Consider the following 72,089-nt stretch of genomic DNA (forward strand, 5'->3'; position numbering starts at 1 on the left):
AACATTGTCAAAAGCTTTCTCTAAGTCTACAAATGCTAGAAACGTAGGTTTGCCTTTCCTTAATCTTTCTTCTAAGATAAGTCGTAAGGTCAGTATTGCCTCACGTGTTCCAGTGTTTCTATGGAATCCAAACTGATCTTCCCCGAGGTTGGCTTCTATTAGTTTTTCCATTCGTCTGTAAAGAATTGGTGTTAGTATTTTGCAGCTGTGACTTATTAAACTGATGGTTCGGTAATTTTCACATCTGTCAACACCTGCTTTCTTCGGGATTGGAATTATTATATTCTTCTTGAAGTCTGAGGGTATTTCGCCTGTTTCATACATCTTGCTCACCAGATGGTAGATTTTTGTCAGGACTGGCTTTCCCAAGGCCGTCAGTAGTTCCAATGGAATGTTGTCTACTCCGGGGGCCTTGTTTCGACTCAGGTCTTTCAGTGCTCTGTCAAACTCTTCACGCAGTATCAGTTTTTTCTTGTGGGGATCCGTAAAAGACATTCCAACTACACCTGAAGATATGTGACAGATAATTGTCAGAGCATGTGCTTCGATAAGTGCCGATGTGATAAGGAATACAACTCAATTCGTGATAGGGAGATTACAGCACTGTATTGATACAAATGGTAATCACTTCGAACACCTTCTGTAAATGGACGTTCATGCCATCTTTGTGACCTTCGTCGACCTTCAAAGACCTTACTGTTACGCATCAGAAGGTAACTTCACCAAGGGAAGGAAACCCTGAAACAAAACCCTTACTTCTCCAAGTCAGGTGGTGCCTCATCTAAGTAAACCATTAAAACACTCATAGGCTACACAGGGAAAAACCGGACATCCAATGAAAACAACTAATTCAAGGAAAGAGGCAAAAGGTTTGGCAGAATAGATACGTTGAAGCTCACCGCATGTAGTGTAAGAGGTCTCAACAAGAAGGAGCTTGTGTTAGAAACGCGGTTATAAAGTAAAAACATAAATATCTTAGTGATAAGTGAAACTGAGAAAAAATTAAAAGGCCAGAAATGTGGATTTAGTACATGCTAATATGCAGTGGCGTAGAACAGCACAACAGAGCGACCACTGAAACTGTAATGTTACTTGACAAGAAATGGAAAGAGACGATCACATGTTACGGATATGCAAATGAGAAGATAATTACTTCTGAGATTAAGATAAACGAGTGTATCTCGCCTTGAGTGATGTGCATCACACGAAGGAATGGAGGAAGATATGCAGTAGTTCTATCGTACAGTGCAGGCAGAAATATATTAAACGAATAAAGCAGGCATCTCCATATCAACAGGGCATTTAAATGTTAAGAAGGGAATATGGAGACAGAAAACTTAAAATTAAAGTACAGAGAAGCACACCTTCATAACAACGGAAAAAAACTTAGAGAATTCTGTGACTATAACAAATTAAAAGACACAAATACATTTTTCTGAAAATAAGAAATACACATATATACTTGGAGTGCAGATGATCGACATCGCTAATAGACTATGCAATAATCAACAAAAAGTATGCGAATCTACAGGTAACTACAGACTTTATTCCACATCTTAGTCAAATGATTATTGGGCAAGGTGAAAGAGAAACGGAACAAGGGGAAACCGGGGAGGACAATAGGAAGCGCAATATAGAACAAATTCAACATTACAGTATAGAAGATCTTTACCAAGGCGACTGACTACATGTATGTTAAAAATACATAGATATAGATACAGAATATCCAAGGACACGCCATACAAAAAAGAGAAAAACGATCTGTCTACTTGAATTTGATAGAAAGTAGCTCAGAAAAATCAGCAGAAAAATACAGACAACAACGAAACGAAGCTCAAGCTGTAATAAGAACTGCACGAAGGGAAAGCTGGAATAGGCTTACACATACATATAAAATGATATGCATGGACGTATGGACTTCTTGTAAATTGTTGTGAACCTGAAAAGTAGGAGAGATATTGTGGAGACGGGTACAGCAGAAATTCAGGATTGCGTCAAACACTATGAAAGTCTTTTGTGCAATGATAATGAGGTGGCAGGCAAAGAGAAAGTGATGGAAACAAAAGGCTTGAATCCCGTAACAACAGAAAAACAGAAAGGCCCCTGCTTCAAAAGGAATTATTGCGGAAATACTAAAATACAGAGTAATGCTACTGAAATACGCACTTTAGGTTTTCACAAATACATTTTGGCTTCGAAAAGAGATATCACAGTGGCGGAGGTTCGCAAATGTAGTGTTAGTCTCCAAGAAAAGACGTACAACTGGCACAAAAAATTATAGAAGAATTAGTATCTTGACAGCAGGATACAAATTATTTGCTACGATAGATGCATCTCATAGCAGGGGTCATTTTATCTGAGGTTCTAATTGGGTTTAGGAAAGGAAGATGTTGCTCAGTTACTATATACACAGGAAATAGAATTCTGAAGTAGCGGACAGAATATAACCTTCCGCTACATAATGGGTTTGTCAGTTTTGAAAACGCGTTCGACAAGGTAAACAGGGAGATACTATAGGAAATTTTACAAAGACATAGTTACCCTGAAGAGCAACAAAGAACCTGTATCTGAATATATAGACAGTTCTGCGAAAAAGTAAGAGAGCAGTAGGTTATTATTTATAAATGAAGGTGTAAGACTAGGATGTAGTCACCCTCTGAGACTGTTGAAAATTTATTTAGATCAAACAGTCGTTTGTGGCAAAGCACATTTCCAACGCACGGTATTAACCTAGGACAAACCGAATTTGCTAATACACTCCCATTTGCTGATGACCTACTGGTTATAGACAAAACACAAGATGAGTTCCAAATAGCACTACGTAAGTTGCTGACGTGCTCATATCACTACAATCTTAATATTTCCATAAACTAAACAGTGGAGATGCTTTTTTGTGAAGAAACCCCTGAGAAACAAAGTAATGGTCAATGACAGACTAATGGAACAAATGTCTTTCTTTGGCTTCTTCGGCTACAAAATATATTTTGACGTCAACAGCGACATAGATATTAAATTAAGTAAGTTCCAAATATTTAAATGCTAACATTTTAGGTTAGACTTTACCGTGACTGTTATTGACATTAAATGAAACAACAATTTCACTGTCAGCAGTCACCGTTTTATTTATCTCCACGACGCGTTTCAAAGGTTTAAACCTCCATCATCAGGTGCATTTACATTAGCTAGTATGACATTTGTCTGTGTGTTGTGTTACGATTTTTAGGAGGAACTTGTGTCACTGTCTAGTGGAGAAACAAGACACTATTTCAGAACACGGTTTTGGGATTCTTCTGACAAAAAATTAAACTTATATGTAACGATAAACATAAAATAAGTAAAACAGAATACCTCCAGTGGTCACAGGTTCCTTTCGCTGTCATAACACATCACATGTATTTGTAAACAAATATGACGTCTGGAAACTGCTGGGTTCAAGGTTCGTACAGCAGGAGATAAGACATTATGACAAAGTACAAAGAATATACATCGTAACAACATTATTACAGAATATTTTTTTTAATTGATTCGGAGGTGTTCGTTTTGAGGTGTCGAATACATGTGTTGGAATAAATACTTCAGGTGGCATATAAATCCGATTTTGACGAGTTAAAACAGCTTAAATTTCATACTCGCTTATGCAATCAGGTGAAATGTTAAAATGGCTTAAACTTCATACTTGTTTATAACAATGAGGTGAAATGTTACAGACTAAGTACAATAATCATATTGGCTACAGCGGCAAAATTATACATAAATAACAATTTTGATTTGGATTAATAGATAGATATGAAAGGCTGGAGGCAGGAGGAGAAGAGAAAGAGATAGTGAGAGGGAGAGAGACGGTGGAAAGAGTGATTGTATGAGAACAAACTTTACGTAGCAAAGGGTCTTAGGATTATATCTGTTAGATATATTATCTGCCTAAAGGTTGGGGTAATACATTTGTTAATGCTTTCAAATAAGCAGATGGATGTAAAATTTGTGCCAGTAGTTGATGTATACATAGTTTCAAGATGACATGGGGTACGAGCTGTTGGTGTTATGAAATATCTGTAAATGTGGTCAATCTCTTGTACTCTTGGCGGCTGTCATGGTAACATGATGGAGGTTTAGAACTTTGAAACGCGTCGTGGAGATAAATAAAACTGTGACTGGTAACAGTAAACTTATTGTTTCATTTAAGTTCCAAATGGTAAACGGCACTGTAAACAGAACATTATAAATCAAAGCTCTGAAGGTCATCCAGCTCAATTTTCCATAAAACTATGTAAGTGAGTCATATATAGAGAGAGACTGTGGTAAAAGCGGCGTACAAACAACGGAAATAAAATTTTTATGCTCAGTAAAAGGACGTTGTAAGTGATGTCGAATTATAAATTACGAATTTAGAGAAGAGGTGCAAATATATAACCTAAACTATAGAATAATGACCTTCTTTAACGCAAGAGTCAAAGAAGGATATCAAAAGCACCAAGAAGATGCTAGCCAGATAAAATAAGGACAATGGGAAGACCGAAGAAAAGGCGGTAATAAACCTTATGAAGCTGGAACTGATCCACTAAGGCTTAGTTATTCTTGGGTAGAACGAGAGGGATAAAATTAATGGGACCCCTCATCCTTCGATATCAACATATTCTCAGAAGACAGTCATACGAGGTAGTGCAAATTCTAGAGTCGTGAATATATTTGTTATTCATAGCAAGCTGATCTTAGACAAGTCTGTTGTGAGAGCGATCCCAAATTTGAGGGCTCTGCAGTAGCTCTCGAAAGATCACGTATCTCATTTCACACCTATCTCACTCCGACAGACATGTGAAATACGGACACGCGTTTGGTAACGAGCAGCAGTGGAAATGAGATTAGCGTCAAACCATCAACACTGGCGACCACGAAATAATATCTTCATCTATCTTGCAAGCAAAATAACACATGACAAACAAAGCAAGAAGAATATAAGAAGCAGACTAGCATAGGCAAACAGAATATTCATGGCAAGAAAAGACCACTAATATCATATATAGGACTTTCACTGAGAAAGAATTTTCTCGGAACATACATTTCGAGCACAGCCTCATGGGGAAAAAAATCACAGATTGTGGGACAACCAGAGGAGAAGAGAATAGATGCATGTGAGATATTGTGCTGCAGACAAATTCTGAAAACTGGGTGGCCCAATAGGAAATGAGCAGGTTCGCCGTAGAAATGGCGAGGAAGGAACATGTAAGAAACACTGTAGGGATGTAAGATATTAGGGAATAATTTCCATGGCCGATACGGGAGATGTAGATTGTAAAGGTTGAGGGGGATGCCATGCGAATAAATCCAACTGATAATTGAGGATATAGGGTACAGGTGATACTCTGGGATGGAGAGGTTGAATCGGGAGAGGAATTCGTGGAAAGCGGCATAAAACCAGTCGTAATAATAAAAAAAAAACAGGGCTGTGTAGTGGGAGGAAAGGAACTGCTTTCACTTGGCCAGTGCGCTACGAGTTCTATGAATACATCATGCAATCGCAGACCTACTCTAACACTCAATCTGTCACGAGATTCTCTCACGTTTTTCCATTCTCTTTAAAGGCCACACGATGGTTCAGTTAGTTTGGCATCTCGAGGGATAGGTTGCAATGGAGAAGAGGATTAATCGCAGCCTTAAGTAGATTGAATTCTCAAACTCAAATCCGGATATAGTTCATGTTTATTAACAAGATATTGACTGGAATGAAGTTTTCACTCAGCAGTGGGGAGGGCTCTGATATCAAACTTCCTGGAAGATGAAAATTCTGTGCCGGACTGAGGCTCGAAGCTGGAACTTTTGTCTTTCGCGGGCAAAAGCTCTACCTAATGAACAAAGCAATTATGACTCACGGCCCATCCTCACTGCTTTCAATCCGCACACGGTTTCTACCTGCGAGGAAGTTTCAAGTTATTGACCTATTAAAATATTGTTCCCGGCTGGAATTAGAACCCGAATTCCAAGCGACATCCCTGGGCGTGACGATGAGATATATTTTTACTCTCCACGATATCGTGCCTCTTTATTCGCTGAGCTGACTGTAAAACTGAGTTTGGAAAGACGATCTCGTATCGATCCATGAAGCATGCTCAGTTTGTATATATTCTTGCGCTTTCTTCTATTTGACGGATGTTGTGGAGCAGTTTTAACTTGTCATATGTGACGAAAGCAGTATGTCAACTACATAGGAAATTCACTCTCGCAAACGATTATTTCTTATTTGTCGGAAATAACATACATTATTTTTCATCCTGAAGCCTTATACGGTTATGACTGAAAGGAAATGAAGTTGCCAGTCGGCACTGAAATACATCTATGTGGCAAGTTGGAAATTTATATTCGAGCCGGATTAGGACCTAGGTCTTGTGCTTACAAGGCACGTACTCTGACCACTAAGCCATCCAGTCACAGTGGTCATTGTAACTGCACAGACTTCCCGTCAGGCCCAAATTCTTAACTGATCCATTATCCTCAACACTCGCAGCATTTCGCTTATTCCCGTAAGACTTTGACTCTGGTGTGCATCTGCTCCAAAGAGACAATCGACCGTGTCGCCTTTATTATATATATATATATATATATATATATATATATATATATATATATATATGTATATACTCTCTCCTTTCTCATAAATGGGATGAGACGACACAGTGGTACTACATCCTCTAGGGTTAACCCTCGAGAGACGATGTCTTGGTAACGTCTTTCAACAGGACATAGCCTGTTTTCATAGAGTACGCTACTCTACGGGTTACCACTTCTAAGCCGGAGAAGCGTAAGTCTTCTTCAACTTCTCTCGCTAGGAAGGGGTCCATTGGGTTCCGCCCTTCCCAGGTTCCTACCAGTGGCAAACCAGACTCCCGCCAGTGGCTGAAGAAACCCAAGGCAGTTGGTCGTAGGGCTTCGTGGTTCTCTTCAGTCCCGGAGACTGAATCAAAGAAGCCCTCCCAGCCAGAGCAAACCAAGGAATAGCGCGAGAAATCAAAACCGAAAACCCCTAAGACGAAGGAAACTGCGGTTGCACCCCCACCGCCATCGTTACCTACCAGCTCTACCCCTAAGGATGAGGTGGAGATTCTGGGGTCCGCTGAGGACCTAGATCTCGCCGGTCCCGCAGACACGATGCGTGTCTCGCCCATAGGTAATCAGCCGCTGTCAGGAGGTGACGCAGCGTCGTAATCTACCTCCTCGGTCACTTCACGCCTTTTTCGGCCATGGAAAATGTCATTCTCCAGTAGAATTGCAGCGGCTTTTTCCACCACCTTCCTGAGCTCCGACAACTTCTCAGCCTTCACCCCTTTCCTCTGCATTGCTCTTCAGGAAACTTGGTTTCTGGCGATGCGAACCCCAGACCCCCGTAGCTATCGGGGTTATTATAAGAACCGGGCAGCCTATCAGAGGGTATCTGGTGGCGTCTGCATCTACGTCCTTAACTCTCTTTACAGCGAGTGCGTCCCTCTTCACATACATTTAGAGTCTGTCGCTGTTTGGGTGTGGACGCCTCAGGCTGTTACTGTCTGCAGTCTATCTTCCACCGGATGATGATATTCAGCAGCATGTCTTGGCTGCACTTACAGCCCAATTGCCACCACCTTTTCCGTTACTGGGCGACTTCAACGCCCATAACCCTCTGTGGAGTGGATCAGTGGCAACAGGCCGAGGTACTGTCGTTGAGCAAGTTTTGGCACAGCTCGATCTTTCCAATAATGGTGCCTTCACACACTTAAGTGTGACCCATGGCACGAATTCAGACATTGAACTTTCGATATGCAGCCCTAGCCTCTTACCATCTGTCCAATGGAGTGTGCATGTCGACTTGTGCGGTAGTGACCATTTTCCGATCTTTTTGTCACAGCCACAGCGTCACTCTTCTGGGCGCCCCTGCTGATGGTCTATGAATAAGGCTGACTGGGACTTGTTCTCATCCATTGCCACTGTTGAGCCTCTTTCCAATGACGCCATTAATGCCGTGGTTCACACGATCACCACCGGCATCGTTACTGTCGCAGAAGCTGCATTTCCCTGTTCTTCCGGGTCCCGTCGGCCGCATACTGTACCTTTGTGGTCACCAAAGATCGCTGAGGCAATTAGAGATCGCAGGCGGGCCCTCCAGCGTCATAAGCGGCATCCATTATTGGAATACCTCATCGCCTTTAAACGGCTCCGTGTGCAAGCCCGCCGCCTCGTTCATTGACGCAAGCAAGAATGCTGGGAACGGTATGTCTTCACCATACCTCTCCATCGCAGGTTTGGGCAAAGATTAGGCGACCCCTGTCAGCGTACCTGGGATTTCCCTGAATGGAGCAGTCTGTACTGACACCGACATGATTGCAAACCGCTTAGCGGCGCAATTTGCTCAGAGTTCCGCTTCTGCAAATTACCCTCTGGCCTTCCGCACCCTGAAAGACTGGTTGGAACGTCGGAGTCTTTCATTCCACATGCGCCACCCTGAAGCGTACAATGCTCCATTCAGTGAGTGGGAATTCCAAAGTGTCCTAACCACTTCATCTGATACGGCTCCCGGACCAGATCGCATGCACTGTCAGATGCTCAAACACCTCTCGGTGGACTGCGAGCGCCGCCTGCTCGACCTTTACAACCTTACCTGGGTTGAGGGTGAGTTCCCATCGCAATGGCGGGAAATCATCGTAATCCCCATGTTAAAACCTAGAAATAACCCACTGGAGGTAGACAGCTACCACCCAATTAGCCTCACCAAAGTTCTTTGCAAGTTTCTCGAACGCATGGTGAGCTGGAGGTTGAGTTGGATCCTTGAGTATCGGGGCCTTCTGGCTCCGTCTCAGGCTGAGTTTCGTAAGGGCCGCTCTGCCACTGATAATATGGTCTGCCTGGAGTCTGCCATCCGTATGGCGTTTGCCCGGCGTCGGCATCTGGTTGGCATCTTTTTTAACATGCGGAAGGCGTACGATACATGACGACATCACATCCTCACCACGCTGCATGGGTGGTGTCTTCGGGGCCCGCTTCCGATTTTCATACAAAATTTTCTGTCGCTTCGTTCTTTCCGCCTGCAAGTAGAGGCCTCCCATAGTTCCTTCCGAGTTCAGAAGAATGGGGTCCCGCAAGGATGTGTCTTGAGTGTCTGCCTCTTTTTAATTGCAATTAATGGGCTCGCTGCAGCGGTGGGAACGTGTGTCTCAGCTTCCTTGTATGCTGATGACTTCTGGCTATACTATAGCTCCACTGGCATTGCAGCTGCTGAACGGCAGCTGCAGGGCGCTATCAACAAGGCGCTGTGCGCATGGCTTCCAGTTTTTGGCTTCCAAGACCTGCATTATGCATTTCTGCTGGCGTCGCAGTGTTCACCCTGAGCCACAGCTTTATCTTGGTGGCGAACGTCTTGCTGTGGTGGAGACGCATCGGTTCTTGGGATTGGTTTTCGATACCTGGTTGACTTGGCATCCTCATATTCGGCAGCTTAAACAAACATGCTGACGGCATCTTAACGCTCTTCGTTGTTTGAGTCACACCAGCTGGGGTGCCGATCAGTCTACCCTTCTACGGCTGTACCAGGCGTTCAGTCCTGCCTAGCTTATGGGAGCCTGGGTTACTGTTCGGCATCACCTTCCGCGTTGTGGTTGCTTGACCCCATCCTTAACTACGGGATTCGACTCACCACTGAAGCTTTCCGGACAAGCCCTGTCACCAGCATACTTGTGGAGCGTGGTGTCCCTACATTGCGGATCCGGCGCCACCCTGTAGCTTGCCCGGGTATCCCAATTACCGTCGGCTGTTCCCCAAATCGGTCGTGTATCTTAAAGAACGGCGGCTACGGTCAAGTTGTACAATCGCGGTTCGCGTCCGGGCTCTTCTCTCTGCACTTGAGGTTTTCCCTCTTCCGCCTCTTTTCCGGGTCCCTCTACGTATACCCCTATTGTGTGTGCCCTGCCCATGCCTTTGGCTCGATCTGGCACAGAGCACGAAGGACTCAGTACCTCCTGAGGCCCTCCGCCACCACTTTCTTTCAATACTTGCCGCGTTTCAAGGCTCTGACGTGGTCTATACCTACGATTCGATGGTTGCTGGTCCTGTCGGTTTTGCTCTTACTCTGGGGGATCATTATGAACAACGCTCCATGCCGGCTGGCTGCAGTGTTTCACTGCAGAGTTGGTCTCCATCTCTCACACCCTAGAACATATTCGCTCCTGCTCAAGTGAGCCCTTCGTTCTCTGTAGTGACTCCCTGAGCGGTTTACGAAGGATCGACCAGTGTTTTCCTCGCTCTCGTGTGGTGGTGGCTATCCAGGAGTCCATCCATACTCTTACCCGTTGCGGCCACCCCGTCGTTTTTCTGTGGACTCCGGGTCATATCAGCATCTCGGGTAATGAACGTGTTGCCACGCTGGCCAAACAGGCTGTCGGTGCACCGACCATGGAGATTGGCCTTTCGGGGAGTGATCTCAGGTCGGTTTTGCGACAGAAGGTTCTTGGTACCTGGAGTGATGAATGGTGTACCCTGCCTTCACCCAACAAAATTCGGGCAATCAAGGTGGCTACCAGTGCGTAGCATTCCTCCTTGCAGGTGTCTCGCAAGGACTCTGTTTTCCTCTGCCGGCTGCGCATTGGCCACACCTGGATGACACACAGTTATTTATTAGGCTGCGAGGACCCTCCTTTATTTCGCTGCGGGTCAGCTTTGACGGTGGTCCACATCTTGTTGCACTGCACGCTTTTAACTACACTGAGGCAGACGTTTGCGTTGCCTGATACGCTTCCTGCACTTTTGTCAGACGACGTTGCAATGGAAGATTTAGTTTTGAGTTTTATTCGTGCAGGGGGTTTTTGTCGCTTGATATAAGTTTGTGTCCTTCTTTTTTGTGTTAAGTCTGGCCTTACCTACGGTTTTAGATTGTGGTTTTTAATGTGTCACTCGATGGTTGGCTTTTCCTTTTTCTTTTCATGGTCGGCCAACCACTGTCACATCCTGTGTGATTTTAGTTCCTCTTGTCTGGTCTCTGTCTGTGTCTTTCTTGTCCTGTGTTGTCCCTTGTCATCGTCGTTGTTTGTTTTTATTATTTGTGGGTGTTTAAATTTTGTGGAAAAAGGGACCGATGGCCCTTGTCGTCTGGTCTCTTCAATCCCACAAACCAACCAACGAACTCTACGGGTTACCTGCGTACTTCCTTGCCAGGAAGAGCTCCATGTCCGTCGATAATAGACGTTTTGTAGGATTGGGTCGAACGGCAGTTCCATTCTAGTCTCAGTATCGAAGAGTCCGAAGGTAGATTGCACCAGTTGGGGGCCGCTTTCCTAACGAGAGGATGCGGTGACAGTAAGACAACCTTAACTATCAAATCAAAATATGCAATTCGCAGTGATTAGGGATCAGCTGTGTGTTTTTACTGACACATTCGTTGTTTATTTAACTGTCAACAGTATAAATTGTCAGAATTTGTCTTTTCTACATTCTTATAGGTATTTAATACTGTTATGTGTGTGTGTGTGTGTGTGTGTGTGTGTGTGTGTGTTTGTGTATTCCGCCTAGTAAGTAAAACGTTCCGTAAAAATATAAAGTAGCTTCTGTATGGCATTTCAAATTTAAATAAAGGATAATCAAATAATTGTTGTTGTGGTATTAAGTCTGATGAGCGACTTAATGCAGCCCTCTATGCTACTCTGTCCCGTGCAAGCCTCTTCATCTCAGAATAACTACTGGAACCCACATCTGTTTGAGCCTGCTTACTATATTCGCGTTACGGTCTCCCTCTACAATTTTTAACCCCTACACTTGCCCCCAGTACTTACAGATGATTCCTTGGTATCTCAGAATTTGTTATGTCAATTCTGTTCAGTAGTTCCTCATAAAATGCCTCCAGAAAAGGCTTCCTAAAACTTAAATTTCTACTCGATATTAACAATTTTTTTTACAGAAACGCTTTTCTTCACATTGCTACGCTACATTTTATATCCTATGTACTTCGACAGTCATCAGTTATTTTTCTGTCCTAATTGCGAATTGCTTTTAGTGACTCCTCGGCACCACCTGATTTAATTCGACTACGCTCCATTATTGTTATTTTGCTTTTGTTGACGTTCACATTATAGCATCCTTACCAGACACTGTCCATTCTATTCAACTTAAATTCCTTCTTCTATTGTTTCTTTGTTTTCCTCTACTGCTTGCTCAAAGTACAGACTGAATAACGTGGGTAACAGGCAACAACTTTCTGAACCAATGTTTTCCTTTTATGCTCCTTAGAGTCTTGTGACTGCCTTCTATACCTACAAGTTATATAACCTTTCGCTACTGGTATTTTACTACTGCTACCTTCAGAATTTCAGAGAGAGTGTGGCAATCGACACTGTCAAAAGCTAAAAGCTTTGTCAACATCTACAAATGCTATAACATTTGTTTGAGTTTCTGTAACCTTTCTTTTAAGGTAAATCTCCTATTTTTACATCTCCCTGAAAGCGACACTGATCCCTCGATATCGGCTTCTATCGGAATTTCATTTCTTCTGTAGATAATTCGTAACAGCACTTTGCAACGATGACTTATTAACCGGACGTTTCGGTAATATTCACTTCCACTGCCTATCATACAAGGGACAAACACACAGTTTTAAGAGTCACTGTAATAAAAAGAATCTTTTCTGGTTTTTAGTGCCAATTTTGCTTCAAGAAATTCAGCTATAATGGCAGATTACATTGAACTGTCATTAAGTTGCCAGTAAGCAACTGACAAAATTGCTAGTGAACTAAATAATTTGGGTAATTACAATCGTAGCCTCATGTCAGAGACTGACTGGTTCAAAGTCGCATATCATTAAAAGCTTTCGCACACGATGCAAGCGAGGGCACTCATCTACACAAGCAAGTAACTATTGAGTGAGTACCACAGAGAGTAACACTAATCTGCTATGCTGAGTGACAGAAAAGTCGGCAGTTCTTTCGCATTAATAAAGGCTGGCTAAAGAGCCGGCAGGGCGTCGCGTGCGAGTTTAACAGTTTGCGTGAGCCTGCTTTTGTCACGGGCAGATGCATTACGCCGATTTGTCGCATCAGCTAAGATCCTCCGTGGCACGTATGTGGTAGAACTCTGCCAGAGAGTACCGCTCTACCAGAATATTAAATTTTAGGTATTTTAAAAGAATAAGTTTAGTTGGGTGGTGCGATAACTTCATTACGGAGAGAGTCATGTTTCTTTTACAGAATAACCTACTGTCAAGGGAAATAAAACATTTGGAGAAATTGAAGTATTAATCTTGCAAGGGAAATAAATGCGATATTCCATTCTGATCATGGAAGAGCAGTCTTAAGATTATTACGGAACCGAAACTGCCGTGTTAAATATCAGTTAGCTGTTAGTATCTGCTTCTGGTATTTTATGACTATAGGAAACATGAAAATCAAAATCGTTTTGAAACATGGAGACCACAGTTAATCCACCACTTTATCTCTATGCTACTGCATCAGAAAATTATTCGTCGTACATGACTCTCTAACCAACAATGAAACCTACTTTCCCACTGCAATCATTGCCAGACAGGGTTGATATTGTCTGACATCTTTATTTGTATTCTAACGATAAGGGATTTACTTCATTACGACAAAAGTGTATGTTACCCATTCCGTAGCCGAAGTTGCTAACGCACGCCTATACCTCAGCACACGACTCTGAGATGTACCCGTTCGAATCATGGTGATGGTGGTCATTTTCACTACCAGCGTTTAAAGAGCTAGAAGAGCAGAACTGTTGCATAAAGTTCTCGATGAGGAGTCCTTGCGCCAATGTCCAGGATTAAATTCCTACAAAGGAAGAAGTAAAGTAAGGAAATTTTTGTAAAGTACCTATGGGACCAAACTGCTGAGGTCATCGGTCCCTAGGCTTACACACTACTTAATCTAACTTAAACTAACTAACGCTAAGGACAGAGCACACACGCCAATGTCTGAGAGAGGACTCGAACCTCCGACTGGGACAGGCGCGCCAACGGTGGCACGGCGCCTAAGACCGCGCGGCTACCCCGTGCGGGGTAAAGTAGAGTTTTAAGGCCCGTCATCAACTAGGTCATTAGAGACGAAGGACAAGCTCGGAATATTTCTAGGTTGGAAAAGAAACACGGTCATGACTTTTTAAAATAACCATCCCGTCATTTGCCTCGACCGATTTCGATAAATGACGGAAAACCTAGTCTGGGTGGTTATCCCGAATGTAGATGTTTGTGTTAGCCACTGCGCCACCTCACTCGGTGGTTAAATTCCAGACCTGTCAGCAGAGTCTCATTGAAAATGGTGATAAGTCAGTCGTATGGGATGTTAAGCTCGGTGGCACACTTTATGCTATTCGAGTGGATTAGGTTATTTGAGGGCCCCGTTTTCATCCTCAGCATCATACAACACAAACTCAACACCACTTTAGGCATGTATTCGTTACACACAACTACACTCCATAAATAAACAACTCTCATATTTCCTCAAGGAAACTCGACCAAAGCGCGCGGAGGAACAACACCTTTGCGTCCATGATGGCCGAGCGTTTCGAGTCGCTTCAGTCTGGAACCGCGCGACCGCTACTGTCGCAGGTTCGAATCCTGCCTCGCGCGTGGATGTGTGTGATGCCCGTAGGTTAGTTAGGTTTACGTAGTTCTAAGTTATCGGGGACTCACGACCTCAGATGTTAAGTCCCATAGTGCTCAGAGCCATTTGAGGCATTTGAACAACACATTTCCCGCTGGGCAGATGTACCCATGCCTTAGGATATCGCAGTCAGCGATACCATGTGACGTTTACATTTCTAGATCGTTTGTTCAGCTGCTGCTGATTCTGTGCAAAGATTAAACAGGAATGTTCTGCAATAAAATTCTTCTCTTTTAATCTAAATACAACTTCATACAAGTACAGTAACCAAAAAGTCGAGCTTTGCCTGTTAGTATGTCTGTAACTGTAACGTCAAGAAATGTCTGTCTGATACATTTGTGCGACACAGTATTACTAAACGCAGATTAGCTATCAAGTTTAAGCAAATATTACAAGTCCTGTAGGAGATACGTCTACATTGCAACAACAAGTAGCTTGGGATGTAGGTGGAGTGGAGGTTGGGCTAGGGAATGTGCAGGCGTAGGTCTCAATTTTACAGTTGTTTCATTAAACATCAAAACTACAAGCAGCGTAACAGTAAACCACTAACAATTACATATAAAATAAATATATATGTACACTATGAGATCAAAAGTATCCGGACACTTGGCTTAAAACGACTTAGAAGTTTGTGGCGTCTTCCAACGGTAATGCCGGAGTTCATATGGTGTTGGCCCACCCTTAGCCTTGATAACAGCTTCCACTCTCGCAGGCACACGTTCAATCAGCTGCTGAGAGGTTTCTAGGGGAATGACGGCCCATTCTTCACGGAGTGCTGCACTGAGGAGAGGTATCGATGTCGGTCGGAGAGACCTGGCACGAAATCGGCGTTCCAAAACATCCTAAAAGTGTTCCATAGGATTCAGGTCATGACATCTGTGCAGGCAAGTCCATGACAGGGATGTTATTGTCGTGTAACCACTCCGCCACAAGCCGTGCATTACGAACAGGTGGTCGATCGTTTTGAAAGATGCAATCGCCATTCCCGAATCGTTCTTCAACAATGGGAAGCAAGAAGGTGCTTGAAACATCAGTTTAGGTCTGTGTTGTGATAGTGCCACACAAAACAATAAGGCGTGCAAGCCCCCTCCATGAGAAAAACAGCCACACCATAACACCTCCGCCTCCGTATTTTACTGTTGGCAATACACACGCTAGCAGATGACGTTCACCGAGTATTCGCCATACCAATACCCTGCCATCGGATCGCAGCATTGCGTACCGCGATTCATCACTCGACACAACGTTTTTCCACTGTTCAGTCGTCCAATGTTTAGGCTTCTTATACCAAGCGAGGCGTCGTTTGGCATTTACTAGCGTGATGAGTGGCTTATAAGCAGCCGCTCGACCATGAAAGTTTTCTCACCTCCCGCCTAATTGTCATACTACTTTCTGTGGATCCTGATGCTGTTTGGAATTGCTGTTTGAAGGTCTGCATAATTGTCTGCCTATTACACATTGCGACCCTCTTCAACTGTCGGCGGTCTCTGTCAGTCAACAGACCAGGTCGGCCTGGAGGCTTTTGTGCTGTACGTATCCCTTCAAGTTTCCACTTGAGTATCACATCGGAAACAGTGGATCTAGAGATTTTCAGGAGTGTGGAAATCTCGCGTACAGACATATGACACAAGTGACACCCAATCACCTGACCAACTTTAAAAGTCCGTGAGTTCAGCTGAGCGCCCCATTCTGCTCTCTCACGATATCTAATGACTACTGTAGTCTCTGATATGTAATAATGTGGAATACACAGTAGGTGGCAGCACAATGCACCTAATATGAAAGACGTATGTTTTTGAGGGTGTCCAGATACTGTCGATCATATATATATATATATATATATATATATATATATATATATATATATATCCCAAAAGGACTAAAATAACCGTAACCACCTCTATCCTTATGAAACTATGAAACTAATGTAACAATTCCGAAACTCGTCTTACAATGGATAAGCCGGCAAAAAGGTACACCATTTATAAAGCCTGTTTATATAACACGTCCGAAACGATCCAAATGTTTTCTTTTAACAATCACGGCAAAATAACTGAAGTAGTCTCACTAAAATAGCCATGATCGTAGCCACCACTTCGCTTCGACTCCCAGAACACAGGACGAATTCAAATACACACGGCGGCATGGCCATGTCGACCGCACACCGAGAGCCTCAAGGAGGTGTTGCTATAGAGGACTAATCGATTCTGACGACAGGATGTCTTTGCACAATGCAGCATAGACTGGTTCGCGACTAACAGAAAATCGAAGGTGTGGCTAAAGATAAAAGTACACTTTAACATCTAACTTTCAAAGTGAACAAAGATGACACTTACTAAACGCCCTCGTGTTCTGTCAATAGGATTCCTATTTTCTCTCTGAAATCTTCTTTTAAATATTAATTTATATTCCGAACTCTACTTTTCCGCTCGCTTCACGCACCTCTCTCCTAATTGTACTCGATTTGTTGGATATTATCTGATTTGGAACGCTTCCGCAATGAGGTTTTAAGTGTCATATAAGATCTATGCTACGACTAGCTCGAAACAGCTTACAAAATTTCAGTTTCCTTTCCTCTCATTGCATAGTAAAGTTCAGCCTGACCTGGTTTATGTACACCTCTATATCTATAATAATTACTAAAGTATGAAACCGTCGTGTCCCTCTGTTTGAACAAGCTAATCTCCAAACCAACCACCCGAATTTTCAACGGGTTTTTACCGGCAAGTTGAGCGTAGTTTGCAGTAAAGCACAGACTTCATTCCATCAAAATCGTGGCACGGATGTATTCATTTCATGTTTTATTTGAAACCGTCGTGCCTGTCTGGCTGAACACGCTCATCTCCTAAACTACGAGGCGTGTATTTACGGAGCATTCGCATGCACGTTTAGCATAACGTGGGGCAACATTTTGGCTGTATTTCATCAAAATCGGACCACGGGAGAAAAATGTAACATAATTTAAAGCTTTAAGAATCAACTCAGTTTAATAGCTCGGTTCATCACCCTAGGGACGGAGTAGAACCAATACACGGTACTGTTAATTTCGTTTTGCATAGAAGAACCAATAGATGGCGCTGTTAGATTTTCTTACCTCAGTGACAAAACTATTTTCGTAAGTAATAGAGTTAAACGCTACAATATTATCGTTACGAATACAAACTAATACTGGATTTCCGAATTTCGCATTATGTTTTAAGAGCGCAACGAAACTACTTTGCCTCTTTCGATATGTTTGATTTATATTTTAGTTCTTGGCTCGGAATAAATTTACTGTCAAAGCGATGCTGTGAACGAGCCGTATTTACCGACTGACGCACACAACAGTAAATAACGACGGTATGAAAGGTCCTTCTATAACTTGCATTGGGAAGCAAGAGCGTATAACTACTTTGATAACATTTACCTTAATGTTCACATGTTTAATGTTTGCACCTCTCTTTTCAGCCAGTGTGAGTCTGTATATCACACTGCCTGTATGTGCCTGTCCGGAAGGACAAAGAAACTGGTATAGGCATGCTTATTCAAGTACAGAGATATGTAAACAGGAGAAACGGATCTGCGGTCAGCAACGCTTATGTAAGACAATAGGTGTCTGGCGCAGTTGTTAGATGGGTTACTGCTGCTACAATGGCAGGTTATCAAGATTTAAGTGAGTCTGAACGTGGTGGTATAGTCAGCGCACGAGCGATGGGACACAGCGTCTCCGAAGTAGCGGTGACGCGAAGATTTTCTTGTACGACCATTTCACGACTGTACCGTGAATATCAGGAACCCGGTAAAACATTAGATCTCCGAATCCTGCAAGAACGGGACGAACGGCGACAGAAGAGAGTTGTTCAACGTGGCAGAAGTTCAACCCTTCCGCAAAATTGGATTTCAATACTGGGGCATCAACAAGTGTCAGCGCGCGAAAGATTCAACGAGGCATCATCGATATGAGCTTTCGGAGCAGAAGTCCCAATCGTGTACCCTTGATGACAGCACGACGCGAAGTTTTACGCCTCGCCTGGGCTCGTCAGCACCGACATTGGACTGTTGACGACTGGAAACATATTGCCTTATCGGACGAGTCTCGTTTCAAATTGAATTGAGCGGATGGACGTGCAGCGGTATGGAGACAACTTCATGACTCGATGGACTCTGCATATCAGCCGTGGAGTGTTCAAGCTAATGGAGGCTCTGGAAAGGTGTGAAGCGTGCGCAGTTGGAGTGATATGGGACCCCTGGTAAGTCCAGATACGACTCTGACAGGTGACACGTACGTAAGCATCCTGTATGATCGCCTGCGTTCATTCATGTCCACTGTGCATTCCGACGGACTTGGACAATTCCAGCAGGACAATGCGACGTTTGACACGTCCAGGATTACCACAAGGTGGCTTCAGCAACACTCTTCTGCGTTTAAGGAAGTGTTTAAACTCAGAAGAGTGTTGCTGAAGCCACACTTCCCCTGGCCACCAAACTCCCCAGACATGAACATTATAGAGCATATCTGCGATGCCTTGCAACGTGCTGTTCAGAAAAGATCTCCACCCCATCGTTCTCTTACGGACCTATGGACAGCCCTACAGGATTCATGGTGTCAATTCCGTCCAGCACTACTTCAGACATTAGTCGAGTCCATGCTATTGTGTTGCGGCACTTCTGCATGCTCGCGGGGACCCACACGATATTACGCAGGTATACAGTTTCTTTGGCTCTTCAGTGTAAGTTGTAAGGTCAGCAACTTCTTCTGAAGAATCGGATCTACTCTTAGTTTATTGATAATATTAAGGGTTTTTATATGTGTCCATTGCTTAATTTTCTGTTTGGACTAGATGCAAAACAAAAACTGTACCTCAAAGATTTGAAGGATAACTATTCCCATAGTTGCAGCGCCGTACTTTCCTACCAAGTTTTAGTCTTTTCCCTAATTTTTGTTGTTGCCTTCGTAATCACAATCTGCTGAGCTCTCGTCAATCAACCAATCCAAAATAAATTATTGTCTAATAATTGCCGTTATTGCTAGTGCGAGTGGCGTAATTCCGTGTATCTAGTTTCTAGGGAGATAACTGATAGTACAAGAGCTTTTATAAATTTCCTTTTACTCCAAGGAGAGTTACCAAATTTGGTTTAGGAAAGGACATTGTATTATATCAATTCTCCGCATATTATCATACAAAAGCTTCTTACAAATTATGTGTTTATTATTGACTGCTTCTTTTATGTGAGTTTTAATCCATTTTATGTTGTTTTCTTTCATCTCTTTAAAGCCACGTAAACTGTGCAGATAAATGAACTAGCATCAACAAAGTGTTTTGCTACCAGCATAAGTGGTTTATAATCTTTCCATTTCTCTTAAAATTCACGTTAACGTTTTTTCACACACTCAGTATTTCTCGTACTATTACGTTTCTCTTTACTCTGCGAGATTTCATATCGTTATCGGCACCATCTTCACAGTTGCGAAAATGTAGTCATACAGAGGAACAGTCGGTTATCATCTTTTCTCCTAATTGTAGGAGTCATTGGATCCCTATGTAACTTAAACGCAGCACGCTGTTTCAAACTTATACACACTACAGTGTTTAATGTACGCTACGTCGTGGGCACTGTATTGTACCACGACAGCGTTTGTAAGCCACACCCACTTTAACATCTTGCAGTGCTGTGCTGAAGAAGAATGGTTTTCAAATCGCATCTCTGTACTGCCGCCCTATATTCCAGAAACAAAAGCATAGATTACGAATGGGATTTCGGCCCCAGAGGTTTAAGAGGACTTTATCCCCGCGAATTTATTGCAAGCTGCCGGTATCGAAATACTCTGGGAAAAGGCCGTAACACATTGACCTCTAGAAGGTGGCTGGCAGAAAGACCAAGACCTGGAAATATACCGCACCAACATCTGCGCGGCATTTACTCGGTACTGCAGCGATTATATGTGTGTGGCACCAGTGTGCCAGGATTCTCCAGTGTACTCAACATTACGCAAGTATCAATAGGATTAAATCGAACTGGCTTTCCCGAATGTTTGCGACTGTTTGTTGATACATGCGACTATTTATAAAGGACGTTTCACACTGAATGTAAGTGCATTGTCCGTTGTTGTTAATGAACAATACGCTCGTAGGCAAGGTCTTGCGCAGCATGACGCTTCGCCCCATTGAGCGGACATTCTGAAACTGAACTCCAGGTTTTGTATACAAGTAGTGTGTGCCGTCGTTGACACATGAAATCACAATCTCTTACTTGTTTCGATCATTACTGAAAGGTTATAAAAAGCACAACATCTTCTGATGTAATAATTCGGCGTCTGTGTATAGTTTTTAGGAGAGTGGAAAAGTTTCATGTGAAATGCCTAACCTCTTGTTCAGCTCTCTCTTCAATCAAGACCACTTTCCTGTGAAGGCCGCAGCTCCTTAAGACAGAGATACGCGAAGTAATTTAAAAATTATCTTCTAAATACGAAGTTGAAGTTTGTGCTCAATTCCAGCACATGTAAGCCTGTACCCGTTTATTTCCCATAGTGAAATGGAAGGTATCTCCTCGGTAAATATTTTGTCATTCTCTTAAAGTGTCGTCGGTGTTGGGACACTGCGGAGATTGGAGGATTATTTGACTAACTTAACGGTGTCCTTTTGCAGGATTCTGTGTGTGTATGTGTGTGTGGGGAGGGGGGGGGGGTCGGAAGCATCATCCAATTTCTAGAGGCCTGATGAATTTCATACATATCTTTTTTTCATAATTTCAACTGTAATGGAGACGGTGCTAACTTCATTACTGAGATATTCTAAATATTTTCAATGTCCCTGAGGAGATGACCTTATCTGTATTGTTGGGTCTCTGACTGTAAAGCCAATACAAACTCAACAGTATTCTCTAGCACGCCACTGTCAAAAATCAAATGGCTCCGAGCACTATGGGACTTAACATCTGAGGTCATCAGACCCCTAGAACTTAGAACTACTTAAACCTAACTAATCTAAGGACATCACACAATCCATGCCCGAGGCAGGATTCGAACCTGTGACCGTAGCGGTCGTGCCGTTCCAGATTGAAGCGCCTAGAACCGCTCGGCCACACCGGCCGACTCGCCACTGTCATCGTATTATTTCTTCAGTTCCCCATTCCTGTTTTATTTATTGATGAGGACTGCCTTTCTATCCCACTCATGGTGCTGTTCAGTTCTGTTTCCATCAGAAAATGTCAAAGTACGGTAGTTTAGCTTTATGTATCTGCTCTACAACACGTTTGCAGTAAAAGCGTTTCATTTTTCAACCGCATGGCAAATTAAGATTGCAGCAACAAACTGCAGGCCCGTGGAGGAACAAATTGGTGACAGTATTTCAGACGTTAAATCCTCTCTTTTCACAATGCGCATAACATTTTGAGGAAGTTCAACCAGTCACTTTTAAAATAAAACTCTCGATGAAGTATCTAAACCACAGAAATAATTTCGAGGATTTTAAAGGCAACTGAAATACGCTATAATGGCACAGACAGTTAGGGAATTACTGATTGACTCAGAAACAGACCTCTGTACAAGAAGTTTAGTATAAAGGGCTGTCAAAAAGTTTCCTTTCGAAGGCCATACAGTTAACACCCGGTACGCCAATCACGACAATCGCCGTGCTCATTGATGCAATCATCACACCGACGTATCAGGTTGAAAACATCCGTTTGGTAAAACAATATCTCCTGCTGTATGAAGAACTCTGTATCTTCCTGGTGCACGTTGTGACGGTACGTCACATAGATTGACATCTGGAGAAAGGGAAAAGAAGTTTTTGCTATGAGACGTGTGAAGCATAAATTATCTAAAGACTAAGTATGTCTTCGCGATTTATAACAAATAGTAATGAACGTAAGTTGTTATTATCAAAACACAAAGATCGATTTAATTAGCAAAACACAGTTTTTTGGTATAATCTCTGTGTGATATGGGCCATGAAGATCAGAGACAATGCTCTGATTGAACCCACTCTCCTGTTTTTGTTTCTTCGAGAGGTAGGCCGCCATTGTAGCACTGGATAATATTTAATGTAAGATTTGGAGTAATTTAGTAAAATATACTTGTAACTGTTACTAGAAAGTGTGTATTATTGACTTAGTTGTCACCTCTCATGATAGTAATCATTAATTATCATTAAACAAGTTTTTTCAGAGGTTCCAGTTGGGGGGAGCTCTTCTTCACTAGCAGCATTTGGTCGGCCATTACGCTGACGATTCATGTTATTAAATGTAAATTCGAGAGACTTCTCAGTTTTGATCTTTCACTAATTTCAAAGTTAAAAAGAGTAGTGATAGATTTCATGCACCAAAATTCACAGCACTGAAAAAGTTCAGTATGTTTCAATTTAGCCGCTTAACGGCGGATGAGGTTCTCTCCAGTTCTGCCTTGCAAATAACGAAAAAGGAATATTGAAAATCATTCCATTCAATAAGCTCCGCAACATCTCAGTTAATTTTTGTGACATTTGGTATATAAATAACCAGTAGTCCCTAAGACCCATATTAATAATTACAGTTTGCGTGGGAATACACACTTTTTCTTTTCTAAATATCAGTGCTCATGCAAACTATTTACCAGAAGGCGGTGAGTCGCGCGATGTGTTTAAAAAATATTATATCGTACGTAGTTTGGGGTAGCCGATGTCCGTACGAGTGTTATGGCGATATAAGTTAATTACAAGTCTAATGCTAGCCCACAATATTTAAAGACACACCAACCAGAATCGTAAAATATATAACTATAAAAATATAAATATGTAATTATACAGTGATAAGTCGCATAATACAAGATCAGGACTCTAAGGCGGGTGCCCGAGTGTCTCTCATATGAGTTGGCTTAACTTCTGTGTTACGACATTTGCGATATGTGGGCTACTGTGACGAATCGTGGCAAGCGCGGAATTTGGCGCACCATTCCACAACGGTCATTTTCGACAGGCATGCTGCCCCATAGGCATTCTTCATTCTCTGATGGATTTCTGCAGGTGTTTGTCATTCGGCAGCTAAGAAAAGAATAAGAGCACGTAGGTACTGTTTGGGCGTCTTTGATAATAACAGGTAATTGTAATGGTAATAACGTCGTCATTGTTCGCGTTTCCGCATTTACCGCACGGTCGTCAGAAAGACACGAATACCACATAATCCCTTGAAGCGGTAGAAGTAGCAAGCTTCATTGACGAAATTCACTTGGGAGTAACATGAATGACATTATTTCGCTAACAGATAATGAATTTTTCACTTAATTACAAGTTACTATTAACCTAATATCAGTCTTTATTTTTATTTTTTATTTGCGTACCCCAACTCTTGGACATAGGAATGGAACAAACCAGTGCTTCATTTCAATCGCGCTGGATCACACTCAATTTTCCTTTCCGTGACCCTCCTATAATGTGTGCAAGAAATAAGAAGAGTGTGTGTAGCTCCATACATACACTACTGACCATTAAAATTGCTACACCACGAACATGACGTGCTACAGACGCTAAATTTAACCGTGAGACGTGTGTTACGATTAATCAAGGAAAACCCCCAGTTGGGAAACGGGGCCAAAATTAGTTGGTTACTGTCGAGTTGCAATTTACAATTTCTTTATTGATTACTTCAACCATTAAAAGTCATCTCTTTATTACTTGACCAGGAACAGATCCAAAAAGCTAGTAAGCATGAGCGCCTTTTCAAAACAATTTACTTTACAGTTAACAGCCAAGCCATTTTACTTAAAACCGACTTTGATAAAACATTTGACAACAAATCAAAATTTTCCAAGTAATGAAATTAAAAACTTTGCTTTACCGTTAATAGCCAAGAATTTTACTTAAAACAGACTTTGATTAAGCATTTAATAACAAAATTAAAACTTTCCAAGTAATGAAACAAAAAAAACACCGATTTGCATACAATTTCGCTACCGAACGAAGTAGGGAGCCAACTTCTTTCAAACTTTGACACAACACGATATTAAATTACAAGGGCTCGCTAACAGGGAGGCAGAACTAGCATTTTCAAAGGATGCCAAGAAGATTAAAACAGTCAAAGTAAAGATACAGTCATTCACCTTGTAAGTAGGATGTTTAGGTTTTCTTATTGGTAACGCCACGTAGCGCTCTGTATGAAAATCACTGGCTGCGCTGTGTGCAGTCTGTGGCTGGTTGGCATTGTTGTAATATTCGCTATTGTAGTGTTGGGCAGCTGGATGTTAACAGCGCGTAGCGTCGCGCAGTTGGAGGTGAGCCGCCAGCAGTGGTGGATGTGGGGAAGTGAGATGGCGGATTTTTGAGAGCGGATGATCTGGACGTTTGTTCATCAGAAACAGTACATTTATAAGAATGGATGTCATGAACCCCTATATATGTTATGACTTTTGAATACTATTAAGGTAAATACATTGTTTGTTCTCTATCAAAATCTTCCATTTGCTATGACTATCAGTAGTTAGTGCCTTCAGTAGTTTGAATCTTTTATTTAGCTGGCAATAGTGGCGCTCGCTGTATTGCAGTAGTTCGAGTAACGAAGATTTTTGTGAGGTAAGAGATTTGTGAAACGTATAGGCTAATGTTAGTCAGGGCCATTCTTTTTTAGGGATTTTTGAAAGTCAGATTGCGTTGGGCTAAAGATATTGTGTGTCAGTTTAATCACATTCATGTATAATTGTTCTAAGGGGACGTTTCATATTCACCTTTTACAGCAACTAACAATTTCAAAGCCACGTAATTTTAAAAACCCATAATGAAAGGCAAACTTAACCTTTTTAAACAGTGGCCAAAAAACAATCAGAGTAAAATATAACCATTTAAAACTTTACAATAACTAACAATTTTAATACGGTGTCCTGCCACCAAAATGTCCTGGTATAGAAATAATTAACCGAACGGGTGTGAGGGCGGCCACAATTGTCCCCTGAAGGATTCTCAGGCTAGAAGCGGACTAACAGACCCACAACGCCTCACATTCAGCAATCACATCGACCTCACGCGAGGCCAGGGGAGGAGGAGGAATCAAATCAGGAACAATAATCCCTGCCCAAAAATAGACTTCCTCCCAGGTAGTACTAATAAGAAGCCAAACGATCACTGTCTATAATTACACCGGCGACAGGGACAGGAAATTCGAAAGCATAATCACTGCCCAAAAATACACTTCCTACCGGGCAGTACTAATAAGACGCGGAAAAGATCATTTTATATAAATACACCGGCGACAGGGACTGGAAACCCGAACACAGGAGGCCACAAGGCAGAAAAGACGCTGGTTGCACAAACCAAAATTCTTCAATTAACATCTAAACCTTTAACCAACTTAACTAGCAGTTTATCAGAGAAACAGCAGGTGAACTCCGATGCAAAGGTTCCTAAACCCGACCGTGTACACGTCGCCAGCGTACCCAACGGGGCACAGTCACGCAGCCACGCGCTCTGTCACCGGAGCCCTCGTCTTCTCTGCACCCACGGCGGCGAAATACCACTCCTCAGGTTAGGCGAGTTACTAGTCCATTATTCCCGCCTCCAGACGGAACATTTGAAGACATCTGTTGCCGCACCCACCAAGTAGTGACTCGGAACCACAGCCGTGGCCCCCGGGTGCTCGCAGCAAGAGCTTACAGCCTTTTCCGTCAACTCGTCCCACTCATCTCGCACCGCTAGGATAGACCACGCGGCTTCTGGGAACAAGAGCCAACTCTCCACCGCCACGCCACGCCGCGGTCTCATCGTACGTAATTCTCTCATTCCCGATTTTAAAACTCGCCCGACCGACTCGTCACCGCAAGGCAACCAACCGGCCATACCTCCATAGATCTTATTCCCTTACACAAGGCTAACAGGAAGCAACGACTCGAAGATCGATAAGATCAGACACGCCGCCAGAGAAGAATCTCAACACAATCGTACGCAGCATAACAATAAATATGAAAGAATCAATTAACGATGGAATGGAAGGACTCAGAACAATCTTTACAGCGCGATATATGTTGAGAGCCGACACACGGCTCAAACCGACAGAAAGAAGATGCTGTGATATGCAATTGATTAGGTTTGCAGAGCATTCACACAAGGTTGACGCCGGTGGCGACACCTACAACGTGCTGACATGAGGAAAGTTTCCAACCGATTTCTCATACACAAACAGCAGTTGACCGGCGTTGCCTGGTGAAACGTTGTGTGATGCCTCGTGTAGGGAGGAGAAATGCGTACCATCGCATTTCCGACTTTGATAAAGGTCGGATTGCAGCCTATCGCGATGGCGGTTTATCGTATCGCGACATTACTGCTCGCGTTGGTCGATATCCAATGACTGTTAGCAGAATATGGAAATGGTGGGTTCAGGAGGGTAATACGGAACGCCGTGCTGGATCCCAACGACCTTGTATCACTAGAAGGCATCTTATCCGCATGCTGTAACGGATCGTGCAGCCACGTCTCGATCCCTGAGTCAACAAATGGGGACGTTTGCAAGACAACAAACATCTGCACGAACAGTTCGACGACTTTTGCAGCTGCATGGGCTATCAGCACGGAGACCATGCCTGCGGTTACCCTTGACGCTGCACCACAGAAAGGAGCACCTGAGATGGTGTACTCAACGACGGATCTGGGTGCACGAATGGCAAAACGTCATTTTTTCGAATGACTCCAGGTTCTGTTTACAGCATCATGATGGTCGCATCCGTGTTCGGCGACATCGCGGTGAACGCACATTGGAAGCGTGTATTCGTCATCGCCATACTGGCGTATCACCCGGCGTGATGGTATGGCGTGCCATTGGTTACACGTCTCTGTCACCTCTTGTTCGCAATGACGGCACTTTCAACAGTGGACGTTACATTTCAGATGTGTTACGACCGTGGCTCTTCGCTTCTTTCGATCCCTGCGAAGCCCTATATTTTAGCAGGATAATGCACGACCGCATGTGCAGGTCCTGTGCGGGCCTTTCTGGATACAGAAAATGTTCGATTGCTGGCCTGGCCGGCGCATTCTGCAGATCTCTCACTAATTGAAAACGTCTGGTCAATGGTGGCCGAGCAACTGGCTCGTCACAATACTCCAATCACTACTCTTGAACTGTGGTATCGTGATGTAGCTGGATGGGCAGCTGTACCTGTACACGCCATCGAAGCTCTGTTTGACTCAAATCCCAGGCGTATCAAGGCCGTTATTAAGGCCAGAGGTGGTTGTTCTGGGTACTGATTTCTCAGGATCTACGCACCCAAATTGCGTGAAAATGTAATCATATGTCAGTTCTAGTATAATATATTTGTCCGATGAATACCCGTTTGTCATCTGCATTTCTTCTTGGTGTAGTAATTTTAATGGCCAGTTGTGTAGGTAGTGGGGTGGAGGCTTCTCATTGCAGAACCTAGCTAGGCTCAAATTAGGAATGGCCTGCGATAATTTTGAGACAGACCAGTTTGGTTAGAGTACAGAAGACACTGGTTGGCCCTCAACCAGTGAGAGCGAACAAGAGACGTTGGGTCCGACCAGGAGCCCTCTGCAGTGTTACTGCTAGCTGGAGCGGGCAGGAAAGTGCACGGGCGAAGAGGCATGTGAAAGGAATGCAAATGAGATCGACAGTAAGTGCTAAATTGGTAAACAGGAATATCTATAAAACAAATGTAATGATGCAGAAGCATGTATCACTAGGGATAAGATAGGTGGCGCCTACAGGAAAGGTCAACAGACTTTGGGAGAAAAGAGGACCACCCTGATGAGTACCAAAAGCTCAGATGGGAAACAACCAGCCCTAAGCAAAGAATTGAAAACATAAAGGTGGAAGGAGTATGCAAGGGCGATGTAGTTTAGCGCAATATTATGGAAGAGGACGTAGATGATAGATGAGATGGGAGATATGATACTGCTTGATGAATTCGACAGTGCACTAAAAAGACCTGAGAGTAGACAAAATTCCGTTATAACTGCTAATAGCCTTGGAAGAAAAAGCCATACCAAAATACTTGCACCGTGTGAGTAAGATGTATGAGCCATTCAAAATAGCCTCAGACTTCAAGAAGAATATAATAATTCCGTTTCCAAACAAAGCGTGTGCTGACAGGTGTGAGAACTACCGAATTCTCAGTCTAATAAGTCGAGGTTACAAAGTACTAACACGAAATCTATAAATAGAAAAGCTGGTAGAAGCCGATCTCGGGGACGATCAGTTTGGATTCCGTAAAAATGTAGGAAGACACGAGGCAATGCGAGCCTACGACTTATCTTAGAAGAGAGGTTAAGAAAATAAAAACCTACTTTTATACTTTGTAGACTTAGAGCATGCTTTTGGCAAAATTAGCTGGAATATTCACTTTCAAATTCTGAAAGTGGTAGGGGTAAAATGCAGGAAGCGAAAGGCTATTTACAATTGTAACGAAATCAGATGGCAGTTATTAGAATCGAGGGCCAAGGAAATGAAGCAGTGTTTGAGTAGAGTGTGATCGTTGCAGCCTATACCCGATGTCTTCTAGTCTGTATACTGAGCAAACAATAAAGGAAAGAAAAGAAAAATTTGGAGTAGGAATTAAAATCTGTGGCGATGAAATAAACACTTTGAGATTTGCCGACGACTTTGTAATTCTGTCAAGCACAGAAAAGGACCTGGAAGAACAACTGAACTGAATGGGCAGTGTCTTGAAAGGAGGATATCATATGAACATCGACAACAGCAAAACGGGAATAATGGAATGTAGTTGTTTTCAGTCAGGTGATGCTGAGGGAATCAGGTTAGGAAATGAGGCACTTAAACTGGTAGATGAGTTTTGCTATTCGGGCAGCAAAATAACTGTTGATGATCGAAGTAGAGAAGATATAAAATGTAGACTGGCGGTGGAGGGGAAAGCGTTTCTGATGAAGAGAAATTTGTTAACATTGAATACAAAGTTGAGTGTCAGGAAGTCGTTTCTGAAGTATTTGTTTGGAGTGTACCCGTGTGTGGAAGTGAAACATGGTCGATAAACAGCTTAAGCAAGAAGACAATAGAAGCTTTTGAAATGTGGTGATACAGAAGAACGCTGAAGATCAGATAGTTAGATCACGTAACTAATGAGGAGATACTGAAGAGAATTGGGGAGAAGAGGAATTTGTGGCACAACTTGACTAGAAGAAGGGATCGGTTGGTAGCATACTTTCTGAGGCATCAAGGGATCATCAGTTTAGTATTCGATGGAAGCGTGGAGGGTAAAAATCGGAGATGGAGACCAAGAGATGAAGACACTAAGTAGATACAGAAGGACATAGGTGGCAGTAGTTACTAGGGGATGAAGAGGCTTGCACAGGATAGTGTAGCATGGAGGGCTGCATCAAGCCAGCCTTTGGACTGAAGACCACAACAACAACATAAATGATTTCAATTTGTGATGTAAATTTTGTGAAATTAATGTTATATGTCATTTCCTTTGTGATGTGTATTGGGGCGAAAGTTGGCACACATTTCCATGTGGCACCTTCAGTATCCACAGGAATACGTTCTGTGAGCACATAAAGATAGAAAGTGCTGGATATCAAGGATAGGAGTGGTGTTTCCGTAAGTTTCACTTAATTTGAATTTTGATGTGTTTCTTTACGTGTTGTGTTCACACCACGTGTCGTGCGGCAATAGTAACAGTATTTCACATTTGTAATGTTCTTTTGCGTTAAGACATTAAGATAATTTTTCTGAAACGAGAGGGGCGGGTTTTCTACAAGTTTTGTTAATTTCCAGGTGATTTTCTTTGTGCGAACACTAACATTTATTGCTCACACCACGTGACCTTGTGAGGGCGGCTCCTGGCTTGGTAAAGATATTGACACTACTCTTAACCACTACGCGAACTCATTAGCGCTATTCTTAATGCAACCATTTTATTTTCTCTCGAAATTTTTGTGGCTGTTTCGTGCCCGAGCACGCCACGTTTACGATACTGGACGATCTGACAACGTATTCAGTTTGTGCTTTTTTTGGAAAAATACTCAGTGCTTAGTTATTCCTAACGACGTAGTTTTCAGCCATCCCTGTCGTGTTAAGACCAGAGCTTTAGCCGTACATTTTCCATGAGAAAAGCGTCTTTGGTCGCTTCCGCCAACTTGTGCTAGAATCGTCTGAGCCGCGACAGCACCGATCACGGCAGTTGCTGTAGAAACGCACTGTAATTTGGTTCTCCAACTATTAAGTTGGACAACGTGTAATTCTTTCGGTCAGGTCTTTGTTTTTGCTTCTGGAAACCTCAACTTGCAGCCCATTGCGTAGCATATTTCGTTTCTCTAACTTGCACTTTGCGTAGCCAGTGCTTTGAGCACATTTTTGTTTCTGTGTGTGTTTGTGTGGGCTAGGGGGGGGGGGGGGGGGGAGGAGTCATCGAGTCCATTAGAGAGACAGGAGAACGTCAATGCCACCAACTCCCACATAGTGTGGCCCATGTGGCCCACAGTAATATGAAAAAAGAAGACCAGTTGTGTAGTTCATTTGGATTTGTGTGTAGAGACAAATCTGCGTAGAATCAAATGAAGGAATTTTTTTAAAGGAATAAATGTAAAATATGTCTTAATCAAAATAGAAAATTAAACCCTCTTGCCAACTAAACCGACTCAATATCAATCAATAAGTAATGAAACATAGTTACTGTGCCTCTAAAACATTTTCAATGAAAGTAATTCTCATAGGCAGTATTCATATAAGGTTCAGCCAGTAGTTACATCCGTAGGTGAGGCATGTAGGTCAGGCATGCTTACAGCACTCGGTTACCGCCTGCTAGCGTATGCGTTGGTTTGGCGTGTAAGAATAGTTATCCGTTGTACAAACTTTTCCTGTAAAAGTAATCAAATTAAATGGAGGTTAATATGAAATGCCTTAAACGTATATCCTCAGTATACGGTACGGGAGGTACTTTGCAGTACAGTACAATAATTAAATAGAATTCGAACCAGCCAATGAAGATACAAGGTTTTGCAGTACGTCTGACAAATTAAAATTTAAGAACTACGGCTAGAGGATAAACACGCACACTTACCTAAATGCCGGTGCTTATATATCCGCACCAGAGTCGTGCTACATGTTGTAGACGCTACAGCAACGCTCTCCAAGAGAAAATTTTTATCGTGCCTTATACAACGGGGATACCGCTAATTCTCAGGGGGATCACGCTGACGACTGTTTCTCCTCAACAGCAGTACACAACATAGCAGTTTGGTTCACATTGAAGGTGAGAGGCTTGTGTTGCCCTCGAAATGCGGGCAGATAAAGAAAGTTACAAGTTCCCTGTGACACAGAATGGTCCATTGTCACTCCAAACTCTCGTTATTGAAGCTTTCTTAGAGTTTTCAGTTATTGAAGCTGTAGACTGGTTATAGCATAAATTAAAAATGCTATCTGATCCAAATACGTTTGATTGCACTGAAGTCATTTTAATAGAAGACAGCATCAAGAGGACAATTTTTTGGTAAGAAGTGTGCTACTTGCTTTAATGTGCTAATTATTATCATTTCTACGTAGCCGCGGGCACCGACCTTGCCGCAGTGGATACACCGGTTCACGTGAGATCACCGAAGTTAAGCGCTGTCGGGCGTGGCTGGCACTTGGATCGGTGACCATCCTGGCCGCCATGCTCTGTTGCCATTTTTCGGGGTGCACTCAGCCTCGTGATGCCAACTGAGGAGCTACTAGACCGAATAGTAGCTGCTCCGGTCACAGAGAACCATGATAACGACCGGGAGAGCGGTGTGCTGACCACACGCTCCTCCTATCCGCATCGTCAACTGAGGATGACACGGCGGTCGGATGGTCCCGATGGGCCCCTTGTGGCCTGAAGACGGAGTGCTACGTAGCCGCACAAAGTAGGTAGGAATAATGTCATGTACATTCTATATACGGGGTGAATATCAATAAAATTGTCAAACCATAAGGATGGATTCCTGACTGGAAATTGAGCAAAGGAGGTCTTATTAACATGTGTCCGGCAATGAATCGTTGCCACGGTAGATGATGCTGACGAATGACAGTTCCTCAGATCACGTGCCCTGAGTTCCTGGTGTGCTGCATGCTGTGTGATCGACGCAGCGTACTGTAAGCAGCAGAATGGTCCGGTATTCATGTCGGGAACAAGCCTAGGTGGTGTCTGTATACCGACAAACAGACGGAAACGGTGGAGGGACAGCACAGCTATACCAAAACAAGTACCCTAACAGAAACCAACCATACCACGCAACATTCCGAGCACTTTTAGGGCGTGAGTGTGATCATGCGTCCTTTCAGACAGGTGAACGTGCAGGGATGCGGCGGACTGTGCGTACAGCAGATTTGCAGAAAAGGTTTGTGTAGGATATTGAGACGAACCCTTGTATAAGCTCCAGGCAAGTGGCTCACCAACACGGTGAAAGCCAAAGTACCATTATGCGTATACTCCATGACAATCGCTACTACCCCTATCGCCTGCCACGAGTGAAACGATTATTAGCAACGGATTTCACTGTACGGAAAAGGTTTTGTCAATGGTTTTCGCGCCAGACCATCACAACTATGGGATCTCTATCATCAGTTCACTTTTCAAACTAAGCAATTTTTACCAGAACTAGCATAATCAGTCCGCATAGCCGTCATCTGTAGGCTACAGACAATCCTCGGGGAATGGTTGAAGCATATCATTAGCATCAATGTGTGGACAGGGATCCTTGGCGACCACATGGTGGGACTGGATATTTATCGACAACGACTTGACGGAGGACCGAACCTGGACTTGCTGCGGAAAGCTCTGCCTGGGCTGCTTGAAACTTTGCAGTACGGTAGGTTACGTGGTTTCTGTATGCCGAAGCACCACCTAAGTCCCTCATTACTGTTCGCCGACTCCTCAGCATCTTCCCGGACGTTGAGTAGGACGCAGGAGCGATGCAACATGAATCCTGGGGAGGCATCTGAAAAGCGTTATGTATGATGAATTAGTCCTGGCGTGCAGACGCTTCTGTAGCGTGTTCAAAAATGGTTCAAATGGCTCTGAGCACTATGGGACTCAACTGCTGAGGTCATTAGTCCCCTAGAACTTAGAACTAGTTAAACCTAACTAACCTAAGGACATCACAAACATCCATGCCCGAGGCAGGATTCGAACCTGCGACCGTAGCGGTCTTGCGGTTCCAGACTGCAGCGCCTTTAACCGCACGGCCACTTCGGCCGGCTCCTGTAGCGTGTTCATGACGTCTGTGACACTATTCAGAGAGAGGACGGAACTAGCGAAAGAGTGCTGCAATCAACGAATCCACGTGTGAACGCGTACACTCATCCCATGGAGCCCCGTTTCAACATCTGTTGTGAGGTGGATGCAATGCAACTCTGTACTGTGTTCCGGGATGAGTTTTTGTCATTTCATACACACTGTCCACTTCCAGATACATGTTCGTTGGTCATTTTTACCTCCAATTTCAGTAAGCAACCCGTCACTGCAGTTTGTCGATTTAATTAGTGTTCACCCTGTAGATAGGAAAATTACGCAGTCAGTTTCTCCTTTAGAAATCGCTTCTGATTGTCTTTTGTTTGTGAGAATGGCGTGCTATGCCTCGTGTAAGAACGAGAAACGTTTACAGCACGTTTTGGAGTTCGGTAGTAGCAGGATGGTGACCTTTAGAATGTGCGGCTTATCGTTCCTCAAAATTGTTGGCTGCAACTGCTGAAACTGCGACTGAGGTCACCTGGCTGTTCTAAGCATCGTCAACATCAACTGATGCTGCTGTCTGAAGATGGCCTAAGCCGAAACCAGTCATTTAATAAAGCACCATCGCGATCTAGACTGTTTATTTATTAATTTTATACAGACTACACGATCACTGCTTCCTGAAAATGTTAAAATTTTCACACAATTTATTGTGCATAACCCGGCGGGACCAGCACATCCGGAAGAAAGGGTACTGTGGAGACACGGCTTAGAAACAACCTTGGGTTCCAAGCTTTGCGAACAATGCAGCTTTCCTTCATGTGGAAAACCGGTTGAAATTATCCACTTTTTCTGCAGTTACTGTTACATAACATCTTACGTTACGAAAAACCGAATGCCTAAACGAGATTTTATGTTATTTTCATGTGAATACACGAAAAAGTGCAGGGTCTCAGCCGGTTTTCTACGCGAGGGAAAGCTGAGTGGTTTTCTAACAATGAATTAGATGCTTAGCAGTAAGTACTTTTCTATTTTGTTCTAAAAAAACTTCCTTAAATTGTTCTTAAGTCTATAACCGTTGCTTTACCACGCTAATATCTGAATCTGAAACTTTATGGCTGATTGAATTTTTAAGTCAGGCTGTGACTCGAATCTGAGACCCCAATGCTGTGGATAACGTAAGCATTGTCTCTGGAATATCTTTTCTTCCGCGAGTACTTGTAACTGAGCCGTAAGCTGCAAGGTGGCTTGAGCTGTACAGATGCAGATGTAGTCGTAGGCCTAATACGTGAAAATGAAAAAAATCACGAAATATTCCACGATACAACCATAAGATGCCTTGCTAAGAAGACGAAACGCGTGTCAGTCTACAAGTAAAATAAAAATTGCTGTCCAACCTGACTTTTCCAGAGTTTAAAACTGAATGTGCAACATGCAAAAGTTGTTTTCCTCGTAAACTGTTGCAATTTGTATATCATCTCCTACGAAACTGATTAGTGTGTCTCACAATAATCGTTACTTCACTTCCGGTTGGTAGATGCCCCTGATACTAGCCGTTGCTTGCTGCTTGTACTGAGAGAGTCTGCAGTTCTGAAGCAGAGACTGTAATTACGCTGCCAGCTCTAGGGATTCGATAGTGACCCCTTGGGCTTGCGTTGTTTCTGAAGAGATTTATGTTCTCTATTTGGTGACCATTTCATTTATCGTTATCCTGTGCTACGGAGGGATCTTGACCACTGCAGTGTTCTGTCAGATTGCGCCATCTTGGTTCTCAGTAAATTGTACTGCGATTTGAACCCTTGACACCATGCGTGCGCGTTTGGACTGTTCTGTGTTCAAATAATGTGAAGGAGTAACTCCTTGCTTTGCCAAGCTCCGTGATTCCATGCAGGCAGGTTTAATTGTGATGTGATTAACTTCCTGCAGTTCAATAATTATAGGCTAATGGCTGAGTAAACCAACAACTGCATAAGCTATGTTCTGGTTGCGATCGGTGTAAATGTATTCCAGTTGGCCAACAGAACCACTGACGTTTATTTCGATTGGTGTTTAACTTGTTTAAGCAGTAGAGACTTGGTATGATTCTGTCGTTCACTTCGAATATCGGTCAAACGAAAGCTAGTGAATCATAAAATTGGTTATCTTATTGATGTTAAACTTAGTTCTGTTTAATATATCTATTAAATATTGGTCACGTCTTTAAAGATTTTGGTGTGCTGGACTCAGATTTGCTGTAACGTACATTAGAAACGATGAAACCGAGAGTCGTTAAGCAGAAGCCGTTGCTTTCCGAAATTGCTGTGTGTAACTGACTGGTTGTTGTCGCAATCAAACTGAGATATCACGATTTGATATCTAACTTGTCTAAGAGATTAGAGCTTTAATATTAGTCACTTGTAACAGTTGTAATTTATTTTGCAGGTCTGAAGGGGAGTATTTTTTTTATACAGTGTGTTAGGGGTATAAGAGCAGGTATTTTTATTCGTGATTGAGGGCGGTGTACTGAACGCATAACATCAGATTTTATAGGAGTGGTTAGTACCACCGGGTTTATGTGGCAAGAGCAAGTCATTAATGCTTATTTTCCCCTGGGCAGCAGGTGAGATGTTGAAGGAAGTCTGTTGGATGCAGACAAAAAAACCACACACACACTAATGTGGATACATGTTAAATGTTAAAGTACCACTGACCGCAATATCTGCATTGTATTCCCCTAACACTGTTTATGTTGTTAACTCATCACTGTTCGTTTTCTGTGATCAAAAATTTTGGTAATACGGAACTTAATTTATTAGACAATCGTAATATTTTCAGTTAGTTAAGTGTTACATTTAAGTTTCATGGCTTGCAAATAAAATTTTAACTGTTCTTGATATTTGCTTGTGGAGGATCTCTTACAAGCTACTAAACGGGATTGCACATTGATGGTTATTTATAATAAACGAACTGACGTTCACAGCACACTACTGGCCATTAAAATTGCTACACCACGAAGATAACGTGCTACAGACACGAAATGTAACCAACAGAAAGAAGATGCTGTGATATGCAATTGATTAGGTTTGCAGAGCATTCACACAAGGTTGACGCCGGTGGCGACACCTACAACGTGCTGACATGAGGAAAGTTTCCAACCGATTTCTTATACATAAACAGCAGTTAACCGGCGTTGCCAGGTGAAACGCTGTGATGCCTCGTGTAAGGAGGAGAAATGCATACCATCGCATTTCCGACTTCGATAAAGGTCGGATTGTAGCCTATCGCGATGGCGGTTTATCGTATCGCGACATTACTGCTCGCGTTGGTCGAGATCCAATGACTGTTAGCAGAATATGGAATCGGTGGGTTCAGGAGGGTAATACAAAACGCCGTGCTGGATCCCAGCGGCCTCGTATCACTAGCAGTCGAGATGACAGGCATCTTATCCGCACGGCTGTAACGAATCGTGCAGCCACGTATCGATCCCTGAGTCAACAGTTGGGGACGTTTACAAGACAACAACCATCTGCACGAACAGTTCGACGACGTTTGCAGCAGCATGGACTATCAGCTCGGAGACCATGGCTGCGGTTACCCTTGACGCTGCATCACCGACAGGAGCGCCTGCGATGGTGTAATCAACGATGAACTTGGGTGCACGAATGGCAAAACGTCATTTTTTTCGATGAATCCAGGTTCTGTTTACAGCATCATGATGGTCGCATCCGTGTTTACCGACATCGCGGTGAACCCACATTGGAAGCGTGTATTCGTCATCGCCATACTGGCGTATCACCTTGCGTGATGGTATGGGGTGCCATTGTTTACACGTCTCGGTCTCCTCTTGTTGGCATTGACGGCACTCTAAACAGTGAACGTTACAATTCAGATGTGTTGCGAGCGGTGGCTCTACCCTTCATTCGATCCCTGTGAAACACTACATTTCAGCAGGAAAATGCACGACCGCATGTTGCAGGTCCTGTGTGGGCCATTCTGGACACAGAAAATGTTCGGCTGCTGCCCTGGCCAGCGCATTCTGCAGATCTCTCACTAATTGAAAACGTCTGGTCAATGGTGGCCGAGCAACTGGCTCGTCAAGATACTGTGAACTGTGGTATCGTGTTGAAGCTGCGTGGGCAGCTGTACCTGTAGATGCCATCCAAGCTGTGTTTGGGTCAATGCCCAAGCGTATCAAGGCCGTTATTAAGGCCAGAGGTGGTTGTTCTGGGTACTGATTTCTCAGTCTCTATGCACCCAAATAGTGTGAAAATGTAATCGCGCGTCAGTTCTAGTATAATGTACTTGTCCAATGAATACCCGTTTATAATCTGCATTTCTTCATGGTGTAGCAATTTTAATGGTCAGTAGTGTATGTTTATATTTAAATTGCTTCTAGCAACTACCACTTAACCACCCAACTCTCTACCGTTACATATACTTAACGTATCAAAGAAAACGTTATGTTGTTCCATGTCCGAGCCATCATTTTCTGAGAAGTGGAAAGGTCTTATCACAACAACGGAGAAAGGATATGGAGCAAAATAAATCGTAGAGTGTCAAGAAACGTTATTCAGCTCAAGCAACCCTCGCAAAGCTATGTCAGTTACACGAGAGAGGAGTATATTGGCTCTTACGTTCGCGGGAGAGACAGATTCTGATGTGTTACTAGCAGGTAAAATGTCGCTTCTGCTGCCTTGACAGCGTTGTTGGAACGCCACTTCGCAAACGCGGTAGCCTAGCGTGGTGGCACGCACCCTAGTGTCGGGCGCTAGGCTGAGACAGCAGAATTCCTCGCGCGTGCATCGAGACACGGCTACACTCGACTCCCGCAAATTGGACCGGTGTGCACTGCGTCTCCTGCCGCTTCACCTCCGTTCGTCTCCCTCCCTTTCAGTCCTTTATCCCTCTGCATCTTCCATCCCTTCACCTTCTGCCGCTCATCCTCCACGAGAAGGGTGCTATTCCACGAGTCCACTGGAGCGCGTCGCGCTATAGCTCATTCCTCCGTCCCCTCGTCCGCGTTAGCTGGTTACGCATGTGCTTACGCACACGCGCACGGCCCTCGATTGAGCCGGTGCGGCAGGTAGAGGGGGGTAATTGTGCTTCCGGTGGCGCCGCTGGCCGCACGGCGCGCTCCCCAGACTCTATCGATACGCGGCCGGCGCGTTGTGACGTAGCAGGAGGCGGCCAGGCCGTAAAGCCTCCGGCAGCCGCCGTTAAAAGCGACGCCCCCTGTTTACGACGCCGGCGGCGGCAGATGACCCGCGTAGCACAGCGGTGCCTCGAACACCACGCTGGTGGCTCGGCTCCGACGGTTCGCTGCCCTAAAATTTTATCAGCTTCTCTCACAGAAATCATAACATGAGGCACCAGTTCAGCTTAAAGATCAGGTAGAAGAAATGTCGTGAAAAACGTACATATCGTGACAAATGACTGGTATGTTTCACAGTTAATTTGAAATCAATAAAACTGCGAGGAAGTACAAAAACGTTCATGGTAAGTAGTACAGGAATATTAATCACTTGGGAATGAGATAGATACGAAGTCCTGGGAACCCAAGGCGAGCACGCTACATGAAATATGTGAAGAAATCGAAAAACTAATTTTTGTCTGACGGGTCGACTCTGCATGTAGAAAAGTCAAAACCACCTTTGGTGAAGCTAGAAGCAGTGATAACTCCGCTGTTAGATGCTGAGGAGAAAGGGGATTTGTAAAGAGTGGAAAGAGTACATTAAGGGCCTCTGTGAGGAGGAGTACGTGTCTGACGACGTGACAGGAGAACAAACAAGAGTCGACAGCTATGAGACATGCGATATAGTATTGGAATCGGACATTAAAAGCACTTTCAGGGACTTAAAATCAAATAAGGCAGAAAGAATCGACTATATTCTGCCACAATTTCGAAAATCATTGGGAGCAGTGTCTACAAAAAAATTATTACGTTTGTAGAATTTATGAGATTGGCAATATGACCATCTTTCGGAAAAACATCATTCACACAATTCTGAAGATACCAAGACCCGACAAGTGCGAGAATTATCGCACAATCAGCTTAACAGCTCATGCATCCAAGTTGCTGGCAGAAATGATATACAGAAGAATGAAAAAAATATGATAATCAGTTAGATGACGATGCATTTGCCTTTAGGAAATGTAAAGTCACCAGAGAGGCATTTTACGTTGCTGTTGACAATGGAAGCTAGACTAAAGAACAATCAAGATACATTCATACAATTTATCGACATGGAAAAATGCATTAGACAATATGAAATGGTGCAAGTGTGACAAGTGTAACATACCCTTTATTTATCCGCTCGTTCGGGATCTGAATAGCAGCCCAAATTTAGATAATTACTTAATGTGACCGTGTACCTAATGGGCTGGCAATCGGATTGGACTGCTCAGGGGATGTTATATTCCGTATTGTCCTCCGCAAATACTGTAATAAGTACTGTTTGGTGGTAAGAAGGACACAACACAGTTTCACAAACAAGATCTATATTCTTAGCAAAAGCACAAAATATGGAGACAGCCACTGCCTTCGTCAATACACTGTTAATGACGGCTAATCTCAGCACAGGTTTCTTTAGTTACTCTTAATCGTCACACGCAACATCCAATCACTGTAATCCAAGTAATGCCGGCGCGGTAGACGCGGGAGTTCAATAGCGGCACTCAATATCACTGAAATCACTCTGTAATTAAACTCTCTCACTTTCCCGTATAATACTAACACAAAAGGGGTTAAACCACGGCGATGGCCACTCCCTTTGTCGATAATTTACATTAATTCAACTGCTGGCTTCTGCACAGCTCTTCCCGCCTCGCGGGAACCTACCATACCCCGACTCGGCACTCTCCACACTAACTCACCGCCCAGTTCTTCCCGCCTCGCGGGATCTACCCAAGCAGCACTCGGCACTCCGGTGAACCCCCTCTAGCTCTCGCGACCTGCACACACACTACTCGATAGTTGCCCTGTCGACCTGTGTGAGCGCAAACTTAGTAGTAAGGGCCTACGGACCCCTTACATCCCCGCCCTCAAAAACTTCTTTTGAACCGCAGGTGAAAAAGAATCGGCAAGGGATTTAAAAACATGGTTACATTTGAACAAAACATGCAATACAAATAATTAATGAATTTACAATTTGTCAAAATAATCCTGGACTCCGGTAGTGGGCTGCCTCCACAACAATTTCTACAAAAGGTTATTACATTACGTAAATGGCATTGTCCAAATTTACAATTTTTCATCTCAACCAGCAATAGTCCTCTATAGTCCAATATCAAAATGAAAACACACAACATATACACTCAAAAATTATTATCTAAACCCAGAATATATGAACACTACACTACCATTTAGCTATTACAGGTTTTATATTCATTCTTAGATAGTCTTTGACATGAAATATGCAACTCTAAATGTAATACATCACAAAGCACAAATGTAAATAAACCCTTGCCTCTTTCAATTGTCCATTTTATAGCTAATTGTCCTATCCATGCCTTAGCAGGTTTATTCGGGTCCTTATAGCCCTCACTTTTGACCGGACCTCACCTGGAGTGTCCTTCGGTTTTTCGATTCCTCCGCCTCTTCCTCGGAAATCAGACGAATGATTAATATGAATCCTTGGGTCATTACTCCCTTCTCTGTTTCGATCACTAGCTTGCTTGTATTTCTGTGATCGAACACATTCCAACTGTTCCAGTATCTTCATCAACGCCTCCCTATCTTCAATTAGGCTCCCAGATACAGTTTCTTGCATTCTCTGGCTCATTCTTCTTTTTATTGCCGATATCATTACGTCATCACTCAGGGGTTGTTCCAGGGTCTCGTTCAATTCCCACAAGTGTTCGGCAAACTCTCTCAATGTTCCCCTCTATGTACTAAGTGATTTGCGATGGAGTAGGTCTTCAATTGCTGCCCATTGATGACTTGTGGACCAGTATTTCTTCAAGAATTCCTCTTCAAACTGGTCATAACTAGTAGTTCCTTCCTTCTTCCGGACTCCCCAAGTGAATGCCTCACCTTCCATTCTATCTATTGCAAACTGAATCCTTAAGATGTGCTGGGAAAACTCCTTTTAGCCATTTCATAAATATCATTGGGTGCAACCCTCCTTTCGGTCTAAATTTCTGCCCTGTATTACTTTGGATGCACCGATTATCACTGCTTATCAATGTAACGACCTTACCTCCCCCAATTGCTAAGGTGGCATTGCTAATTCGTTTATCAATTTCTTCTGTCTTGCTCTCCAATTGCTGCACTCTCTTATTATCCTCTTCTCGTTGCACGGCTATAGCATTTCTCAGATTGACAGGTAGTTGGTTCTGCCTATCTCCTATCCCCTTAACCGCCTCGTTGCATTGTTTCTGCATCTGCGTCACCTTGGCGATTCGATGATTGCAATTTGTTTCCACTTCGTTGATTCTTTCTCGGAATTCGGCTTTCGTTTCTTCAATATTATCTTCTATCTTTTTTGTTAATTTTCCTTCCACTTTCTCCACGGCTCCCTGGACTTGGTCTATGTTCTTCTGTAGCTTCTTCTCTCTCTCGTCGATGTCCATCTTCAGTCGTTCTTGCAGCTCCTGCATTTCCTTCTTCAAATTATACTCCATCTACATTTGTGATGTTTTGATCTCTTGTAAATCTTCCTTTAATGATTCTCTCGTTTCTTGTGAATTCTTCTCTAACGATGCGTTAGTTTCTTGCAAACGCTTCTCTAACGATGCGTTATTTTCTTGTAAACTTTTTAGTGATTCTCTCGTTTCTTGTAAGCCGTTCTCTACTGCTTCTCGGAATATTCTTCCTTCTTCTCTATTTTCTTGTAATTCTTCCTTTAATGATTTTCGGAGTATTTCTCCCCTTTCTCTAGTTTCTTTTAGCAAGGCCGCCAACATCGACCGCATATCTGCATCCTCTGAAACTGGCCTAGCTCTCATCGCTTGTCCCGGTGTCTCAGGATAATTAGTTGAATGTGCTAGTGGGCTATCTAATGACACTCCATAATCACTGAATCCTGAATCATCCCTGTCTTCTTGTCCTATCCCTTTTCTTTCAATTACTGCCTCACAGACCTGCTTATCTTCAAAAAACATTTTTGGTTTATATTTAATGCCCAGGCAAGTAACACAAAATAATCTTTAATAACCCAAAACACTCCTAATTATCATGAAACTAATCAAACAGTATCTGCAATCCTTTCATTTAGTTCCCAAAATGATACAACATGCCTGAGTACTGAACATAACAGCTCTCACAAACCTAAAATTTCAATAACAATTTTCACATATACAATTTATATAAAAAAATGTTTTAAACAAGATAATCATAACACTCACAAAACCTATAAATGCAAAATTACCAAAACAATTACCATTTATACAGTGCAGTGTGCATACGTAAGCATGCTATACTTCCGAGTATGTTTCACAACTTTTCGGAAATTACTGCAATTTAGCATTTTTCCTAACGTAAATATCATTTAAAAATTGTTTATTTATCGCGAAGACTGCACACTGCAATTTACTGTTATTTTAACCCGTCGTCTTCACTCACCAACCGACGTTACCGCGAGTCGCGATGTTTTGACGTTGGAGATGGGCGTGGCTGTGCCACCGCTGGAGCTCGCGTGAAGTTGAAGATCAGCTGCAAGGCGACGTAGTTCCCCGTCGGCCGCTCCGTGGCGCTGCAGGCGGGCGTAGTTCGTAGTTCGGTCGCTAGATGCTGGAACTGCGCTCGTTGTCTCGAAGTTGCGTCGCTCCGTGGCGCTGTAGGCGGGCGTAGTTTGTAGTTCGGCCGCTAGATGCCGGGACTGTGCTCGTTGTCTCGAAGTTGCGTCGTTCACCGTGGTGTCATGTGAAATCACCTCGCGGATCGAAGCTCTTTGGTGCAACTGCTACGTGGCTCTGCGTGACGTCACTCACTAATTGCGTCGCCACCATATATTATCGTCAGCGTACCAGTTTATGGGTCCACACTAAACCGTCCGATTTTCACCGTTCACAAGGCAATTTCGGTCAACATATTACCACAAAACACCTTTCTAACAACTTGTGTGACGAAATCTTGGCTCGTTTTGCTATTTTACTGTTCACACGTGTCTTTCTTTAGCGTCCACTTTTCACAGTTTTTCGCGCGAATTTTTGCGTTTGCACTTTACAACACAGTTTAATATGGCCAGCAAAACAGTTTAGTCACAATCGTGAGATATTATTACTTCGTATTGTTCAAAAAATGCACTGTTCCTTATCGCGATTTTAACGTTCATGCACTGTCCCGATTCCACATTGAAAAATTAGTACGACTCGTCCGAAAATTGCACTTGTCCTTTCATGGTAAGCCAAGGGTGTAACATACCCTTTATTTATCCGCTCGTTCGGGATCTGAATAGCAGCCCAAATTTAGATAATTACTTAATGTGACCGTGTACCTAATGGGCTGGCAATCGGATTGGACTGCTCAGGGGATGTTACATTCCGTATTGTCCTCCGCAAATACTGTAATAAGTACTGTTTGGTGGTAAGAAGGACACAACATAGTTTCACAAACAAGATCTATATTCTTAGCAAAAGCACAAAATAAGGAGACAGCCACTGCCTTCTTCAATACACTGTTAATGACGGCTAATCTCAGCACAGGTTTCTTTAGTTATTCTTAATCGTCACACGCAACATCCAATCACTGTAATCCAAGTAATGCCGGCGCGGTAGACGCGGGAGTTCAATAGCGGCACTTAATATCACTGAAATCACTCTGTAATTAAACTCTCTCACTTTCCCGTATAATACTAACACAAAGGGGTTAAACCGCGGCGATGGCCACTCCCTTTGTCGATAATTTACATTAATTCAACTGCTGGCTTCTGCACAGCTCTTCCCGCCTCGCGGGAACCTACCATACCCCGACTCGGCACTCTCCACACTAACTCACCGCCCAGTTCTTCCCGCCTCGCGGGATCTACCCAAGCAGCACTCGGCACTCCGGTGAACCCCCTCTAGCTCTCGCGACCTGCACACACACTACTCGATAGTTGCCCTGTCGACCTGTGTGAGCGCAAACTTAGTAGTAAGGGCCTGCGGACCCCTTACACAAGCCAAGAACGAAGTGCTCGGTTTAAAAAGGGTGTAAGGCAGGATGTATTCCTTCAGCCCTGCTGGTCAGTCTATACATGGAAGAAGCAAAGACGGAAATAAAAGGAAGGCTGAAAAGTGGAATTAAAATTCAAGGTTACAGGGTATCAACGATAGCATTCGCTGATGGAATTGCTATTCTCAGCGAAAATGAAGAAGACTTAGAGTATTTGCTGAACAGACTGGTCTAATCAATACGGACTGAGAGTAAAGCGAAGTCTGGTGCTGCAGTCCGGAACCGCGGGACTGCTACGGTCGCAGGTTCGAATCCTGCCTCGGGCATGGGTGTGTGTGATGTCCTTAGGTTAGTTAGGTTTAAGTAGTTCTAAGTTCTAGGGGACTTATGACCTAAGATGTTGAGTCCCATAGTGCTCAGAGCCATTTTGAAGTAAAGCGAAGAACCGCAAAGGGAATGAGAAGTAGCATAAATAAAAACAGGGAGAAACTTAACATCAGGATTCATGATCGCAAGTAGTTAAAGTTAAGGAATTCTACTACTTGCCCAGCAAAATAAACCTTGATGGACGGAGCAAGGAGGACATAAAAAGCGGAATAACTCTGGCGGAGAGGGTGTTCTTGGCTAAGAGAAGTCTAGTGGTTTCAAATATATCCCTTAATGTGAGGAAAAACTTTCTGAGAATGTATATTTTCAGCACAACATGGTATGGTAGGGAAACATACACTGTGGGAAAACCGGAAAATAAGAGAATGGAAGAATCTGAGATGTTATGCTACAGAAAAATGTTGAAAATTAAGTGTACTGACGTACTGACTGTAGCTCGTTGTTGTGTCAAAATGTTGTTATCAGAGCCAGCGGGTCATGTGACCGAAGAGATGAAAATCAGGGGGAGCGAAGTCCTAGTTGTGTGGCGTGTGGTCAGACGCTTTCCATCGAAAACGCTGCAGAAGCGTTTTCATTGTCCCTATAGTTCGCAGCCAAGAATTACCGTAAAGAAGGAATTGCATGACAGTTACATTATGTGGGCTGCATGGAATTAGGCGAAATCTCCCAGCAGGCACTCGTGCTTGGAAGGAGACGCTATTTGCTAGGCAGCTTTACGTGGTCATTGGTCGCCCAGAACATAAAAGAGCAAAGACAGTTTTTACGGGCATACTAGAGACACTGTGATATACTTCATAGGACTGCGGCTGTGCTTCCCATTTCGCGAACGATAGGATTTTAATAACGAATAGTACTTCCCTCTGTTGCGCAGTGCGCCCGCAACGGCACCAGGTGTCATTCGGTCTTGCGGTTTACAGTGATCATAAAGTTATCGCACATCTATCAAGCTAGTCTAGAAGGGTTCAACTCCCTGAAAAAATCCAGGGGCGATTAATGGATCGATTGTTCTACTGCTGCCCACTGTCTTACTTATGCTTTTTTTCTCTCTTTTCTTCGAACACCCGATGTCAAGTAAAAGTACAAACTTTTTTTTCTTATGATTTAGCTTGTAAAGTTTTGCGGTCTGCGCTCAATTTTAAGTTTAGACTTCATCTTGCCGCTTTGCTGGACTTAAGAAACCTTATCCACTTGAATCACTGGCAGTGTCTTGGCTCTTGCGACCAATGTCTCCCATCTCAGACAGCACAGCTACTCCTTAGCGGAATAAATGAAACATTTTGTATGATTCTGAAATGGTGCTCGCATCTGTTAAAATATATGTGCAACTAGGATCTCCACGAGGTCAACTGAAGTACTTCAACACCACTGATGTGATCTTTAATCTAATGAAGAAGCATTCATATAACCAATAAGGGTCAAGGTACGTTTTCAATTGTGGATAATTGTTTTGAAAGTGGCGTTTCCATTTTTAGAGATTATGAAGTTGTTTCATATTTAAACTATAAATAAGCTTTGATTCTTCGTTACTCTCGTCTTTGCACCCACTTTACATATGTCATCTTTGACAGCTGGATTAAAGGCATTAATTTTGTTTTACCCTTTCACTGTTTAAGAGAGTGTTTGATATATATGTTATAGCGGTCAACTTGCTCTTGCTAGGCTTCTTGTCGCCTGGGACTGGGACTCAAGAGCTTCGCCTCACGTTTGTTGTGCCGCCAAAGGGCTTGTTCCTCAATCTGACATCGGGCTGGTCAGTTGTAATTTATTAAAGTTTCATGATTTTGATCTTTTATAATCATTTTAAAATTATGAAGCATGTATAAATTCTTTAACATCTGGTATTTAGAGTTGAATAATACACACATCAAAAGAAATTTTGCACCATCCCGGTTCGCAGAACTCCTGAAGGTAGATGTTGACTGTGGATACTGTATCACAGACACATTTCATTTGACTGACACTAAACCCACCCTAAGATGTAAACAGCCATACATGAGAATCGCCTACTCGACGGAGGGGGTCAGACAGCCTATTAGTTCCAGTCATTCCACCAGGATGGAGGTACACAGCTCGTGTTGTCTGTAGTTCAACCAAGCCTAGATGGTCAATATAGCTGTTCGATCGAGTCCGCATTGTTGCTTTGTGCCAGAAAGGGCTCTCAACAGGGGAAGTGTCCAGGCGTCTCGGAGTGAACCAAAGCGATGTTGTTCGGACGTAGAGGAGATACACAGAGACAGGAACCGTCGATGACATGCGTTTCTCAGGCCGCCAAAGGGCTGCTACTGCCTTGGATGACCGCTACCTATGGATTATGACTCGGAGGAACCCTGATAGCAACGCGAACATTTTTAATAATGCTTTCCGCGCAGTCACATGGTGTCGTGTTACGACTAAAACTATGCACAATAGGCTGTATGATTCGCAACTTCACTCCCTAGGTCCGTGGTGAGGCCCATCTTTGCAACCACGACACCGTGCAGCGCGGTAAAGATGGGCCCAACAACATGCAGAATGGACCGCTCTGGACTGGCATCACGTTCTCTTTCGATGAGTGTCGTATATGTCTTCAACCACACAATCGTCGGAAACTTGTTTGTAGGCAACCCGGTCAGGTTTATTGCCTTAGTCACACTGTACAGCGAGTGCAACAAGGAGAGGTTCCCTGCTGTTTCGGGGTGGTATTATGTGCTGCCGACGTACGCCGTTGGTGGTCATGGAAGGCACCGTAACGGCTGTACGATAAGTGAATGCCATCCTCCGACCGGTAATGCATCCATATCGGCAGAATATTGGCGAGGCATTCGTCTTCATGGACGACAAGTCGCGCCCCCATCATGCACATCTTGTGAATGACTTCCTTCAGGATAACGGCATCGCTCGACTAGAGTGGCCAGCATGTTCTCCAGACATGAATCCTATCGAACATGCGTAGGATAGATTGAAAAGAACTGTTTATGGACGACGAGACCCACCAACCACTCTGAGGGATCCACGCCGAATCGCCGTTGAGATGTGGGACAATTTTGGCCAACAGTGCCTTGATGAAGTTTTGTATAGTATGCCGCGACGAATACAAGCATGCATCAATGCAAGAGGACGTGCTACTGGGTATTAGAGGTACCGGTGTGTACAGGAATCTCGACCTCATGATTGTGGTAGTGCTTACTCTCTCAGCTACGGATGCCTTAACTGCTAGTACTGGCAAGCATACGAAATTCAACGCAAGCCTAAAATTTTCTAACTCGTATTTCTCGAAAACTGTTGAGATATGCGTCTTCCTGTCTACATATATTTATATCCCCGTCGTGCCCTACACACAATGATGATATGAACCAGATCCGTTAGGGAAGTACCTGAGGTAGCCTTGATAATGTTGACGTCTTTGCTTTTAATTTCACAGAAGACTGTTTTTACTTTTATGCATATTGGATCAGTTCTTCCGACAATCATTCCTTTCAGAGTTTTTCACACTAGCGCAGGAGAAGAATTCGTGGCGGCCAAAATCAAATCAGGCAGAAGGCGGGAGTAAGTTCTCAAACTGTTTAAAAATAGCACGTGGCAGAGTCATCTCTCCAAAGCAACGTTTTTGTCAGCCGCACGAAGGAGGTGTGCAGATTAAGAAACAAACGCACGACTGCAGGAAAATACATTGCATGTTTTCCGAATTTAGATAGATTACAAGTCGTCTGGTCTGCGTCCTTCCATCTGTATTCTATGTTGATCTGAGTCTTGTCACGACTGGCGATAGGCGGGACACCTTTGTTTCATCATGCTAAAAGTCTCATAGACGTTATTTAATGCAGGGGAAGTTATTTTATAAAAGTGCAGTGGTTGTCAGTCAAGGCTTATAGTTTACATTCTAAAAGTGTGTGAGAACCGCTCACAACGCACCCAGTTCTGAGAGGGACAGGGGAGACCAAACGGCACTCAGAGGCTTTGTTCCGGGTTGCACGTGTCAAAGAGCCACGTCAGGAGGCTCGTGGATAAGACGGGGTTCACTGTATTCGGCACGGTTCGGCTCTGTAACAGGCTGAGGGCGGTATTCTCAAGTGCTGGCTGCCATTTAATAATTTATGGTGAGAAATCACAAGTCTTGGAATGTCTGGGCCTACATGGTGGGAGGAGAAGCCTCGCGGAGTTCCCATCACATTGGTTAAGGTTCTGGAAATTCAGAAGCGTATAAACAATGCTCTGATAAGCCCGTCACCTACTGATGTCATACGGGAATTCATAGACCAAACTGGCGAGGACGATGTGCTCTGATTGACATGCGTCTGGAGACATCCTGTCTCGGGAATTTATTAAACTTTGCAGCCCTCACGCTTTTGGCGGAAAGAAGTAACATTTTTACTGACTGGAGATTGCGGCCGGCACTGCGCAAATAGCATAGCCGGGAGCAGGGGTACACTATGGGTTCGGATGTGGAAGGAAAAAGGTCGCTGGTTTTAGACGTCGAGGACTCTGTCAGATGGTGGGTAGGATTTCACGGCGTCCAAGCCCTGACTAGCGAGATTCTGGTTCTTCACTGCGACCGTGCACGGCCGACTTAACGCCACAGCAGATTGGTGAGAATATGCATCAAATCTGACGATTGGTGGGCGTTGATATTTGCAATGGGGAAGTACCGTTGACACAGTACCGGTGAGCGCCGGCACAGTGATAGTGGCCGGCCTAAGTGGCCGAGTGGTTCTAGGCGCTTCAGTCTGGAACCGCGCGACCGCTACGGTCGCTGGTTCGAATCCTGCCTCGGGCATGGATGTGTGTGATGTCCTTAGGGTTGTTAGGTTTAAGTAGTTCTAAGTTCTAGGGTACTGATGACCTCAGAGGTTAAGTCCCATAGAGCTGAGAGCCATTTGAACCATTTTTGGACAGTGATAGTATCGTTTTCATTTGTCACTCATTCAACCACAGAAGTAACTAAAACGTTCAGTGGGTTGCCTTCGTATTAGTGTTTGAATGTGGAACTAGGATACCGTCGTGCTCCGCTGAATTGCTTCATACCTTTATTGTAATCACCTTTTAGGACAGTCATGTCACTGAGTCCATATGTATTTAATATAATAAAACATCAGTTTAATGTTATTTGTATTTCGTATGAAGGATCTTGCACTTTCCTTCAATTCATTATTACTACTATTACTATTGTTATTAATATTATTACTTGTCTATTGAGTAGAAATAGTCATTTAGCAGGATTTTAAAAAACTTCCTTATGATCTCATGTTAGTGTCATTTCTGAGATAGCTACTCCATTGGGCAATTAAAATGTACCATCGGGTCTTAAGACGTGTTTGATGGAGTCTGCGCAGTTCTAGCATTCCGGTACGATTTCTCAACTACACACCTTGGGATTTTGCAGTTTTTAAAGACTATAATTTCAAAATTTGGAAAGTAAAGGTTTAGATTTCGTCTGCAATATGCTACATTATGAGAACTCCAAGACTGCATTGTGTAAATCCAGAATGGAAGCTATTGGGACGACCGAAATCTTGTGACCAGTTCGGAGATGAAGACACTCTGGAATTAACTTAATATAATAGTTTTTTTTTTAATTGACGATGGCTCTGTTTCTGACATAAGAATCCTAGTGTTCAGTTGTGAAGACGTGAACATTCCAACGCTGTTCGAAACAACTGAAATATGTATACACCGTACACACTAACATGGGAAGCGCAGAAGATGAGATGAAGGTGTTTTCTGTTTTGTTTGCTTTTCTCTCAGACAAAAGCCAAATTACATAGGAAAGAATTTTTTATTTACTGAAAAGTAAGATACCTGGATGCGCATCAAAATACGCAATGCTAGTTTTGACACAGCTACAATTAAAGTTATGAAAAAAGTGTTACTCGAAGCATCCCTTTCAGGTTGAAGTTTTCAGCTTCTGCCAATGACTGGACGAAAATACAGGAACTAGAATTAACGGAGGAATACAAGGATAGAGAAGGAGTCCGCTGTTCGGTTACATGCGTGCGCAGTGGCAAATATCCCACAAAACTCTGTTCATGTAGCGTGAACGGTAATACTGGATGAAATGCCCGGTGGAGAGAAAGTGATGAAATTTGCGGACTATGTGTCAATCAATGGATGGAAAATCATAGTGTGCCAATGAAATGTGGAATGCTTTTAACCAGAGACACAATGCTGTCGAAGTTTGGTACACAAAACTGCTCAATAAACCATAAACATCCGAAATTATACTTTGAGATAAATAAGCTGAACGAGGAAGCAGTAAAAGCTACATTTGAAATAAAAAATATATCCCATTGGTCTACCTGTTCGAAAAAGAAGAAGAAAGATAAATAGATCTTTAAAAAAGGTTCGGTGTTTGTGTGTGTGTGTGTGTGTGTGTGTGTGTGTGTGTGTGTGTGAGTGAGTGAGTGTGTGTGTGTGTGTGTGCATATGTGTGTGCGTATGCGCGAAGCGCAAATTTGTGCGTTAGAGATGCTCAACGACAAAGTTATCAGCACCCATGCAGAGGTTAAGAGACAGGAACGTGGTTAAAAGAGAATCCGAGAAAAAGTCGCACTCTCTCTCAGTGTCTCGCTTACGTTCACGGGCACAGTCACTAGCTCACAATATTTAAGATTGTCTTAAACTGGCCAAAGTTATAAAACCTTCAATTAAAACACAAGTAAGACAAGGGAGAATTTAAAATATTTCTATTCGCAGGAATACATGGCTGGTTGATCAGTTTCAAAAAACATGGGTAATCCAGCCGCTCGTGAAAACAATTTAAAATTATCGGCCTAAAATTTTAGGGAACAATCCGAGCATTGCAGAAAACTTAAAAAGACATACGACATTAGTGTGATTGTTATGTACAATAGAGGAATAATAAGTTTATAACTGAGCTGCTGCCCTCTTATCTGAATATAAAACACGGTGTACTAAAATGTGGCGCATAGTGATCTGCACGTCACAAGTTCCACACAGTGGGGGGCTCTATCACAGGAGGAAGTAGCTACGCCTGAGAAGACTCGAGCCAGAAGGACCCCATACCGTCTGTGCGGTTGGGAGAAGATAAGCTGTGGACGAGTTGTGGACTGTTTCAGACGCAATTTGTTGTCTCTCTCTTCTAGCCGACAATATAAGAATATATAAGCTGAAGCAAAATTCCATCCAAAAACTTTTTGTGATTGTTGTATGGGTGTAACCAAGAAAAAACTGTCTTGTAAATACGAGTTCAAAAACAGTCTAGTAAACACGAGTTCAAAACTCTATACCTTAAGAATTATGCACACTTTTCTATTTTTGCTACTGTGAGATATCTCTCATCCTGAAGGCAAGAAAATTGTCTGATAAATATGCCCACTAAAATGCGTACCTTAAGAGCTGTGAGCACTTTTTCATCTTAGCTACTGTGAAACAAATCTCTTCTACCCTGCTAGACATTTTTTACATGTTGTGGTCCGTACTACCACTTTTGTATTCCGCCTGGAAGGCGGCGCGTGGGTCTGCTCCTGTAGGAAGTGAGTAGGAGCAGGAAAAGGTAAAACACATCGGTACTGCAAATACAGTTAAAGCACCTGTACTAGAGTATAAACATATGCAAACATATTAAATAACTTTAGGTGATGAGCGCGTAGGTGCGACGTCGTAGACCCATCGTACTGATGCAAAGTTTCATAGCAAACTAAGCTGAAGCGATGTTTCCTGGCTGTCTGCACTTGATGAAGTGGGCAGACTGCAGCGGCGCTCGTAGACCTCAACAGCTCCTGTTGGAGTGCGCTGTCGTCAGTGTCTCGTAGTAGTGCCAACTTAACTTACGCCGTGGCGTCGTAGCTATCGATACCACATCCCTCCCCCCCTGAAACGGCGCACCGTCGTTGCGTGCGGCTTCCGACGGTGGTTCGAGGGACCCAGGGATGGCGCAGCTGAGGGTGCGGACAACGTCGTTGTCCACCCGCGACCCCGAGTCGCTCGCGAGGTGGTGAGGAAAATGCCCCGTGGAAAAACTGCCCAGGCCGCGCACCGCCACTGGGTATGCTTGGATGAGGAGGCGAGGAATGACCTCCATGGGCGACGGCGGCGGCGGCGTGACTGCCGTCTCAGCGTCCATCGGTTCTGGCTCTGCGGAGGAACGCAGTGGCGTCGGCGGCGGCGGTGGCACCAGCGGCCGGAGGTGGGGCCGTGGCGGCGGCGAGGGGCGTCCATCCGGTGCAGGTAACCGGATCGGCAGCGGGGACGACGGCAGGCGAGTCCCCAGCGGAGGCGGCGCGAGCGGCGGGGGCGCCATTGGTGGAGTCGTGTGCTGACGCAGCGGAAGCTGCGAAGCCTCCAATTCTGCCGTAAAACAACCAGCGGCAGAAAACCGAGGATGGCACAATCGAATCTGGTTCTGGTGTCGCTTGACAGTGCCGGAGGGACCAGAAATGAAAAATAAGGCGCAGCCAAGCTGGCGAAGAATGCGCCCGTGCTCCCAGCACTGCCTGCCAGAGAAAACGCGATATAACACCAAATCATGCGGTGCCAAGCCAGAACGAGGCGAAGCAGCGGGAGCGCGTGGCGGCGGGTGCAATAGCTGCAGGAGCGACCGATGGGCGCGGCCATGTAGCAATTCCACTGGGGAACGGGTGCCACGCCACTAGGAGGGGTATGAAGCAAGGAAAGTCCTGAGCGCGCCCTCGCGAGAGTGCGTGGCTCGCAAATTGCTTATCTGCGACTTAAACGTATGCACAAAGCGTTCAGACTCGCCATTCGACTGGGGGTGGAAAGTGGATGAGGTCAGATGGCGAATGCCTTTATCAGCACAGAACGCTTCAAACTCTGAGGACGCGAATTGGGGGCCATTGTTGGAGACAATAACTTCAGGAAGGCCCTGAATACAAAAAATAGACGTCAAAGCCCGAACAGTAGTGGCAGATATAGTAGAAGACATAGGTACATCAAAAGGAAAGTTGCTGTACGCATCAATGACTATCAACCAGCGGGTGTTCCAGAAAGGAACCGCAAAATCAATATGAACGCGCTGCCAAGGCGCAATAGGAGTCGGCCACGCAAAGAAGCGCTGCCGGGGAGCAGACTGATGCTCCGCGCAAGAGCGACAGTTAGCAAGCAAATTCTCAATTTGTTTATCAATGACGACCCAAGTGCAGTGGCGACGCGGTAATTGCTTCGTCCGCACTATACCCCAATGACCAGCGTGCAGCAATCGGAGAATTTCCGACTGCAACGAACGAGGTACGACCACACGAGACTGATCATTGTCAGTTCGTAACAAGATAACACCGTGGTGTACAGACAAGTTGTGACGTTGCGCAAAGTAACGTTGAACAAGTGGATCACCAATTTTCATAGCAGATGGAGGCCATTGAGTGCGAATATACTGCAAACAAATCAGCAAAGAAGCATTGGCGACTGTCGAGGAAACAATGCGACGAAAATCCACTGGAAAAACATCAGCTAATTCCTTACCTTGTAAGTCAATAAAAATGCAGGACAGTTTGGAAGAATCAAACACTCCGTCAGGACCGATAGGTAGACGAGACAAAGTATCAGAATTGCCACGGTGGGCCGTGGGCCGAAACAAGATTTCGAAATTGTAGTTGGGCAAAAACAAAGACCAACGTTGCAACTTTTGTGCAGTAAGGCCGTAACTGGCGTTGACGGGTGGAACAACGACGCCAAAGGCTTATGGTCGGTGACCAAATAGAACTTGCGACCGTACAAATAATCAGGAAACTTTGTCACTCCATATACAATAGCTAAAGCTTCTTTCTCGATGTGAGAATAGTTTTTCTGGGTAGAATTGAGCAACTTAGACGCAAAAGCGATCGGATGATCGACATAATTAATACGATGCGAGAGAACCACTCCGATGCCATGCGAAGTTGCATCGACAGCCAAAACAACTGGTTTGGAGGGATCTAAAGGAATCAAACAGCGATCACTCAAAGCAGATTTGAGCTTGTGCAAAGCAACGTCACATTCCAAAGACCAAACAAAAGGAACGTTCTTATGCTGAAGGTACTGCAATCTGCACTGCATTTGGTATAAACCGAATATAATAGGTAATTTTGCACAACACAGACTGAAGTTCCTTCAAGTTCCTGGGTGCTGGCAAGTCTCTAATCGCACTGAGATGTGACGGCGAGAGGTGGATACCCTGTCCGCTAATCATATGAATCTCAGTTTGAAAAAATTTACACTTGTTTCTGTTACACTTTAGTCCTGCCTGCAAAACTACAGTAAATAAGGCATGCAAATTCCACAAATGTTCGTCAGGGGTGCGACCTGGTGCAACTATATCGTCCAGATAGTTGGAATAGTTGGAACAACCAGGGACAGTGGCACACAACTGCTGCAAGTAAGACTGAAAAATAACAGGAGCCGAAGCACAACGGAACGGAAGGCAGCGAAACTTGAACAAGCCAAGGGGGGTGTTGATAACAAAATAGCTCTGCGACTGTTCGTCGAGCGGAATCTGAAAGTATGCGTCCCGCAAGTCAATCGTGGAAAAGAATTTCCCCGCACCAAGCTTATCAAAAAAGTCTTCAGGACGCGGTAAGGGAAACGTAGCTACCACTGTCTGGGAATTTACTGTAGACTTTAAGTCAGCACAAATATGGAGACGATCGTTTGATTTCTTTACACACACACACACACACGACACTAATCAGTGAAGAGAACATGATACCAATCCTGAGCGGTCCATTCGGCATGTTGTTGGGCCCATCTGTAGCGCACTGCAAGGTGTCGTGGTTTGCAAAGATGGACCTCGCCATGGACGTCGGGAGTGAAGCTGCGCATCATGCAGCCTATTTCGCACGCTTGAGTCGTAACACGACATCCTGTGGCTACACGGAAAGCATTATTAAACATGTTGGCGTTGCTATCAGGGTTCCTCCGAACCATATTACGTACGTAGCGGTCATCCACTGCAGTAGTAGCCCTTGAGCGGCCTGAGGAAGGCATGACATCGACAGTTCCTGTCTCTCTGTATCTTCTCCATGTCCGAACAACATCACTTTGGTTCACTCCGAGACTCCTCGGCACTTCCCTTGCTGAGAGCCCTTCCTGGCACAAAGTAACAAAATGGTTCAAATGGCTCTGACTACTATGGGACTTAACTTCGGAGGTCATCAGTCCACTAGAACTTAGAACTACTTAAACGTAACTAACATAAGGACATCACACACATCCATGCCCGAGGCAGGACTCGAACCTGCGACCACAGCGGTCGCGCGGTTCCAGACTGTAGCGCCTAGAACCGCTCGGCCACACCAGCCGGCACAAAGTAACAATGCGAACGTGATCGATCTGAGGTGTTGACCGTCTGAATACAGACAACACGTGCCTTGTATCTCCTGGTGGAATGACTGTGTAAGTAGGCTGTTTAGGTTTTTTTATTGGTAACGCCACCTCTGTATGAAAATCACTGGCTGTGCTGTGTGCAGTCTGTGGCTGTTTTGCATTGTTGTAATACTCGCCATTGTAGTGTTAGGCAGCTGGCTGTGAACAGCGCGTAGCGTTGCGCAGTTGGAGGTGAGCCGCTAGCAGTGGTGGATGTGGGGAGAGAGATGGCGGAGTTTTGTAATTTGTCATGAACTGCTATATATATTATGACTATTGAGGTAAATACATTGGTTGTTCTCTATCAAAATCTTTCATTTGCTAACTATGCCTATCAGTAGTTAGTGCCTTCAGTACTTTGAATCTTTTATTTAGCTGGCAGTAGTGGCGCTCGCTGTATTGCAGTAGCTTGAGTAGCGAAGATTTTTGTGAGGTAAGTGATTTCTAATGTTAGTCAGGGCCCATTCTTTTGTAGGGATTTTTGAAAGTCAGATTGCGTTGCGCTAATAAAAGTATTGTGTATCAGTTTAAGCACAGTCTTGTATAATTGTTCTGAGGGGACGTTTCATAACTATGCCTATCAGTAGTTAGTGCCTTCAGTACTTTGAATCTTTTATTTAGCTGGCAGTAGTGGCGCTCGCTGTATTGCAGTAGCTTGGGTAGCGAAGATTTTTGTGAGGTAAGTGATTTGTGAAAGGTATAGTTTAATGTTAGTCAGGGCCCATTCTTTTGTAGGGATTTTTGAAAGTCAGATTGCGTTGCGCTAAAAAAAATATTGTGTATCAGTTTAAGCACAGTCTTGTATAATTGTTCTAAAGGGGCGTTTCAACTGGAAATAATAGTTGCTGCTCATGTATGGTTGTCTACATCTTTGGGGGGGGGGGGGGGGGGGGGGGTTAGTGACATATCTGAACTGTAAAAGGGACTGTTTCTGTGATACAATACCCACCGTCAACGTCTGTCTTCAGGAATTCTGGGAACCGGCGTGATGCAAAACTTTTTTTGATGTATGAACAAATGATCGGACATGAACAGTCCACATACCGAAGGAAAGATGAGGTCCTAACTTTTTTTTGTGTATTGTTAAGCAATAGTTGCGTGAACGGTCCCTTGTGCGGTGATAGTTGTGTAAAAGGCAGCTAGGTTAGTCGCACCAATAGGCAGCTGTGAGTAAGATGGTTACGATGCGTTCCAGAGTTTGCAAGATAGGAGTTCGCAATTACAGCGCAGCGGGCATTTCGTCTCAGATTCGGCACTGGATACCAACTAGGAAAACAGTAACCCGTTGGTTTAAGCACTTTCAACAAACTGGATGTCTCTCAAAAGGAAAAACTCTGGTCAAATGCGTGTGTCAAGGTGAATATACAATAGGTCAGTGAAGGTTAACTGACAGCAGCTAATCGATTCTATCGAATGTTGGTTGCATTTACGTTCGGCTTCTCTTCCTCATGGTACCAAGGGATCTTAACCAAGGGGTACCTCTTGTGGATTCACAGTTGGCTCTGATAACATGTCGAGGTTGCTCTCATTTTGTTGCTACGAAGTACAGTCTTAATTCAGATATTAGCGTCTGATGTTATAAAGGAAGAAGACGACTTAGCAGTGGCCGCATGTTCAGCATTCATTTTACTGCAAGAAGCTGATCATCAGAGAAAGAAGAAAATACGAGGCTGGTGAACGAACTTTTTTTAAACGTTTGGGAGCAGTGTGCTGGGACAAAATAAATATCGTACATTAAAGCTGAATTTGAATATAGGCTATTTCATATTTTTTTCGCCAGTGATGGCTACAGATTTAGAAATTTTTATGAATTGTGTAGCCTCTAAAATTTGTATAGATGACAATTTGTTTACGAGAGATGTACACGCAGCAGAAAGATTAATGGTCATTCTCAATATTTTTCCTACTGGGGATTCATATGGCAGCTTAATATACACGTTTAAAATATCGGAACAGCCAATATGCATGATTGCACCTGAAATTTCTTCAGCTATGATTCAAAGAGTGCTGGTATATGTTAAGGTAAGTTTACGGGGAAAAGTTGTCAGTAAAGTCTTCAATTTCTTTTTCGCATCGGACTTATCACTCTATAAAAGCTTGCTTATTTCCCTCCAATTGTCTAATCCTTTCAATTTTATTTATAATAGCAGTTCGTACGGGAGCGAAAAATTTCCCGCACACGATAAAAAATTATGAACCTTAATTTGGTCTCTGTATTCTACTTCTTCGGTACATTTAAACATAATAAACAGACGCCTCATTAGCTTCTGAAGGTCGAGGTTCACAATCACTCACTCCGTAAATCACTAAAAATTTATGTTCAGACACATTGTTTACATATAAACTAAGACTTTTTTTTACGATGACATGTTTACATGTTGGAGGATTTTAATATCTGCCCATAGGCGGAAATTTGCACTTCTGAAATAAATAAATGGTACAGTCAACAGTGAATGTGATGTACCTAAAAAAATACACACCCGTTCAACAGATACAGCAAATGGTTACTGAACAAACGAACACTGGACCCGACATCGACACCTGGAGAGGAATCCCAAGCCAAACCAACCCACAGAGCTTTTGTGTTACCCACTGCAGTCCGAACCCCTAAGCAAGGTCAACCACTTCGTTTGTTCCTATTTGTTGCCCTTACATACCAAGCAAATGTCTGCGAACGAAGCAGTTGATGTTCGTTGCGCTCTTGTGTACGCATCTTGATAGTATGACGTCAGGCGAATACAAGACAGCTGTGTTTGTCGTCCATATAGGTCAACCAACAGAGCTAGTGTGACACTAGCAATACCCCAACAAAATGCATGGGAGGTGGCGATTGCTCTACAACACCTACTGCTCACAGCTTATGACGGCTTTTCTTAAGAATGACAAAGAACAGCGTGCTGAGTTTCATGGTGATACACTAGAAGTGATCGAGGATGATTCGGTTCTACAGCGGTTGAATTTTAGCGAAGAAGCTACGTTCCATATTAGTAGACGAAAGCTTATTGTCCATTCATTCTTGCGGAAAGCACTGTAAGTGGAATAACGTAACTGGAGGCTTTTGCCTCAAATTACCGAAAATTCACGAGGCTTCATGTTCCAATAGGATGGAGCTCCGCCCCATTGGCACAGTCATGTCCGAAGATGTTTACATCAATCCTATTCTAAGCGATGGGTATGTTACAGGGCAAGTCAAGACCTGGTCCAACACTTCTGGCTACAGAGGCCTCCAGATGTCAAGCCCTGTTACATTTTTTGTGGGGCTATAATAAGGAAGCAGTTTACGTCCCACCTCTACCAACAACTCTGCCCCACCTACGGAACTGTGTCACTGCTATGGTGAACTCTGTAACACAAGACACGCTTATTCATATTGGGAACGAGTTTGGCTACCGCTAAGATGTTTCCCGTGAGCAAAGGAGTGGCACATTGAACATTTATAATCTGTCTTAAGGAACTTTGAAACTTCCTCTTTTCATTGATACGTAGTCTCTTCATATATAATTTATACTCAATAAAACACAAATCAATTACACTCAGTCCACATTTTTTAATAACCATTACGTCTTGCAGATTCAGGGGAAGTACGCTTTCTTTCTGTAGTGTCACCATAACCCAGAAACGACCAAGACGCTGGCCTCATAACAGACGATCTTGAGGCGACAAATAATAGATGAAACGATATGCTACCAAACGTTAGGACTAATTGCCTGTTACTTATACATCGACATTTTTGGATAGAGAATTTCTCTGTGATTCCTGCTGATTTTTGTGTTTTTTTTTCTCTTTAAGTTCTCAGGAAATATTCATCGCCTTTTGCAGTGTAGCATCTAAAACACAAATATTTCACGTTAACTGATACCTTAAATTTCATTATATCTCATACCTGATCGTCTAGTGTACATTAAATTGAATTAAAGTGGGAATTCTTTATCGGAACTCTGTTCTCTCTAAATGCATTAAAGATAGAATTCATTTCTTGTTCTCTGCCACATATTCTTTTCCGTAGACTATATTAATCACAGAATGGCTTATGCGAAAAAAAGGAAAACTTAAAAAATGAAAGGTCATAAGTATTAAAATTTTGTTTTTTATCTCGTAAATTGATCTAGATAACCTCAAATTCATAAAATCAGTCACATAGCTCGACATATAACAAGTGATTGATGCCAGGAAGTCCATTAGTCTTGTATTACTATGATTCGAAGAAGAATTTTAGAAAATGAAAAAGTTGGTGTCATGTTTTCAGCTACCGTTCGTTTTTATAATGTCCGTCTGCAGTTTCACCAGTTTAGATGGCATTGTGGAGTTTATGCACATTCCTCTGTGTACGATGTCAAACAAAACGTGTTGCGCTAACAATAGCTAGTTAATAATGTCACATGTCATCTGGAAAGAAATCGATATTCTGATGAGTGATCGTCAAATACCATATAGGGATTACGGAATATTCCACTAAATGTCCTCTGATGTGTTATTGTTGAAGGACCTACTGTGATAATGCAGTGGACCACCTGTTACTTCAGACTATTTCAGGTACACTAGACGGTAGATAGCCTGAACGCTGACTGTAGGGGATAAGATAGGAACTATGTGCCAACAGATTTTGAAACCGAATTCCAACAGTTCAACTGTCGTTTCTATTCTCCATGATTACTGTCTGTCTTTTCGATATCACTCCTTCTATGATGCTTAACCAAGTAATAATTTTAGACCTAAAGTATTCCTGTGTTATGCCCAGTGTTTTTTGTATATCACTACAAATTTTGCAGAAACGTAACATGGTGCAAGATGTCTGAAAGATGAGTAATATGGTGTAATAAATAAGCTCTGTCGCGTCACGCTTTGAATTCCCGTCTTTTCCAGCAAGTTGGGGGTCGTGAACTCCAGTTTCGCGTGAGGGCGTGGGTATCTGCAAGCTGGCAGACGCAGCACAATGTCGAGGCTGTCTGTAGAACTGTAATTCCATCTTGGGCTGGCAACCAGCACTGGGCCGCTCTGAGCAGTGGCTGACAAGTCTTGGTGCGGCACTGGGGCCTTGGGTAGCATGACAGCCGATCTTGTTATGCATCACGCACGCCTGACCACGTCTCGTGGGAACCAGCACTGCATCGTCGTGGGAAGCAGCTGACACGAGAAACAAGGCATGAAAATGATAAGTGGATAAAGACCACTTTTTTTAAATTCGAATTATTAGCAGCAAATACAATTAGAATGCATGCTCCATCTATTGGTGTGTGAATGATACTAAAATACCTCCCACAGAAGGCGCTATATGGATCTGCAAGTTTTCACGTTATAGATATCCACTTTTGATTGAGGATGAGAAGTGGACAAAGACCATTAAAATCCTGTCCTTACTCTGAATGTGATATTTATACTATGGCTACATTTACGTGTTCCTCTGATGAAAGTGTTGATGATCTTAGTTATGTTGTGAATGATTTTAGTGACAGTGGTGTTAATGTTATTCAAGAATCTCCTAAGAAATTCTAGAAAAGAACTAGAAATGTGGCACAATGGGAACAAGTCAACAGAAAACTTAACATCAATAGTGGACAAGCATACATGACCACCAGTGGAAAATTAGTTCCATAACATAAATTGTCAAGTATGGGCTTAGAAGCAGTGTATATTTTCTTGCTTAACTAATGAGCGCACGATGTACATGTACGATGAAGTGACGGAAAAGAAAGGCCATAATGAGACAATCACATGTTTTAAACATTATATAGATAACTTTATACCTCCAGAGGTACAAGCTTTGTATCTCTACAGTAACAGCTGTGGAGGTCAGACTAAGAACCTAGTCACGGTGAAGTTTCTATCTACGTTAGCTGCTAGTGGAAAATTTGACAAAATAATATATCACTATCCTGAACGTGGCCATTAATTCTTGCCTTGTGATAGGGCGTTTGGACTTATTGAGGAATTAAAGAGAAAGAAAGAGTATATCTTCATCCAAGAAGATTGGTATTCTCTAGTAAGGACTGCCCCAAAGCAATTTCAAGTGGTCCTTGTGACTCAAACTTTCATTAAGGATTTCAAAGCCCACCTGTAACCACTTTTTAAGGAATCTGTCAAAAATTATCAACAAACATTCACAATATCCAAATACAGAATGTTTTTATTTTTAGGAGGTAGTATTTCAGTGTCTGAAGTACACAGTATGTTTGTAAATCAGAAATTTGTCACTTTGAAGAAAGAATTGCATCCTGAGGAAATTAATTTGCATTTAGCTACAAATTTATGCAATTCACCATTACCAATAAATCAGAAGGAACTGGATGATGTAGTGTATAAGCAGTGGTATGAACCTACTGGAAATTGGTGTGGATGATCAAAAGAATTAATGAAAAGGCTACCATGTATAATAATGTGCGTTATATTTTCTAATCAATTTGTTAATTTTTTCCATACAGCCACATAATATTATCTGATGCATATTATAACACAATGTAAGTTAAATAATTCAAATCGGTGGTGTTTCAGTTCACACATCAGTGATTTTGTGCTGGAAAATATTCACAACTTTTATTGAATATGAGAACTGGATAAGTCCATCGACATTTTCTGTTAATAACTTACTTAAGCCTGGAATAAAATGTTAAAAGATATCGATAACATTGCTAACACTACAACAAAATACTAAATGTTGAAATAAATTGATTTTTATAGTTTTCCTCGATTTTGTCAGTCGTGGTGAATTTGTCTTTATCCACTTATCATTCTCATGCTTTCATTTGTTCTAAGTGCTTTCACGGGAAATTGCCTTGGCCAGCTAACTTGGGAGCCAGATCGTAAAAGTAATACTGGTCACCAAGAATCCCGAACTTAATTAACGTAGAACAAAGAATCAATGATCATATCGGCATCCCAGCGCAGAATACCAAAGTGATCGCCCCCTCAGCGATCGAGCACGTGAGATTGCACATAAAACAACCAACCCCAGAGTGGTCACGATCGTGCGTCCATGCACCCGACTCCGCCGTTTGCACCGGCAGCAAACACCAATCAAGCTAAACGTTGCTTCAGTGGTTCACGGGATATCATCGGATAGTGAAGTGATAGCTGCATCTTGCGCATCATTATCGAACGCGATGTCCGTGAACCACTGAAGCAGTTATTAGGTAGGGCAAGTCTCAAATAGGCAAAATTTTATTAGCTTCTATCCAAAGCCGTGGTAATACAGTGTTACATAATGTCGCACCACGGAATATATCTAGTAGAGGGCCAATCAAGACTCATTCTCCTCCTAGTGTTGGTTGCAGAAATTCCTAAGAGCCTATAGGCTAATAATAGCATTATTTATACAACTCAAAACTTCCTACACGCCAATCGAACGCGACAGAAAGACCACCATGTTCTGTTCCCACTGCAGTAGGAGTTTAAGAACAATGGGTTCCCTCCATATTTTATCAGGTGGCGGGCCAGTCCTTAAGACTAAAACTCACTATCCGGGTACCGGAGAGTACCATAAGCTACAACATCGAAAATCCTGACCTTCCTTGAGTGACACGAGAGTCCCACGAGGGTCACTCGAGTGTCTCTACATCCGCGCATTCGTGGAAGCCAGGGACTTAATCCCCTGAGTAGCGAGCGGACTGTCCCGTTCTTAGCAGCGTTGTGTGCCTCAACCGATACTCCAACTCCCGTGGAAACGAACTGCAAGGTTTCCCAGAATTCTCTTGGCTGAAGCGAGATAAGTTGAGATAGAACACACCGACACTTCTTATGAGACACAAACTCATAATCAAATACGGTAATAAGAGTTTAATAGAGTGATGAGAATCATGTGTCTCGCATATTTCCAGTCATGACAAGAAGGGCAGATAGTGTTAGCTTATTAATAGAAGAAGGCAGGCTAGGCTCCTTGTAACGTTTCAAGATATTTCAGCTTAGCGAGAGAGACAACAAACATATTTCAGATTACCTCAGCTGCCAACGTGAAAACTCTTCTCCAGCTCCGAGAATATTGAGCAGCGATGGACAAAGATCAGGATCGTTGTACAATCGCTTTGGATGGGTATGTCCGAGAATTTATCAACGATGGGAGACATCCGTCGCGGTTCGACGGCGCTGTTAGAAACATACCACAAAAGCAAAGGGAGCTTCACTGCAAATTTAAATGTAATCAGAGCTTCACACATATCGAAAAATTTGAACAAAACCAAAATAAGCTCAAAGAGAGAAATGCGAGAGGAGTTCAACGAATTTGAAAGTAAAATCGACGTAACAGAAAATAATAATCAAGTTTGGTCCTGTGATCACCGTATCGAAGCCATCTGTCCTCGCGCTCTGTGACTATAATGACCTCGAAACGGAAAATAACAGAGAGAACGCCGAATAATAAACCTCCTTTTCCAAAGCTGTTTCACTGATGCAGATGGAACTATAGTTCCTGCCTTAAATCGTCGTACGAACGTCAGAATGACTGTTATCGAGATAAGTAACTATGGGATAGAAAATCAACAAAAACTGAAATGAGGATAAACCATCGGGCCTCTCGTGATACCAATGCGAATCCACACAATATGAAGGAATTTGTACCCCTTCCACCAGCAGTGCACCGTAGGTCGCTGGAAAAACGAAGCGTTTCTAGAGATTGTAAAAACGCACAGGTCATCCCTGATTTCAATATGAGACGTCGACCAGACGAACTATAGTCCTACTTGTATACACGTGACGTTGGAATGCTGCGGAGTTTTTGAAAATGGCTTATTACCGCGTATTATGACATTTACCGAGACCGAAGATCTGTTTCGGAATAAAATAGGAGTTCCGAAAATAACGAGCGTTTGAATCTCAATGTTGGGTACATAGTTCCGCGTAGTCAGCGCGTACACAACTTTCCCACTAGAGCGCGCCCCGCTAAGCACAACAGCGCAGGCGCAGCACTCGTCCGTCACCGCACTACGAGATGGCGCTATCTTAGAGACGGACCAAATTCTGCTTCCGCCGATCCGTGTATTAATATGTAACGCAGCCAATGAGATTGCTGCTAATTTAGAACATTTTCTCCTCGCGGATCACAACAAAAAATGGCTCTGAGCACTATGGGACTTAACATCTGAGGTCATCAGTCCCCTAGAACTTAGAACTAGTTAAACCTAACTAATCTAAGGACATCACACACATCCATGCCCGAGGCAGGATTCGAACCTGCGACCGTAGCAGTCGCGCGGTTCCGGACTGAGCGCCTAGAACCGCTAGACCACCGCGGCCGGCGCGGATCACATTCGCGCAGTGATACCTGAACGCGTGAGATATTCTAACGAGTGTACAGACCTCCAATTAATCAGTCTGCATTTATCTTCACCTGTCTGTACCAGCCTACAATAGTCTGTACCAGTTTATAGTCAAGTTTCTGTCTGCGCCTAATAAGATTACCATATTCCTGTACATAGCCATGAAGATAAATGAATAGACGCTTTGTCAAGTATCAGAGATATGTGAGAAAAAGATTAACGTACCAAGACCAAAGGAACTTCAGATTATCAATTTTGATCATCGTCAATCTGCTACTCTAAGCGTGCAAGTGGCATTTCTATCGTCTGACCTAACGGCAGAAGATAAACACGTCACGATAATACCACGAGACATATTGCTGACACTCGCCTGCTTCGTTAGAGCGAAAAGTCAGATAATCTGATGGTGTGTGTACCGAAGGTCTTACAGTATGCACACCACACTCAGCCAGCTCTCTTCGTCCACAATACCCAGTACATACGATCTCCTAGGCTGACGATGTGCTCGTTGAATTCTTGAAGCTGTTCGACACGTATCCACACTGCCGCCTAATGATGAAATTACGACCGTACGAAGTACCAGAGCAGCGGTGTTAGTGAACTGAAGAGTCGGTGGCCCACCACTGTAGTGTTGCCTAGCGTGGTGTTGTAGGCAGGATTCTTTACAAGTCTTTCATGTGCCAACCTGCTGTGATCCGGAACTTAATGCGTAACATCGATTACATGTGTAGTAAAGGCCATCTGGAAGTGATGCGTGAAGTCTCGAAATCGATCATGCAAAAAATTTGTAAAACCATAGCTGCAGTCTGAGACTATTTTATTTTTTATTGTGATTGTACACTGGTGCAAAAAAATAGTTCACTGTTTTAGAGGTTTACAATTAACTCAAGAAATGTTGTTGCAACAGTGCATGTGCAGTATATGAAATGACTACATTTATAGATCAGTAGCACAAGCGATACTGAGATACCAGATATCGATCCATGTTGCAACACCCATATTATTATATGGTGTAGCCTCCATGGGTGGTCAATGCAAGGGCTTACTCAGGCATCCAGTCGATCGTATAGATGGGATACGTTTTGCCACGTTGCTCGATGTGTTCACGTAGTTCTGTAACAGTTGTTGGTTGACGAATCGCAAGAGTCTCTTCATATATCACACGTGCTCGATTGGAAACAAGTCCGGAGAGCGTGTTGGTGAGGGATGTTGCTGCAAGCCTTGTGCTGCACGTTGACTCTCTCGGGCAGTGTGTAGGTGAGCATTATCCTGTTGTGAAACATCCTGGCAGATTAAAACTGTGTGCCCGACCGAAAGGCAAGGGTCCCGAGTTCGTGTCTCGGTCGGGCACACAGTTTTAATCTCCCAGGAAGTTTCATATCAGCGCACACTCCGCTGCAGAGTGAAAATCTCATTCTGGAATTATCCTGTTGGACCAATACACCATCCTCGTATTGCGAAAACGGTGAAAGATCGACTCTAACAACTTTTTGCGCGCTCCAGGCGCTGGGTAGCGACCTCTCCAGAAACACCAAACGTGTACGAGAGTTGTAGCTTATAGCACCTAAGACCATAAGGCCCGCGGTGTGGCAATGTATGAGTTGGACGAATGCATTCTACGAGACAGCGCTCACCAGGTCTATGTCGTACGTGCGAACAGGCATCACTTGCGAACACACTGAATCGGCTTTCATCACTGAAGACCCTTCCACCTCCCAAGCGATCTTCTGACGCCAACAGTCATGCCGTGCAAGTCAATGCTGCGGCATGAGTGGAAGACGGGCAAAAGGTGTGCACGCCCTCAGTTCCACTGTTAATAACCGGATCGAAAACAGTTACTGCTCCGCATAAAATACGACGATCTGGCGGATGTCCGTGCTGGGTGGACGTCACAAGATCATTTACGTGTGTCACAATGTTGCAAAAGTTACGCAGCCGGTCCAACTTGTGTGGAAGGACCATCCCGCCACTTGGAAGGCCACAGTTTAAACCCTTCCAAACTTGCTCAAACGGCTGTAGCAAGCATGAGTGCCTGCTTGCATCGCACGTGTGCACCGCTCTGACCCTTCTGGCTCTGAGCATTCCCTATTAAAGGGTACACAAATGGCGCTCTGGTAGCTTTGCCACTGTGCTGTCTGTTGGTGGATGACGTTCAGACCACTATCAGCACATCAGCTATCCCTCAGGGGATCAAAATCGACTTCGTCTTTCCAGGTATACAATTCTTGAGTGGCAGTGCATTTTGTACAAAATACCATCCGTTACCGTCGCACCAGTTACTGTGCCCAAATCTCGGCGACAAATACAAGCTGTTAAGGTTCGTTCTTGTCGGAGTCTCCATACAAGAATACGTCCATCTCGTTGCTGTGCAAAGGACTTGTACTCTCCAGAAAAAATTACATGATTCCAATGTTGTCATTGACCACAGCACTTCCAACCTTCCTCTTTCTACTAGCACCACAAGGGATGTGATAACAGTGGCCGCTAAACTGAGAGCCCTTGGTTCTTCAGGCATTGTCGGAAAGTCCATGAGTATATTTGGTCACTGAAAACCGTTTCCCTCAGTATGTTTAGCTCCTGTACGATCCTGCACGACTTGGTGAACAATAGGCCGATCCTCTCAAGCGCTAGTCGTGTGTGGCCATTGAGATCCTATATCGCATCGGAAATGACACTACTTATTTCATCGATTCCAAAATCACATGATAGCCATGAGATCCTTAACAAAAACGACCATGGAACGATAAACTGCATAATTGATAGTGCTCAGTCCTGCCGCTTTAGAAACCATACAGGAGCTGGTAGACGTTCCTCCTTCTTACATGATGCATAATACAATTTTTTTTAAATCGTCAATCTTGTGACTGGTTTCATTCAGCACGCCATAAATTCCTCTTCTGCGTCAACCTTTTCCTCTCAGAGTAACACTTGCAAGCTATGTACTCAATTATTTGCTGAATATTCCCCAATCCCTGTCTTGCTGTACAGTTTATGCTCTTTATAACTCTCTGTAGTACCGTATAAGCTATTCCATGACTGCTTAACAGATGTACTCTCGTCCTGTCCCTTCTTCTCCTCAGTGTTTTCCATGCATTCCTTTCCTCGCCGATTCTGCAGAGAACCTCCTCATTCCTTATCTTATGTGTCCACCTAATTTTCTTCTGTAGTACCACAATACTTCTTGTCTTTTCTATTCTGGTATTCTCACTGTCCATGTTTCACTACCAGACAATGCTGTGCCCCTAAAGTACTTTATCAGAAATTTCTCCATATGGTACATGTTTGGCACTAGTATAATTCTTTTGGCCAGGAAAATCCATTTCGTCTGTGCTAGTTTGCTTTATATGTCCTTGCTCCTTGCTCCGTTTGTCATGTCTGTCCTAAACTTAATCTACTCCGTGACCATCAATCCTGATGTTAAGTTTCTCGCTTTTCTCATTTCTGAAACTTCTCATTACTTTCGTCTTTCTTCGATTTACTCTCAATCTGTATTCGGTACTCATTAGACTGTTCATTCCATACAGCAGATCCTGTAATTTTTCATCACTTACACTGAGGATAGCAACGTCATCAGCGAATCTTATCATTGGTATCCTTTCACGTACAATTTGAATTTCACTCTTGAACCTTCTTTCATTTCCGACATTGCTTTTTCGAGGTATAGATTGAACAGTAGAGGCGAAAGACTACATCCATGTCTTACACACTTTTTAATCCCAGCATCCCGGACTTGTTGTTCCATTCTTATTATTACTTCTTGGTTGTTCTACATTTTGTTTAGTACCCATGTTTCCATATGGCTCACGCCTAATTTTCTCAAAATTTCGAACATCTCGCACCATTTTACACAGTCAAACCCTTTTTCCAAGTCGATATATCCTATGAACACGTGTTGATTTTTTTTTTCGGTCTCACTTCCGTTGTCAACCACAACATCAGAACTGCCCCTGCGTAATTTTCTTTACTTGCAGAACTCACAAAATGTTACTCGAACCTGGCTTTTACATATGGGCAGAGACGCATGTAGTAACACGCTTGGGAAAATGAGGTTTATTGCATGTGCAGTTTAATTACCAGCAATGTATACAGGGTGTTTTCCAATTCATGTCACATCCTTCTAGAGACTGTAGAGGGGACTTACTGGATTAAGGTTCACATAGGAACCCGTGCTTGGAATTGTCATTCAACGACGCTACAGAGCGCCAAAGTTATAGGCGCCGGCGCCTGTAAGTGTATGCATACGAGGGGGTGATTTGGTGGTGATATTAGATACTTTCTATACTAATGGGAAAGAAAAATGTACGAATTTGACGAAAGGTTTGCTGTAATGGAAACGAAAAGCCGAAACAGTTCTGATGCCGCATATAGTGTAATACATATAGTGGTACTGTTGTTGCTATGACCGTAGGGTAGACAGCTTTGCCCGCATCTCGTGGTCGTGCGGTAGCGTTCTCGCTTCCCACGCACGGGTTCACGGGTTCGATTCCCGGCGGGGTCAGGGATTTTCTCTGCCTCGTGATGGCTGGGTGTTGTGTGCTGTCCTTAGGTTAGTTAGGTTTAAGTAGTTCTAAGTTCTAGGGGACTGATGACCATAGATGTTAAGTCCCATAGTGCTCAGAGCCATTTGAACCATTTTAGACAGCTTTCAGAAATGGTAGTATGGTAAAAACAAGGGAACATTATCCAGTAACGCGGGCTCTAAAATGTATAGCTGAGGAGCTGTGAGCGATTGTTCATCTTCGCTACAGTGAAACACTTCTCCTCTACTTAACAAGTGCTCATAGCTCTTACGGTATGCATTTTGGAGACCTTGTTTAACAGACAAATTTCCTTGTTTTGGTTCATACTACCCCCTCTGAGAGTGGCCTGCTCTACAATCCTAACAAGAACAGTACCTGTACATGTCAGAAGTAACAGAACAGCTTTTGCGTATAAGTTACGTTTCGTTCGTTTTCGGTACGTTGGACCCTTATCTCAAATTCGTACCTGTATCCATCATCCTAAAAATTTTGTAGCATCACCAAGAAACCACACTACATATACATATATCTAAAGGCGGCGGCGCCTACAGCTTTGACGCTGTGTAGCATTGTTGGGTAACGTGTCCGGAGATGGTGTCTTACGTAAAACTTGACCTGCAGTGTCTCTGTATCCGGTATAACCTTCTCTTTTATTCTACAAAGAGTGGTCCGGGAAAAGGACAGATCTATAAGAGCGCCTTGCTAAATGCAATAATACGCAATATCGTGTCCTCTGGTAAAGGGACCGCGTGTGACAGATTGGCCTGTCCTGCGCCACGCCTGCCGTTAGCGCGCTCAGCGGATGAGCGCCGCCTGGAGCGCTGCCAGGCCGGCAACCCGCAGCGCAGCCCCGGCGCGCTGTGGAGACCCGGGCCGGGCGTTGCAGTGAGATACAGCCCCGCGTGCAGCCACCACTTGTTTTTCCGAACTCAGGTAATTATCGGAGAACGTTTACTGCTAAGAGTTAATTCGTCAAAGTCTGGAGAACAGGAAACGAGTGCCGTCGTCGCCGCTACTGCCTGCTTGTCCCTCACACACAATGGAGGAACTCGCGAGTGCAGCCTATCTAAAGTTTCTGCCATGAAACTCTGTAGATGACCTAGAACACCAATTTACAACGGGTGCTATAGCGAAGTGTGGTGTGTGTACTGTAAGACCTTCGGTACACACACCATCAGATTATTTGACTTGTCGCTCTAACGAAGTATGCGAGTGTCAGCAATATGTCTCGTGGTCTTATCGTGGCGTGTTTATCTTCTGCCGTTAGGTCAGACGATAGAAATGCCACTTGCACGCTTAGAGTAGCAGATTGACAGTGGCCTACTTTAAACAGAACTAGATTAATTTTCATACACATTTATTAAAATAATGAAAAGCATAGACATTACGCAACTTGATTCTGGATGCTGTTTACAATTGACAATCAGAAGTTCCTTTGGTCTTGGTACGTTAATCTTATTCTCTCATATCTCTGATACTTGACAAAGTGTCTATACATTTCTCTTCATGGCTATGTACAGGAATATGATAATCTTATTAGGCGCAGACTGAAACTTGACTGCAGACTAATGCAGACTGGTGCAGACTGGTGCAGACTGACTAATCGGAGGTCTGTACACTCGTTATAATACCTCGAGCGTTCAGGTATAACTTCGCGAGTGTGATCCGCGAGGAGAAAAGGTTCTACGTTAGCAGCAATCTCATTGGCTGCGTTACATATTAATACGCGGATCGGCGGAAGCAGAATTCGGTTCGCCTCAAAGACAGCGCCATCTCGTAGTGCGGAGACGGACGAGCGCTGCGCCTGCGCTCTTGTGCTTAGCGGGGCGTGCTCTAGTGGGAAAGTTGCGTACGCGCTGA

The sequence above is a fragment of the Schistocerca nitens genome, chromosome 4 (genome assembly GCF_023898315.1).
Source record: "Schistocerca nitens isolate TAMUIC-IGC-003100 chromosome 4, iqSchNite1.1, whole genome shotgun sequence".
NCBI classification, from domain to species: domain Eukaryota; kingdom Metazoa; phylum Arthropoda; class Insecta; order Orthoptera; family Acrididae; genus Schistocerca; species Schistocerca nitens.